General features: G+C 35.1%; 2 protein-coding genes across 4 annotated transcripts; one reads left to right on the forward strand and one right to left on the reverse strand.

Annotated features, from left to right (window-relative positions):
- The first annotated feature begins 4,120 nt into the window (after nt 1–4,120).
- LOC132295664 (RAN GTPase-activating protein 2) lies at nt 4,121–8,647 on the forward strand. Of its 2 annotated transcripts, none has more exons than XM_059793972.1 (3): nt 4,121–4,292; nt 6,586–8,256; nt 8,365–8,647. In XM_059793972.1, exon 2 carries the CDS (start codon nt 6,611–6,613, stop codon nt 8,237–8,239), a length of 1,629 nt encoding a protein of 542 aa, XP_059649955.1. In that variant the 5' UTR covers nt 4,121–4,292; nt 6,586–6,610; the 3' UTR covers nt 8,240–8,256; nt 8,365–8,647. The 2 variants fall into 2 exon arrangements, with proteins under 2 accessions (XP_059649955.1, XP_059649951.1); XM_059793968.1 differs by having other exon boundaries at nt 6,600–8,256.
- Nucleotides 8,648–13,919: 5,272 nt separating this feature from the next.
- LOC132295679 (uncharacterized) lies at nt 13,920–34,890 on the reverse strand. 2 transcript variants are annotated; one of them, XM_059793980.1, is made up of 11 exons: nt 34,575–34,889; nt 34,203–34,250; nt 33,769–33,945; nt 33,599–33,665; nt 31,182–31,246; nt 29,563–29,641; nt 28,274–28,392; nt 28,080–28,159; nt 15,134–15,203; nt 14,404–14,481; nt 13,920–14,306 (listed from the first exon to the last, which is right to left on the reverse strand). In XM_059793980.1, exons 1-11 carry the CDS (start codon nt 34,821–34,823, stop codon nt 14,220–14,222), a joined length of 1,119 nt encoding a protein of 372 aa, XP_059649963.1. In that variant the 5' UTR covers nt 34,824–34,889; the 3' UTR covers nt 13,920–14,219. The 2 variants fall into 2 exon arrangements, 1 of the variants encoding a protein (XP_059649963.1); XR_009478559.1 differs by lacking the exons at nt 13,920–14,306; nt 14,404–14,481 and adding an exon at nt 16,990–17,154 and having other exon boundaries at nt 34,575–34,890.
- Between the last annotated feature and the right edge of the window lie 37,199 nt (nt 34,891–72,089).

Genomic DNA, 72,089 nt, shown 5'->3' on the forward strand with positions numbered 1-72,089 from the left:
AAGCTCCAATATATATAAAACCCAAAGAGGATAAACATACAACCACCCCTATCTCATAAGAGGATTGTTCCTCTTGAATCCAAGGGAAACAAAGGAATTTCAAGTTTTCCTTCTAGGGTTATGAAGAGGAAGATGAGGCAAGGCTTTTGTATTCCAAGCTTAATGGTCTAAGGTGAGTGGAAGGGTATCAAAAATAAAGTCAAAGCTCTAAGTCAAGCTTTGCTCCAATGGTAGCTAAGTTAGGGTTCTTGAGAGGAAAGAGATAACTGAATTGAAAGTGAAAACCCTAAGTTAAAATGGTGGGATTCTCCACTCACTAGGTGCTCTTGCACTACCTCTCACATACACACTAATGCAAGACCAATTGTGAAGCCTACACTTGTCATGAATCTAAGTAAGCTTCCAAGATTAAATATCAAACCTACACTTGTCAACCATTTATGCCAACAAGTGATCCAATCCTAGGCCAATAAGTGGGGTGAATCTCCACCCTCCAAATGTCAATAGATTATGTTTTCAAGTCACTCCACCCTAATGCCAACAAATGGCACCATGAGAATGTGACACTTGTCACATTTTTTTAATAATTGCAAAAAGATCCTTTTTGAAAATATCTTCCAAATTAAATTACAAAAAGGTCCCTTAGACGAAAAATAATTACTTTATTTAATTACACAAAACCCCTCAAGTTATGAAAAATTACCAAAAAGTTATGCATTCATGCCCTTTACAAGAAAAGTAAACATTTAACATGCTTTTCTACAAAAGTAAAAATGTAGATATCATGGATGTATGCAAAGCCGGAATCAAATCCGAGTGCAAAAAGTGAGGTTATGCAAGGAAAAAATAAAAAATGACTAAAGGACGAAATAAAAAAAAAAAAACGAAAAAAAGAAATTTCTGAAGAATGAAAAGAAGAAAAATGACCGGGTCATTACAATGTTACTTTCACTGTGAGGTTGGAGTGAGTAGCCGAGAGTTTACCTATTAACTACAAATTCAAATGGTGGGTAGTTGCGAGGGTTCCCACGTCATCCCAAAAAAAAACTATTTATGTCCGGCATTTGCGAGCAGTTTAGATTGTGACTAGGATCCACGTCAAGGAAAAGCTTGATTATCTAAAGTGAACATTGTGCACATGTGGTTATACTATCTGAAATCTCGATATAATATTTCAAGGATGTTACATAATTATGTTGATAATGCAACACAATTAAATCGAAGTTACAATGTGATTAATTGAAAATGCAACACTATTTTTTCGCTCCTCAAATAATTCTATTGCATCTTTGGAATATTATTATGTTGCATGCTCGAAACAAGTGGGTTGCGCACATATGTAATACAAAAAAAAAAAAGAGTACAACAAATTCTCTTATACTTTATATTGCAAATTTACAAAGCTTTTAGTAGGAAATATATACATTTCCTCGAGTAATGCTATCATGAGTTTTTTTAATTTAATTATTGAATTAAGACATTCTTTTTGAAATGTAAAAAAAGTTAATTAAGTTATTTAATAAATTTTTCAATTTATTGATTATATAAGGAGAGCTTATTATGAAAAGACTCTCGTATTATTTTTGATCCTCCTAATTCAAAAGAATGTTGAGGCCGTGAGTGGGGATGCGGGCCTGCCACTAGTAACTTGTTGGTTTTAAAGAGAAGGGAATCAATCCCCTACATAAAATTCTTCTTGCAACAATTGTATTGAAGGAGTGAAAGTCTGAAAGACCCCTGTTCAATGTGTACAGTGTTGGGAAAAAAAAATGTATCATATACTATAGTATAATTTATTTAAATATTATTTGTAAATATAATATTTATTATAATAATCTATATATATTTATATAGTTTAATATCAAGAAAATAAAACTATAAAAGAACCTGATAAAGTCGAGGCTAGAATTTAATTCTATAGCCTTAAGACAGATACGCCCCGCTACGGTGCTAACGGACTCTTCGGCGTCTATCTCCCAGGATACAACGACTTTTCTTCCTTTGGTAGTAGCATTTCAAACCAATGGAATAGGCGAACCGGCTCGGTGAAGTACTCTCAGACTCGGATTCGGACTCGAAGTGAGTGACTAAGGTTCGAACCCAATTAGTTAGGGTTGAACCCAAACAGAATCCCTAATGTTTGAACCCAATTGGTTAGGGTCGAACCCAAACAGATTATAAAAGAAAAAGAGGGGAAGTAAATTCAGAAGAGAGAAGATTTTGTTCTGAATTTGGTGTGTTTTGAAATGAATCCAAGGAGGGCTATTTATAGGCTTAATGGTGCGTATTCCAAATGGGTGCACCCATATTCCGAATGGATGCAACCATTGTGGACCAATGAGACATTAGAAACCCAAAACTGATTTAGGTTCAAAAGGTGCAACCCTTGGTTCAAACAAAAACTGTTTTATGGTTTTTAATTTGAATTTAAACCCAAAACAGATTAATCCGATCCAGCCCAGCAAACAAACTTTGGCCATTAATTCAGCCCAGCCCAGCGTGCTCCACCCGCAAGCCCACTTAAATAAGTCCAGATAAATAAAATAAATTTCAACCACACAGGCCCAGTCCAACTTTGTGTCAAAAAGGTTAGACCCATTTTACAATTAAGCCCCGCCCCGCCCAAGCCCAGATCGGGCGGGCGGTGCGTGTGGTAGTTGGTTCGGATCCAGGCTAGCCTAGGTCCTCCCCCTCTTAAAAACTTGGGTGTCCTTGGGCCCAAACCTAAATCCCATACTAGATATATATATACTCAAGGTTGCTTTGCTGCTTTTTCGATGTGGGACAAGCATTTCCCACTTTATTCACCCATTTAGGCTTTATAAATCACTTACTTTGGAGCCAATTTCTCATTCACCCGGAAACGAATTTGAGAAAATAAATATACCACGTTCCTCTCTTCGCAGAGAGGAACGCGCTCGTCAATAGATTCGCAAAAAATTCTTAGCGAAATCTATTTAAAAATCCTTCCAAAATTTGCGTTTTCTAATGCCGTTTTCAACATACAGCAGGGCTAATGATAAGTTTGTGTGTGTGTGTGTAATTTACACATGCACTCATGGCAATAAATTTTAGAGAATGCTTTTTCTGCCATGCTATTGCTAGGCGAGCTTTTGGCAATTGAATGACTGAAAATCACACACGATGTGTAATGGATGATGAATGATAAATCTTTTTGGCAGCATCAATTATTTAACATGGGTCCCACAAATTCTCTGCTAAATTGGAGAGTGAATGATAATACCCCCTTATTGTAACTCCAATAGGTTAGACAAGTTGACATGTGAATTTAAACCAGTCTAATCTCCAAACATGGATTAGTATCAAGTACGCCATATGCAGGGACCTTATAATTCAGTAGGTTTATTATGTTTTAATAAATTTTGAAGTGTTAAGTTTTGACTCTTTAAATTTATTAATTTAATTTATAATACTTTTTATCTTTAAAAAAGAACCTTAGACTTATTAATGGATCAAATTCGATCCGATTATCCGAATATGAATTGAATAAAAAATTTTATAATATAATCCGTTATCTTAACAAATTGAATAGGAATTATTGGTGTTTCGATTTGATTAAAATTATATATATATATATATATATATATATATTTATTACATTATTATATAATACCATATATGAATGTTATATATTTTTATATATTATTAAATTTATATATATTAATTATATACTGTTATATTCATTTGATTGCATAGTTATATTATCCACTATCTTATATATTAATAATTATATACTCTATCTAAACTTATAACGAGATACGTCACTGCACTAGATTTTAATCTGATTTCAAATTTGATCCGTTCTGAATTCAAGCGAATTAAATATATGAATTGGAACATTTAATCCAATAACTCATTAACAATTCGAATCCGATAATCCATTAGTTAAATAAATCTGAATTCGGAATAAATTGTATACTAGTTCGGAATAAATTACAACACAATAAAACATTAATTTTGCTTTGTATGAAATTAAAGACACTATCAACGGTGTTATCAACTGAGAACTATCCCAACTATGAACACCTTTTTCTCACTTGCCAAACAGCCTGTTTCAAAACTGAAAACTGAAGAGTGAAGACAAAAGTATAAAACCCACGTACAACCTCATTTTCTTTTTTGATTTGGGTGGACACAAGTATAAAACCTACCGTACCATCTCATTTTAGGGTTCCTATTTTTTGGTTTCCCTCTCCTCTTCTCTTCTCTTCTCTTCTCTTCTCTTTGCCTTTGATTATACACCGAAAAAGAACAGCCAATCAGAAAAGAAGGTTAGATTTTACTTTTCTTCGCATTGCATTTTTAGGGTTTTAGGGTTTCAGTGTCTGCTCCATTATAAGGTCTTTATTTTTCTGTTCTGCATATGTACACACATACATATATTAGGGTTCTGTTAATGTCCTGTATATTCATTTGAAATGGTTCTATTTTTGTCTCAGATCTTTTACATATTATATCAAAATGTCTCTTTCATGATTGTTGATTGTTCTCTGTTCACATGACTTTTTTGATCTTAGATCTTGTTTTTTTTTTTTTTTTTTTCGAAGTGTACTTGTGTATCTGTACATGTTTGTTAAGATGATTTATCCTCAATATTTCTTTTGTTTCATTTTAAATTGGTGATGGTCTTGGTCTAAGAAGATTTTATTATAATCTAGACATAGAATGTGTGATTTTTTTCTGGTTACATTCGGGAAAATGAGATTGACACTATGGCTTGCCTTTTTTCTTTTATCCTTTTGGGTCAGGACAGGATTACCTAGCTCAAAATACTAAATACTACAAATGGGTAGCCATTATCCCATTCTATGTTTCTCTGTTTTATCTCCATCATTTTTTAATTTTTAATAAAAAGGGAATGGATGGTGTAACATATAGACGTAGAGTTTGGCCGCTCTATAAATTAGTCAAAATATTCTCTTTTGTGGAATGTGGACATAGATCTCATGTGAAAGATGGTTTGGCATAGGAAGAAAATGGTAATGGGAAAATGGGATGGAATGGGATGGAATGGAATGGAGAGGAATAACTTTTACTTCCCCATTTTTTTATTCTTTTCTATTTGGGGGCATGGGGGATATATTTAGGATGGAACTGTGACCTTTGACAGTTTTTCTTGAAATTATTTTCAAAGTATGTTTGGTAGCATGATCAGCAATTTCTGATATTTATGAAATGTGTGATACTTGAAAGGCAAAAGATTTTAATATATGGTGTACAATCAATATGGTACTGATAAAAGTTCATAGAAAGATATGGTGCTTTAGTCTAAATGGGACATCGTGCTGAGCTGAATGGTTAAAAAATGATTTGAGTTGATCATCCTGAGTGGTTGGGGTTTTACTTTTGTTGAGTTTGCTCCATAAGCAGATATTTATTTACTTTTGTATAAGTATAAGCACTTTTAGATATCATTGCCAGTTTCTTGATATTCCCTTTCCAGCAGCATTTATGCCTCATTCTTCATTTCGACTTTAGAGACATAATTTGGGATGCTATGGACCTGATTGGGTGTTGTAGAAATATACCTGATTAGCTTCCAAATGATTGCTGTAAGTCATTAAGAAGACATATAATGAATTGTGGCAAAATCTGACTTTTGAGCTTACTTATCCTAATTCTCTCTTACTTTGATACCCTTCTATATCATTTTCTTTTATATAATAATGTTATTCCTTTTTCTTTCTACTTCCTCTTTCTTTTCAATCAGTATTTACAACCAAACATATAATGGTAGAGATCTCATAAGATTCTTTGAAATTTATGCACTTATTGTGAAATTTTCATGAAGTTTCTTCCAGTGCTTTCACATTATGAAGAAGAGATATACATCTGTGGCCACCAATTATTCAAATGATTTGGATTGATTTCCAGTTCTGTTATTGCAATCTCGATCACATATATTGCATGCTGCACACACTGGTAAACCTGTTCATGAGTTAATGTGGAAGTCTCGGAAAAATTTAGTTAAAGCTGTCTTAGTAAGTGTTTCTCATGAAAAGAATTGTGTAGAAAAAAAATGCTTTCCTATAGGAATCTTCTGCATTACACTATTTTATAAGCTACAATGTATATTAATGGGAAGGATGTGTGCAATCTATCAATTGAAATGAACACCTGCACACCTGCACTTGATACTCTTACAAGAGACCATACAACATAGGATCCCTCTTACCTTCATTGGTTTTTTTTTGACAAGTGTCTTACCTTCATTGTTTTATGCTATGACTTCAGAATCATTCACATTATTTTTATAATAACAAATGTATCCAACCATGCATAGTGATTAACATGTGCTGCTCTTGACATGGACGCGAAAAGTTTTTCTCCGAAATTTATAGGAGCCTTATCGTGACTAATTTTAATTGGCTATACAAATATTATTGCCTTGTATTCTTTACATTTCTCTATAGATCCTTGAATGTCTATTTGATGCCTGGTTTGAATACTAGTTAATGATTAGGTTAGGGATAATATAATTATTGTCATTTTTCCCCCGCTCTTCTGTGTGAGAAATATCATAATGAAACTACCTGCAAGAGGACATTATTAACTAAAATGTAGCCTTTATTTTTAAGGTTCGGTTGCAATGGATGCGGCTACACCTAATTCTCAACGTCGGCCATTTTCAATCAAACTGTGGCCCCCAAGCCAAAATACACGATTAATGCTTGTGGAGCGAATGACGAACAATCTTTCTAGTCCATCCATTTTCACCGAGAAGTATGGTAGTTTGAATAAGGAAGAGGCTGCAGAGGATGCGAAAGAAATTGAAGATGCAGCTTTTGCCACTGCAAATCAACACTATGAAAAGGAGCCCGATGGTGATGGGAGTTCTGCGGTGCAACTTTATGCGAAGGAATGCAGTAAACTCATCCTAGAAGTCCTCAAAAGGGGCCCTAGAACCAAGGAAAAAGATATTGTGAAATCTGTGGAAGTTACTGCAGCACCGCATGAAACTGTTTTTGACATTTCTAAAGGTCAACGGGCCTTCATTGAGGCAGAGGAGGCTGAGGAACTTTTAAAGCCATTAAAGGAGCCAGGAAATTCTTACAGTAAGATATGTTTCAGTAATAGAAGTTTTGGCTTAGGTGCAGCCCGTGTTGCAGAGCCCATCTTGGGATCCCTCAAGGATCAGTTGAAGGAAGTTGACTTGTCAGATTTTGTTGCAGGAAGACCAGAGGTGGAAGCTCTGGAAGTCATGAATATATTCTCAGCAGCACTTGAAGGTTGTGTTTTGAAGTCTCTAAATCTTTCAGACAATGCCCTAGGTGAGAAGGGTGTTAGAGCATTTGGGATGCTCCTGAAATCTCAGAGTAACTTGGAGGAACTCTATTTAATGAATGATGGCATTTCGGAGGAAGCTGCACAAGCTGTTTCTGAGTTAATTCCTTCCACAGAAAAGCTTAGAGTTCTGCAGTTTCACAATAATATGACTGGTGATGAAGGGGCTGTTGCTATTTCTGAGGTTGTGAAGTGTTCTCCCTTGTTGGAGGATTTCCGATGCTCCTCTACTAGGGTGGGCTCAGATGGAGGAATTGCCTTGTCTGAAGCACTTGGAACATGTCCCCATTTGAAAAAGATCGATTTACGGGATAACATGTTTGGTGTAGAAGCTGGAGTCATGCTGAGTAATGCTCTTTCCAAACATGCAAATCTTAAAGAGATTTATCTGAGCTACCTGAATTTGGAAGATGAGGGGGCAGTTGCATTAGCCAATATTCTCAAGGAATCTGCCCCTTCGCTTGAAGTCTTGGAGATGGCTGGAAATGACATAACAGCTGAAGCTGCTCCCAGTTTAGCTGCTTGTATAGCATCGAAGCAGTTTCTCACCAAGCTGAACTTTGCTGAGAATGAACTACAGGATAAGGGTGCTATTCAGATCAGCAAGGCATTGGAAGAAGGTCATGCCCAGTTGAAGGAAGTTGATTTGAGCACCAACTCAATAAGAAGGGCTGGGGCTAGGCTACTGGCTCAGACTCTGGTGCATAAGCCTGAATTTAAGTTACTAAACATTAATGGGAATTTCATCTCCAATGAAGGCGTTGATGAGTTAAAAGACATATTTAAGAAAAATTTGGACATGCTTGGGCCATTGGATGAGAATGATCCTGATGGAGGAGAGGATGAAGACAATGAATCCGGGGAAGAAGATGAAGAGATTGAGAATGACTTGGAATCAAAATTGAAGAATCTTGATGTCAACCAAGATGAGTAGAGGTTCTCTAATTTCAGGTACCACTTTTGGGTTCAAATAAAGAAATGATTTGGAATATGTAATTTGTTAAGCTACTATCACATTATATTTGACTGACTGCTTTGTTGGATTTAATTCATGAGCAGGCCAGCTGCAGTAATTCCTATGGAAGCTAACAGAGTCTTCAGCAATTAGGTTATGCTTCATAAGGTCCTTTCTCCTTCCTAGTTCAGTTTATTTGGACACCATGTAATAGCTAGTCTAGGAATATTACTAAAGAACTTTTGACATTTGTTCTTAGTAGTTTGGATTGATGATTTTTGGTCTCTTTTTTAGTGTATTATCCTAGCATTTCCATAGCATCTATGGTTGTTTTAAGGTAAGGAAAATGTTATATCTTTGATCTACCTTGCCAATTTGTTTTTGTTTTGGGTTTTCCCCTGGTGGTTTGGATCCCATTCTTATGTTTTCTAATCATATTTTTCATCTCGAATTTCCTGTGAAACTGATCTTCAAAATATCAAGTTTGCAAACATGTCAATGTGCATTTATTATTTCATGAGTAGACCAGGATATTGTAGTTCTGAGTGTTAGAGAGTCAAGTTTACCCTTGAAAAATCTGGAATATTGAAAGTCTTGTTCTGTTGTGCGGGACAACGTAATGATTAAACACATGTCTACTCTTCAAGATTGACGTCCATGTCTTCAAGTTTTGAAAACATGCTGATAATGCTTACTTGTGCCCAGAGTTTCACACGGCTATGGTAATTGGACAGACTTCTATAGTTGGATGGATCTTTCAAATTGAAATATCCAAACACGTCCCTATCATATCAAACGGTCATGTCTCATCGAGGCTATATATAGGGCACAGGGGTCATCCAACCATTTGGGAAACATCTGAAATATTTTGTATAACTTAGCTCTTTCATTCTCATTCTTAGAAAGCTAGAGAAAGCCTTAGATCTCTAAAACAGATTCAATTCTTATGACCTTTGCTAGAGTTGTGATACACATTTGAGTATCGTTCACATCTAGCCATACACTTCGTGTTGAGCTTTCGTCACTTGCTACATCTTGAAAGAGAGCTTTGATTGTATACATTCATCCTTTGAAGAGGATACATTTTGTACTCAAACTTGTGTATCTTTGAGATCATTGTGAAAGGGTTAGTGAACCCTTGAAGTCTAGGTGAGGTGCTCACTTAGCAATGGGAGACAAGCTGGTGAAGATTTTTAAGGGTTTGCTCTCCATCCGTGAAGGTGAGGTTGATAGTGGATGCTTGAAACTCTCCAGAGAGGTGCGTGCTTGAGTCATGGATTTAGACACGAGGGCCGAACTACGGAAAATCGTTAGTCTATGTGATACGCATTTGAGTATCTTTGACATCTAGCCATACACTTCGAGTTAAGCTTCATCACTTGCTACATCTGCTACGCTAGAAAGAGAACTTTGATTGTATACATTCATCCTTTGAAGAGGATACATTTTGTACTCAAACTTGTATATCTTTGAGATCGTTGTGAAAGGGTTAGTGAGAAGTCTAGGTGAGGTGCTCACTTAGCAATGTGAGACAGGCTGGTGAAGATTCGTAAGGGTTTGCTCTCCATCCGTGAAGGTGAGGTTGATAGTGGATGCTTGAAACGCTCGAGATAGGTGCTCGAGTCGTGGATTTAGACACTGAGGCCCCAAACTACGGAAAATCGTTAGTCCATGTATTTGCATCTCTATCCTTTCTCGCTTTACATTTGATTGTTTTCTTATTATTGCTATGGTTGATTTCACACCAAGTGTTTTGAGAAAAAAGACGAAGAACTACTATAACTAGTCAAAAGACTCAATTCACTTCCCTCTTCAGGCATTGTTTGGGCAACAATAATAATTCTATATATTTTTTAAATTGTAATCATACACTATTAATTTGGCCCTCTCAATTGAGAATTTTTGGTTCCTCCCTCCATAAATGACCCATATCTAATCACACATATACATACTGTAAATATATGTATAGCAGTGTAATCGGCGGATGTCGTTGGACACTCACAACAGCCATGTCTTTACCCTAAAGTTTCCGGTCAAGATCAACTTGGTGATTTTGATTAGGGATGGCAATGGGGGGACATATCCGTTTAGAATAGCTATTCACATTCCTGTTCCAAAATCGTTTATTAAACGGGGCGGGTTTTGTAGAGTATTTTTATAATTGTAATACGAATCTAATGAAAGTAAATAATAAAATAAATTTTTAACTATGATAAAAATATTTTTCTCTTATGTAGATAAAAACAAAGATTCAACTTTTCAATTGAAACTTAATTAAAACTAAAATTATTGTTAGAACGGGAAACTTATAAAATTATTATTAGAAGTTCGCAAATAAGAATAATACAAATGGATATTTAGTGATTGAAATAGAATAAATTAGAATTTGTTTAATATAAATCTAATCTAATTAAATATAAAATAAAGTACAAGAACAAAATTATAATTCATTACTATAAACGGGGCGAGGTGGGGGAGGGTGACCCTTTCCCATCCCACCCCGCCATATAACTATGCGGGTTTTCAATCTTAACCTCCATTCCCGTCTTAAAGCCCCCATAACCATTCTAAATGGATAAGGTGGGGCACGGTGTTTTGGCATCCCTAATTTTGATGATAACAACCTATTTTGAGGTTATTTGGTTTCATTTTTAGGAACAAAATGATTTAATTCAATTTCGAAATGCGAAATTGAAAGTACGACATCTGCTAGCTCCACAACAGATTGCTTCACCTTGTAGAAGTTGGCCAAGTGCTGAGAGTTCAAAATTTTTAGGTTAAACCAACTCCACGTCTAGTGGTCTACTAACAATGGAAGATACGGAAACTCATGATGCTATTTAGAACTGTTTCCAAACAGTCTCTATAGTACTCTGACGGCTTCCAAGCCGTCTATAGCAACTGGATTCTGGATTGAAACTATAAATATAATAAATACATCCAGTTTCAATAACTTGCTTCATTGGTTATTAAAACAAAGTATCCTCATTGGTTATTTTCAGTCATATTCCCACATTGATAAAATACATTATAACCTTCTTCTTAATAATTAATTTTATTGTATTCTCACATTGCCAAGCCCTCACAAGTGAGACATTAAAGTGGTTGGATGAGGCTCTTGTTGTTTGGCCACCGGTGTAGGCTAATGCACCGCTCTCTCGCTTCCATGACAGCAAATAGGTGCGCACCAGTTTCTCTCGGTTAAAGGGACCGAACCCTGATGGGGTAGCCTCTCCGGGTTAGAGAGCAACCCAACCCACCACGGGTTGGCCAATATGCAAACCTCAAAAATTGAGGTTAATGGGGTTAAATGGAAGGGCCCCACAGCCCATGGGCCAGCCGACACCTAGACGTAAGGCCCATTGGTTGCAAGAGAGTTGAATGGACATCCTGCTTTGCGTACCCACCGGATGGCCTCCCCACACACAACCACTTTTTATATATATATATTTTTTCTTTTTTATAGGTGTGTTATAGACCTTCCCAAAAATAGTCCTGGCTTTGTTACATAATTACCTTTTCAATTTGTTCTTTGGTTGGGGACAATAAAAAATATAATTTTCAGATTGATGCCAAAATCTTGAGATTTCATTCATCGAATACGATTTCTTTTCTTTTCTGCGCGCCAAAATAAATACAATTTGAAGATGTACAGTGGCTACATCAATTTCGTTCACTAATTTTGATTTATTTTTTTATTTTTTTCTTTCAACAAACAAAGACACCACCAAAATCAATACAAACAATTTTTGGCAGCCAAATCCAGAATATCAATCGGAAGATGAACAATAGCAACATTAGTCGTAATATGTTTTCGAGATAACTGGATAAGAGCATGAGCTACTCCATTGTCATGCCAACGAACATGACTAAGATGGGAAAAGGAGAAACTCTCAAACAGCTCTTGCACATCAAAAGAAATAGCACATCACATTCAAACCACCAGATAATCATGTAATTAAAAAATTAAATAAAGTTGGCAATTTGATTGCATGCCATCTTCCAATTGGTGATTCAACATGCGGTTTCAGGGTTCACCTTGCAAGTACAATCATACATTTGTCTTCACGTAAGAAAATATATAAATATATCATGCATCTGTTTTTAGGAAAATAGTTATGTAGGGAATATTAATGTTTCGCAAAATAGACCGAGTGTTAAAATTGAAAGTGTTGATGACGTAAAAAATCAAGAAGACGAGGATGATGCTGTTTTGTAATGGTAAAATATTATTTGTACATGCATACTAGAAAGCATACATAACTTAGCTCTATTACATAACCCTAACCCTAACCCTAACCCTAACCCTAATTAACCCACATAATTAACCCAAGAAAGTAGAAGAAACCCCCACCGATGTTACAGAATTAAAAGAGATCCAAATAACTTGGCGTAAAAGCCAAGTCACGGTTTCATTTTTACGCCAAGTCATGATTATATATATTAGTACGTCAATCACGTATTAAGCCTGGAGGGCCACACAGTTATATATATACACGCATATATCATCCTCTAATGAAGAATTCCTACTAGTATAGTACTCCACGTTCATGGCTACGAACATGCAAGGAGAGATGGAGCTCGAGAGCAATGGAGGAAGAAAAAGATGGTTTGGGAAATACAATCATTGCCATAATGTCTTCTCTGAAGAAACACCTTTTAAAAAATCGAAACAATTGGGTGTTCAGTGCTAAAAAATGCGATCCATTCATGTTGGTTCAAAGAGCCATTAAAGACTTCGATGAATTCTCAGAAGTTCAGAACGTCCAAGATTTCCATCTCCTTCACTTCTCGACGCCCATCCCCATAGTTGGTGTCCTCTAGTGGATGGTACTCTGAAGCTAAATTTTGATGCTGCTTACAGTTCTGTCCGAAAGGAATGTGGTGGGAGCTTAGGTCTCGGAAACAACAATTTCAGCAACACTTCAGTTAGTTACACCTTAGGAGTGCACACGGTTCTGAATGCACCCTTTTGGTAGTATTCTGGAACCAAACCAATTTTAACGGTTCCACAAAATTGAAACTAAATTGGACTGAGAGGACTAATTGAATAAAACAAAACGGAATTGTGAAGGACTAGTTCTGTTTGATTGTTTCAACAGTTGCATTAAAATTGAGAAAATCATAAACATAGAAGTATTTTATAAAGAATGAAGACCTAGGCAATCTTGAAATTCAAGATTTGAATAAGAAAGGCGATAATGCCATTGTCGGATATTGAGAAACTGAAAGTGGCTCCGTTGCCTTCGTTGGTTGTTGACAGATCTAGTTACTAAAGAGTCCAGATGGTGACTGTGTATGAGAAATAGAGGTGGTGGCAGAGGCTGAGCTAAGGGATAGCAATGCAGGACGAAGTGTGAACTGAGTGACAGAGAGAGAGAGGAAGGCAGCGGAGGCTAAGCGATTTTGTTCGGTTTGGTCCCGTAGGACTCCAAAACAGAACCTAACCTTAAAATAACGGTTCCATGCTTTTGGAATCAGAACCGGACTGAAAAGTAAGAAAACAAATTTAACTTACCAGTCCGCCGGCCTTCCTACTTCCAGCATACCCATTCATGCCACCGGCGAGAACACTTTGTCCTGTGAGAACTTGAATCCTAACTTTCACTTCGGGACATAGAGGAAATACTACAATAACCTTTGGTGGCACAACATACAATTGATAACAAAAATTATTGAAATAAAACCCAGAGCAAACAGTTGGCAGGTCTTTCTGAAACAAAATGTCTATTACAACACTTGCACATTTAGAGCTAGTACAAATTACCATGTGTGATTTGAAAATCTGAAATGCTTCAATGACAGAGGCTGCACCTCAACAGCAAAGTTAACCAACCTTCCAAACTCATTATCCTAGGCAGTCCTCCGCTTGTATATAAAATGCATTGTCTCTCTTTGGTGTCAGAAACTAGCTTGAGGATGGTCGCTCAGGTTCTCAATGATTCGCTGTTCGGATGGTTTAATGCTGCTTACTTTGATGTTCAGATCTCTGCAATGCACGTTTGATTGGTTCTTGAAAATATTGCAGTGATATAAAGATAGCTTCCTGTTTGCATAAATGCACATTATATCAGTGACACGCATGATTTATAAAAAGCTCATTTTATGTTAAGCTAAATTGATAGTGAGATAAACAAGACTACCTCTGTTCGAATTGTTCTGCTTCCTTGATTGGGACACGTGTTGAAGTATGAATTGAATACCTCACGCACATTTTTCCCCTGAGGAAAAAAATAAATAAATACTATAATATAAAAACAAGTGTTTTCAATTTTTTTTTTTTTTTGTATTTTCCCGGACTAAGCCTAGTGATGAAGCTGAACAAGGATACAAGTTCAATGCAGCATTTGGAAGCACCCCAAGAAGGCTAGGAGCAAGAGAAGTATCAGGGGACCAGATAAGGGAAGTTCCTTGTGTCTGCAATTTCCAGTTTCAGTAACTTCTTTATAATTCAAGTTTATCTTTAACAAAAAGGCCAAACATGATCAAGATTCACATGTAGTGACTAGATAGCTAGGATTAAGTCTGCTCAAGTTAGGAAGGCTCTACAAGTCTTGGTTAACTTGGGTTTGACTGTAATTCAAGCTTTGGGACGTTAACTTGCAGCAACTGGGTGCTTCTTAATTCTTCCTTGTTCTTGCTACTTTCTTAATTTTCATTTTCAGTCTTGCTGTGAAAGGCGATTCCTCCTCTCTCGGTTAAGGCGGCATTACATTGCCAATGAGAAATTGAGGCTACAGTAAAACTCACAAACATTAAAGATGTCCATAAGTCCTGAACTCCAAACTTACTAAAGCTGTAACCAGATGAATCCTCGATTGACATGAGAGAGAGAGAGAGAGAGAGAGAGAGAGAATAGCTCAACTCAAATACCTTTAAGCGATTGTCTTCTTCGATACTCTCTTCTAACCCAGCAAGTCCGCCAAAAGCAATTAAAAGGTGCCTACAAGATCACAAAATCATGTCAATAAAAATCTGGCTGGACTAGAATCATGATGCATACACAAATTCATCTTTTTAAATGTAGAGTATAGTAGCCAAGTGTACAAAACTATACCAAGGAAAATAAACACACACATGTAGATTGATATAGAATATATGACGCAATAAATTAGTTAACACATCCTCCCGACAACAGCCCCTCATCAAACTAGATACTAGGTCAAAAGGCAAGATGTTCTTGATGGGATACTGTCCCAAATCTCTCTCAACTCACCAACTTTCTACCCAATCCTGAAATACGTATTGTTTACACCCAGATATGGAACTCTTAACATGTTAGCATATATTTTTTTGATAAGTCTTAACATGTGAGCATATGCAAAGAAAGATTTTTCAACGCTCCAAGCATTTAGGAATTTTGGTTAACTATGAGGGACCAATGGTGAAGACACGTGAGGGATCGGACAGTTACCCAAGGCTCTAATAGATTATACTTATCTTACAGTGAAGTAAACCTAGAAAGAGGGGTTGAATAGGTTTAAAGGATATTACTTTGAAACTAACTTACTTTTTTAAATTACTGTTATTTCTTTTTTATAATTCAGTTAATTAGTTTAATTTCATAGTTCAACTGCATCCACATAAACACATAAAACAGAAAATAAATAAAGCAGTTCCACTAGATTTTGGTTTCAAAAACCCCTAAACAGGGAAAAACCACGGGACCTCTAAACCATGAACAATACACTATGAGAAAGAGGCTTACAACTAAACCATCAGATTCCACCCTAAATTCGCATATCTAACTCAAACTTACGCAAGATACCTCGATCATTTAGTCGCTGATTTGTCAACAGACACGTTAGTCATGCAATCTACTTCTCCATGAACTTCTGATCTCCACGACTAATAACTTCTGTTCCATTTGTTCTTTATGAGTCACCTATTCATCCTCTAATTGATAGTTTCAATTCAGCTCCTTACTTTGATTCTCTCAATCACATGTAATATGGTAAGAAATGAAGAACACTAGATTGACTCACAAAGTTCTCTCTCTCTAAAAGTATAAATTCTCTCAGTAATATATAAAGAGTTAAAACCTCCTGTGAGGAATGTCCTAGACTGAGTATAACTTCATACTTAAGCCAAATTTGTAGGAGACTCATATAGTATGGTAAGCATGATCCTATTAGAAGTCTGATTTGACAGAGTTTCCAAAATTAAGTTTTTGCAAGTTTAATCTGTAAAAGTGAAGATATGTATTTTGTAGAAATACACAGAGAGAGAAAGACCATAAGAGAGAGCCACTGAAGAAACTTCTCATATTTTCATTATGCAAACCCTAAAACATAAGGAGAGTTTATATACAATACAATACAATAAAGGCCTAATGACATAACAGCCACAAACCCTATATCTAATTACCATAAGACCCCAACCTAAATGCATATATACATATAAGTGTTTCAACACTCCCCCTCAAGCTGGAGAATATATATCATATAATCCCAGCTTGGAACAAATTATTTTTAACCGATTATGACCAAGAGCCTTAGTAAACATATCAGCTAGTTGGTCTTCAGACTTCACGAATGGAGTAGAAATATTTCCACTCAATATTTTCTCTCGGGTGAAGTGACAATCAACTTCAATGTGCTTGGTTCTTTCATGAAAAACCGGATTGGATGCGAAGTGAATAGCTGCTTGGTTATCACATAGCAGTGGAATAGGAGTCGTGACTATTAACCCAAGTTCTTCAAGAAAGTGTTGAATCCACGTTAACTCACTAGAGGTATGGGCCATCGCCCTGTATTCTGCTTCAGCGCTAGACCGTGCTACAACTGTTTGCTTCTTACTTTTCCATGTAACAAGGTTTCCACCAACAAGTGTACAATAGCCTGTAGTAGATTTCCTATCTGAGGGAGAACCAGCCCAGTCAGCATCTGTGAAACCTGTCACATTAAGATGACCATTAGGTTTATATAGTAATCCAAAACCTGGAGCTTGTTTGAGATATCGAATAATTCGAAGAACAGCATTCCAATGTGGTACTCTAGGAACACTCATGAACTGACTTACAACACTAACTGCATATGAAATGTCAGGTCGGGTGATAGTGAGATAAATTAATTTCCCAACTAGACGTCGATATCTGCCATGATCGTCAAATAAATCACCCTCATCAGGTAATAATTTTATATTTGGGTCCATAGGAGCATCAGCAGGGCGAGTACCTAACATACCTGTTTCTTTTAACAAGTCCAACACATATTTTCTTTGAGATAGACTTATACCTTCCTTGGATCTAGCAACCTCAATACCCAAGAAATATTTGAGTTTGCCTAGATCCTTTGTGTGAAACCAATTCTGCAAGAACAATTTTAACTTTGCAATGCCGTCAGAATTATCACCTGTTATAACAATATCATCTACATATACCACAAGAAATATAAAGCCAGTCTTAGTATGTTGGTGAAATACCGAATGATCTGTCTTACATCTGTTAAGGCCAAAGGAAAGTACCGCCTCGGAGAATTTTCCAAACCAAGCCCTTGGAGATTGTTTCAATCCGTACAGGGCCTTTTTAAGTCGACATACAGCATAACGAGACTCCCCCTGAGCAACAAATCCAGGTGGTTGCTCCATGTAAACCTCTTCATGTAAGTCACCATGTAAGAAAGCATTTTTCACATCTAATTGAAACAATGGCCAATTACGATTGGCGGCAATAGAAATAAGGATTTGGATAGAAGAAATTTTCGCAACAGGAGAAAAGGTCTCATCATAATCAATACCATAGGTTTGTGTGTATCCCTTTGCAACAAGACGAGCCTTCAATCGCTCAACAGATCCATCATGGAGATATTTGATAGTGTAGACCCACTTACAACCAACCGTTTTGGAACCGAGGGGTAAGGAAACAAGATCCCATGTCCCATTATGATAAAGAGCATCCATTTCATCTATCATGGCTTTGCGCCAAGCTGTATCAGATAGAGCATCCTGCACAGTTTTTGGAACAGCAGTAGCAGATAACGTGGATAAAAAACAAGAAAATGAGGGCGATACCTTTTTATAGGAAACAAAGTTGGATATGGGGTGTGCAGTGACACAGGAGCGAACACCCTTACGTAATGCAATAGGAAGATCATCAGTAGCAGGAGGAGCCTCAATAGAAGTAGACAATTTGGGGGGGGGGGGGGGGGGGGGGGGGGGGGCTACTCGTGATCGACGGCTATACACTTGAAGAGGCGGTGGCACATGAGGTGATTGTGGTGGGTCACAGGGTAATGAATTTGACACAACAGGTAACGGAAGCAGCAGCTCGGTATCTAAAGACGAACTATGTGAAGAAAAATAAGAAGTATCCTCAAAAAATGTAACGTCCATGCACACAAAAGCCTTATGAGTGCTAGGATCCCAGCATTTATAACCTTTTTGAGTCCGAGAGTATCCAATAAAGACACATTTAATGGCACGAGGAGACAATTTATCAGCGCCAGGACGTAATATGTGAGCAAAACACACACACCTAAAAACACGAGGCGGCAATGCAAATAATGGTCGAGTAGGAAAAACAAAGGAGTAAGGACATTTCCAATTAAGAACGGAAGATGGCATACGATTAATTAAATAACAAGCAGTTAAAACAGCATCACCCCAAAATGCTTTTGGAAGATGCATATGTATCATCAATGTACGAGCTATTTCAATTAAATGCCTATTTTTCCGTTCAGCTACGCCATTTTGTTGAGGAGTATAAGAACAAGAAGTTTGGTGCAAAATACCACGGGAGTCACAAAAATTAGAAATAGCACCTTTGACATACTCCATAGCATTATCAGATTGTAAAGTGCGTATAACACACCCAAATTGGACCTCAATTTCTTTTAAAAATATTTGAAATATGGAAAACAGTTCAGAACGGTCTTTCATTAAAAACAACCAAGTCATCCTTGAATAATCATCAACAAAAGTAACAAAATAAGAAAAACCTGAGTGACTAGTGTGACGAGCGGGACCCCAAATGTCCGTATGTACTAATTCAAATAAAGAAGACCGACGATTAACAATATGAGGAGGGAATGGCACTCTATGGTGCTTACCCAACTGACAAGACTCACAATTTAAAATAGGTACCGACTCAAGGAAAGGCAAAGCAGACTTCAAATACCGCAACGAGGGATGACCTAACCGGTAATGCCACTGGTACACAGACATCTGGGAATGTAAAGCAACAGTGGAAGGTTTGCAATCCAAATAGTATAGGCCGTTTCTGTTACTGCCCCCACCAATCGTCTGTTTCGTGTTGAGGTCCTGAAAGACACAAGACGAAGGATAAAATGTGACAAAACACTTCAGAGCTTGAGTCAATTTACTTACAGATAATAAATTAAAAGGAAAATTTGGAACTAATTGCACAGAGGATAAAGAAATGGATGGGGTTAATTTAATTGTTCCCTGGCCAATAATGGAACATGTTCTACCATCAGCCAAAGTAACAAAAGATGAGGAACTAGACTTCTGAAAGTTAGAAAATAGAGAGGCATCACCTGTGAGATGCGTAGAAGCCCCAGAGTCAATGACCCAAGGGGATGCTGAAGTCTGTAAATCGGACAAGCATGCAATATTACCTGATTGCGCAAAATTAACTACATCAGTAGAGTTGGGATGTATCCGGTTGACCAAAGCACTGAACTCAGCTCGTGATAGTGATAGTGTCACAGTGTCACTAGTAGCTGCAGGTGATGGTAATACAGAAGTCTGACCAAGAGAGGGATGAGACCCCGCAAGGTCAGAGGAAGATACTGCTTGATTTGCCCATGCTGGTTTCCCATGAAGAGTCCAACAGTTCTCAACAGAATGGTTAGTACCTTTACAGTGGCTGCACATACGAGTGTCACTACGTCCACGACCACGGCGATTGCGACTTCTATCGCGGCCACTACCGCCACGAGAACTACCTGAATTTCCACCATACCCTCTGTTGCCACTAGGAATATCTCCTGAATTTTCACCATACCCTCTGTTGCCAGTAGAACTAGCACGACCTCTAGAGGACTGTGGAAAAATAGAAGGAATCATCATAGCTGAATTTTCTTTCACTCCAGTGGGTGTCACATGCCTAAGTAGGCGGGAGTAAATGTTACCCAAAGATGGAAGTCCTCCATCACCCGTAAGAATCTGGTCCCGAATATTATAAAGGTTCGGGTGCAAACCAGCAAGAAAAATTGAAACAGAAAATTCCTCACGTTGTCGCTTGAGAACATCAGGATCAGTAGTCAAGGGGGGTGGTACTGATTTAACTCATCTAACAGGCTTTTGAAATTACTATAATACTCACCAAGCCCTTGACCAGAGAAGTCAGATTGACGAGAATGAAATATCTTTTCATACAAAGAATATATGCGCGAAACATTTGTGTCCATGGAATAAGTTTCTTTAACTGCATCCCAGATTGCCTTGGCAGTGTTGACAAACATAAAAGTGGATGCAATTGAAGGTTCCATACTGTTCCACAACCAAGACATAACCATATAGTTATCAGTTTCCCATTCCTCATATGTTGCTGATGTTTTTGATGGAGGATCAGTAGTAATAAACTTCAGCTTTCGTCGGGCACCTAAAGAAATCTTTACTGCTTGAGCCCATAGTAAGTAATTGGAATTACTTAATTTCATAGATGTAATTTGCAGCCCAACAGGATCAACATATGTTGCAGAAGATTTAACTCCAGAAGACCCAGAGGCAACATTTGAATCTTCCGGCATGGAGATGTGAATATGAAAAGAAAAAGAAAACTTATCTCTGCCAAGTTACCAAAGAGGCTGTTGCACACGAGAAGGCAAGACCAGAGTTTAACCGCGAACAAAAGAAGATTCGGAGCGGAACAGACCCGGCAAGAGAATCGGGCCGGATCCTGGATCGGGTCTAACGGGCCGGATCCTGGATCGGGTCTAACGGGCCAGATCCTGGATCGGGCCGAAACAAATCCGGTTTATATTAACCTGGATTAGGATAGCGAGCACCTGTAGCCAAACACCATTCGTCTCTCAACTCTCCGGCGAGTACGCAGCGGCAGCGGCAACGACGATGGAATAAGCAAGCAGCGATGCACCTCGCAACAGCCGTCGGTGACCAAACAACGACCAGCAACGACGACGACAGCCTCCGGTGACCAAGCAGCAAGCAGCGACGGCAAGAGAAGGCGGCGAGTAACAAAACTGGGTTTCAGATCTGAGACCAAACGACGAGAGACGAGCGACGACGACGAGAAACGGCGGCGAGCTCGTCGACACCCAAAAACGGCAACAACACCACCGTCGCGAACAGATCCACAGATCTATACCGTCGCGAGCTCTGAACTCTACAGATCTATACAAGAACAATACAATTGCAATTTCCCACACTCACAATTTTGATCCGCTCTGATACCATGTAAAAGTGAAGATATGTATATTGTAGAAATACACAGAGAGAGAGAGAAAGACCATAAGAGAGAGCCACTGAAGAAACTTCTCATATTTTCATTATGCAAACCCTAAAACATAAGGAGAGTTTATATATAATACAATACAATAAAGGCCTAATTACATAACAGCCACAAACCCTATATCTAATTACCATAAGACCCCAACCTAAATGCATATATACATATAAGTGTTTCAACATAATCAACTGAGACTTCAATCGAGCACCACTGCCATAGCTTCGATTGATCAATCCAGCAGTTGAAGTATATTGGTTTTCAGAAGATTTTTTCCTGGGAACATGTCAATTGATCCACATATGAATTGAGGCAATTTGGTGTTCCCTCGATCGATTGACCTACCGATCGATGGATACACATGTAGAGAACACAATAAGATTTATTTTCCATCATGCGCTACTAGCAATAGGCCCTCATCAAACTAGATACTAGATAAGTCTAAAGTCAAGAGTCTTGATAAAATACTGCTTCACACAACTCTCACTAAATCTCTATACTTACCGAAAAAACACTCACTAATCTTGAAATACATGCTGGTTATACCCAAATATCACACTCTTAACATGTTGCCATATGGATTGATTGATGCATATCTTGTGACAAAAGAGAACTCTCAATGCTCCCAACACTTAAAAAGTTCCTGGTACTTACGAGGGTGATGGTAAAGGCGCTGAACCTCTAAAACACAAAACTAGTGCTACGGCCGCTAAGTGCTATTTATAAAACATTCTTGAAGAGGGAATAAAATATTCCATATGGCTTAAGGTCATAAGGTGCCCAAAGACATGGATTTAACATCGGTATCTATGCAATTAAAGCAGTTGCCAAGATAAAAACAACTAAAGTTCAGCTCCTAACCTAATCTACCAATTAAAGGGACCAATAGTTGAGGGACCAATATATGCATGGAAGACAAATTGTGGACCCCACACAGCAATTAGCAAAACAACTCCTTTAAAATGATACAAAGTAATATGAATTGCTGCCTTTACCAAGGTGCGAGCCCACCAATATCATTTGCATGGAAAACATTACTACTTTTCAATATATGCATGCTTGGGTAAATATTTTTTTGACCCACACAGCAATTAGTGGAATTTTTTATTTTTTATCCCCAGTTAGATTTTTTTAATTAGAATTTTAGGTCTAAATAACATTCTTCAAATGGGAATACTACTACTTTAACATATGCATGATTAGTAAATATCTTGTGCACCCACAAAGTAATTAGTTACAAGGCACTCTTAAAGACTAAACAAAGTAAAATAAATTGATCTCATTGTCAAGGGTGCGAGCCCACATTTATTATAGATTTCCTTTACCAAACTAAAAATAGGGATAAATTTTAGGTCTAAATAACATTTCTGGGAAGATGTCAATCGATCCACATATGAATTGAGGAAAATTGGTGTTCCCTCGATTGATTGACCTACTGATCGAAGGATACACATGTAGACAACATAATAAGATTAATTTTCCATCATGCGCTACTAGCAATAGGCCCTTATTAAACTAGATACTAGATAAGTCTAAAGTCAAGCACCACTGCCATAGCTTCGATCGATCAAGCCAGCAGTTGAAGTATATTGGTTTTCAGTAGAATTTTTCTGGGAAGATGTCAATTGATCCACATATGAATTGAGGCAAATTGGTGTTCCCTCGATCGATTGACCTACCGATCGATGGATACACATGTAGAGAACACAATAAGATTAATTTTCCATCATGCGCTACTAGCAATAGGCCCTCATCAAACTAAATACTAGATAAGTCTAAAGTCAAGAGTCTTGATAAAATATTGCTTCACGCAACTCTCACCAAATCTCTATACTTACCAAAAAAAAACTCACTAATCTTGAAATACATGCTGGTTACACCCAAATATCGCACTCTCAACATGTTGCCATATGGATTGATTGATGCATGTCTTGTGACAAAAGAGAACTCTCAATGCTCCCAACACTTTAAAAGTTCCTGGTACTTATGAGGGTGATGGTAAAGGCGCCGAAGCTCTAAAACACAAAACTAGTGCTACGGCCGCTAAGTGCTATTTACAAAATATTCCATATGGCTTAGGTCCAGTGACGGAGCCAGAAAATTTGTTAAGGAGGGGCACATTTTGTAATATTGGAAATCATAATATATATATATATATATAGTATAATGTCCATGCATATAACTTAATGTTTATGAGTATATATATATATATAGTGATATTTTTGGGCTTAAACTAATTATAGATATAGAATATAAGGATTAAGGAAACTATTTAAGAGGAAAAAAAAAAACATATATAGAATATTATAAGGGAAAGAGAAATTTCGCCCGCGGGGGGGGGGGGGGGGGGGGGGGGGTTGGCACTTTCTATATTTTTATGAAAAACATATATATTATAATAAAAATATATATAAAATATAGGAAGGGGAGAAAATTCAGGGGGGGCACGTGCCCCCTCTGGGCCTTAACTCCCTCCGTCCCTGCTTAGGTCATAAGGTGCCTAAAGACATGGATTTAACATCGGTATCTACACAATATAAGCAGTTGCCAAGATAAAAACAACTAAAGTTCAGCTTATAACCTAACCTACCAATTAAAGGGACCAAGCATCTAATGATAAAGGCGGGCACTGAGTTGCCATAAATAACTATGACGATTTAAAACCCCAAGAAGTTGAATGGTGGAAACAGAGTAGAGGTTGCCGAGATTGAGCAAAAAATTTAGCACCTAAACCATGAAAGGTGTCAAGCAACTAAAATTGGCAGATTATTAGGGTGTAGGCACCGAGGCGAGTAATTCAACATGTTTCAATCAGTGGCCGGGAAGGCATGGGTCTGACATTAGTACATAAACAAGTTAAGCAGTCACGAAGATAAGAACAACTAAATTTCAGCACATAACGTTACCTACAATGAAAGGGACCGATGGTTGACGGACCAAGCATCCAATGATAAAGAAAGGCACCGATTTGCCGTAAATAAGCATGTCACAATTTGGAAACCCCTAGAAATTGAATGTTGGAAAGAAAGGTGAAGGCACCGAGGCGTGTAATCTACTTCAATATGTTTCATTCAATAGCGAGAAACATGAGAATAATATCCAACACTTCGAAATCTTACAAGCATATGAAAAGAAGCATTGAAGAGAAAGGAAACCAGTAGTATGGTGGTGATAGATGAAATGTGGAAGCTTAAAATTGGAAATTAAGGCCACATACCAACGTCCCAAAGAATATAGAAGAATGGAGTGAAAACGTGGCTCACCTGAGGCTGATAGAAGTATATCCAATAGCCTCATTTAGCTTGACCGGTCTTAAATACTCAACTGTCCAAGGGTAGTCTCCTCAACCACTTTCAACCGTTCTCAACACTCAGGAGGGGGGGAGGGGGCTACAAATAAAGGAAGTCACACAAGAGAATGGGTCCAAGACCATTCCAACCAATCAGCACTTTCTTTGTAGTTTATTTAGCTTAATCACAGCCTTTAGCCATAGCCATAGTTATGAAAAGAAAGAATAGTGAGGCAAGGTTTAGAGACAATGACGGAAATTCTGATGAAGTCCTATTTCTTGTTTGAGAACAAAGATGAGGGCTAGGCTGCGATGGAGAAGCTTAAAAAATGAGAGACAAATAGTCAATGACAACGTAAGGGTTGTGTTGTGTAGTGACGATGGAACCAATGGCAGAAAATTCCATGACAATGGTATATGATGACGATTTGAGATGATGTTTAGACTTCAACGACTGGTTTTGCGACGTTGTTATTGTGATGGTGGCAAGATTCTGATGATAACAAATTTTGCATCGATTGGCGACAACATAGAGATGGAAATAACAACTGATGGTGCCAAGCGATACCGGCATGATCTGGCTTTGGGGTTGGATTTATCGTGCTGCCAGTGTAATAGTTTGGCGTTTGAAGGGATGATTGGGATGAGTCATTAGTGAATGGTGACATTGAACAGTGAGTGGTGTGGTTTAATGTGACTATACAGTGGTGTTTTGATGGGTTTCCAACAATGCTGGACAGCGAGGCTCTGTTAATTGTATATATCGCAATTGGACCCTGTTTGGTTGTGTGTTGATATGGTAATCCGCTCAAATTCAGCTTTTTCGGTGAATTGATATGAGATAATATTTAGAGTGTTTTTTTAAAATCAACAAGGGTTTAAGAATGAAATTTTCAGTGCATATTTAATTAATAAAATGATGTATTTTTCTTTTAATGTGATTATTACATATTTTTTTTACTTTTGTTCTCCCACTCTTTATAGCAGCTAGTAGATTTAGACAAATTTAATTCATAAAGAAAAACAAAGTGTATTTGTCCACTGACTAATCTTGCATTGGAGTAAAGGGTTTATTTGTCCACTAACTAAACTTTTAGTGTGACAGTTTCGTCATTCATATCAGACTTCAAGGTTAATTTAGACTTTTTCTAGTAGTTAAGGGCTATATAGGTCATTTCACTTGTGGCTGGGTGGCAATCTAAATAGCCCATTAACAGGAGGGGGCTGGTAGATATCATAAGCTAAACCTCAGGGGTCTTAGTGTAGGTTTTTGCAAAATTTGCATCTGCTAATAATTAGACCTTTCCTCAGAGGGTTTCAGTCTAATTTACCCTAAATTTTATTACTTAAAAATAAATTGTAGTTGTGCATCGATATAAAGATCATAAACAAGTTGCGCAAAGGAATCATAAAATTTAAATGGACAAAGGCATGGAGGCATACGAATAAGTTCAATTGACAGGCAAAGGAAAATATATATATATATTGATAATCTCAAATGAACAATTATAGGTAGACCAATTATACCCTCTTTTATTTTGTTCACGATTTTACAGTATCTTTCTCGACTTTTCTAAAATAAACAAATAAAAACTACTTAAAAAAAAAAACAATTATAAGTAGACCAATTGATCAAACTATTATAGGCAAACTCCGCAATAGGTAAAAATAGGTCCCAAATGTTCAGGTGCTCCCCTACAAGATACCTAACCAAATTTCCTATACCTTGCTTAACAACCTCAATTTTCCTATTAGTTTGAGGGAAAAATGCAAAAGAAAATTCTAAATTTGTTCAACTAGGAATTTTTTTTTTTTTTAATTTGTTTCTAAAAGTGTTCAAAGTGTCTTCCAAAAATTATTTTTATACTTCACATCCCTATTTGACACAATTGAAATTGTTAACCCATGAAGAGTATCAATCTCTATAATATTATCTTGAATGAATTCTTTTTGTCTAGATTCATCCACTTGCTATTTCAGTTCAAGACGTTCCCCAGGATGTACTGGATAATCTGGATTATGTGAAACATCAAATAAATGTGATCCTGGGACCAAGGCAATTGTGTGTTGATCATCACTCATGGGTGGCAATTTAGATAGGGGTTGTCCTCTGACTGTAATATCTTCAATTTCATCCATTTTAGCGACTTTATGAGGTGAAGAACACCTTGTTGGATGGGAAATGGGGAATTTCCACATTACTTCTTTTTCTTCTTTCATAAAATTTGTTTGTTATCTCCAGATTGAGGAAATGGAAAGATGTGGATAGTGCCATATTTGGGTCTAAACTCTTACCCCTAGATCAGAGGTTAATACTCCTTTGTTTATGGTGGGGTTTGTGGCACGAGAGAAATAGGAGGTCCTTTGATGGAGGTCAAATACAAATATATTGTCTTATTTATTCTTTTGGGTTAATGGGCAAAATTGTATATCTTTGGATATTCTTTTGGATTTTGAGGATAGCTTAAAGATGTAGGGTCACCGTAGGCGACCTTTGTTCCCTTGGGAGTGCTACCCTTTTGAGCAACTTTAATGAATTATTACTTATCAAAAACTAGTTGAGCATACTAGGGTCTGCCTTCTGTATATGTTTGGCTAATTACCAAATAATATATTGCAATCAGGTGATTTGGTTTTGATATTTTACGGAACTACCATTAGGATTTGAGTCGGAAAAGGGCGAGGGTCTTAGATAACCAAAAACATGGTCAAACAAAGTTGCAACCTATCAGCAGTAGGACTGCAAGCCTATGATGGATCTCAAAATGGTCACAAATTTTTTTTATTTTTTTTACATTAGCAATATTAGATAAAAATATGGTGTGATTGAAAAAAAGAGAAGAAAATGGATATACTCGAAAGTATTGTTGTTCCAAGACAATTCACTCTGTATTGAGAACAAGAACTATCTGGTTCTTTTTATTTTGGCAGATACTGGAGGAAGCTAATAGAGAAGTGCCCACCAAAGCATTTTAATTTTAGTTTTATATCCTCTACCTCCCAACGAGGAGGTTAAGATTTCAAGTCCGATTTGGGATTCTATGGATGTGTGAGTGTATTCTTACCTACCAGAACATACACACAAAGAAAAAAGAGCTTACCTGAAAGAAGGTAGAGTAAGTTCTGAAGAATCAACAGCAAGACCATGCTCCGAGGTACCAATCAGATGATCATATCCACCCTGAAAAATGAATTACTATGAATCCAATAGATTAAGCCCCTTCATATAAATTGATAAGAAAAAATCATGTACATACTTTTAAAAAGAAAAATAATTGCATTAAACAGTAAATACCTTATATGGGCAGTCCTTTAATACAGAACTGATATTGGAAGCATACCGTACTTTATAACCCCAATACATTCCCCCTTCTTCCATAGGCTTGGAAGATAAGACAATCTGGCGTGGTCGATCTACAAAATTGAAATATGGAACTGAACTTCATGAGTAGTACATTTTGCAATTTCATGCATGATGTACTACATCAGTTCAACAGGCTCAAATGCTTGATAAGTGTGTTAGAAGGAATCAAATTATTATACAGCAACAACAAAGTCCTTTTCCTAACTACATGGGGTCAGTTACATGAATCCCGTGTTACCATTTTGCTCTATCTAAGGCCATAGCTTTAGTCAATCCATATGCTATCATATCCTTTCTAACTAACTCTATCCATGATAACTTTGGTCTTCCTTTTCCCCTAGTATAACCCTCAATGTGGACTATGTCACTTTTCCTAACTAGTGCACTTAAAGGTCTTCTTTGCACATGTCCAAACCATCTCAACTGATTTTCGCTAATTTTATTTCCAATTTGTGCTTTATTAACAACAATCTACTCCAAAAGGTTAAGCTGTTAGAGAGGGTGTAACTTTAATATTTAAATCCTTCAACACGCCCCCTCACGTGTGGCCTTCTTTTTGGTCCAACGTGTGTTTTTCGAATTTTAATTAGGGTGACGGTGAGGTTTAAACTCGAGACATTTGGCTCTGATACCATATTAAAAACCATCTACTCCAAAAGCTTAAACTGTTAGAGAGGATGTAACTTTAATATTTAAATCCTTCAACATGCTTATTCAACCATCTCCTAAATGTCATCATTTCTAGTTCTAACCTTTCTAGTCTTACCATTACCTCACATCCATCTCAGCGTTTCCGCCACACTCAATTTTTGCATATGTTGCTTCCTAACTACCCAACATTTTGTGCCTCAAAGAATGGCTGGTCGAATAGTTGTTCGATAGAACTTCCTTTTCAATTGTAAGGGGATGCGCCTATCACACAATACTAGATGCACTCCTCCAGTTTATCCATCATGCCTTGATTCTACGATTAATGTCATTTCCAATGGCAAAATGTTCCAAGGCCTCTCTAATCCTATTTTATACTTGTAACCCCATTACTTCTCTAACTTCCTATTCTTCTTTCAAAAGTCTAAACTGGACATGCATCAGCTTTTACAAGGCCTAGATAACCACGAGTCCAAATTGGATTCAAACTAGCAGATACATCTCAATTTAGATGCAGTGAAAAGTGAAAACAGGTTCGACACAAGATTTTAGGTATGCAATATATTCACTACCTGCATCGAGATGTCGATTGGTTCCCATAGCTACAGTTACTCTTGTTCCAGGTTCAATTACTTGATCAATCACAACATTCTGCACAACATATAAATCAATTAAAACACAATCCAAGTCAAAGTACATGAGGACAAGATAAAACCAATAAAGAAAATTCTGGATGGATGAAACCAAAAATTATTGTTTAATTTTGTCATAACATCTCATTAGCAACTAAATGGTCAAGGAAGAGAGCAATAACAACGCACGCATTAATGTCGTGACACATATATGTATGCCTTAATGTTTTGTGCTTCCCCATCCATATCAATAAATTATATTTCCAATTTGGGTTGACTGTAAATCATTGGGTTGTCAGGACTAGGGATTCCCGGCCCACAAAAATGCAGCCTAATGGATGTCATGGGATCGTCAATAACTTGATGAGTAAAGAATGCTGCACCTGCACCAAACCAATTTCCTCATGCACAAATTTAAACCAATACGGAAGCAAACATGATAGCTGATTTGGCAGGGAGAACACATATAGAGGAGCCTGATTACAGGTCATGTGTCAGCCAATGGTATGATGGACAGAACACTGCACATGAACATGTCCACCCTCACTCTTGCCCTAACCCCAAAAAAATCACCATACACGCACGCACATACACACGCACATAGAGAGAGTTGAAAAAGCAATCCAGCTCCCCAAGGTGACAAGGTCAAGGCTAAACTATATATATTGAAAAAATAAAAACAAGTGGTAATCCATAACAGACATCAAATAATTGATTTCAACCACTCTAGAACTACTATCAGGTAACAAGATTCACATCCTGGATGTGCATAAGTTGGGTTTCAAGAATCATAACCTTGATTACAACCATATATCTAAAGGGTAAAACTCCGACGAAATTATCATCTATTTTTCATAGCTAGCTATTGCTGCATTATCACCCAGAGAGACTGGAGTAAATGGAAAAAGATTTTCCAGACACCTAGATGCCCTTTTTTTCTTCCTAGGCAAATGGAAAAATTATATTGATATGAACAATAGAGTACAAAGAAAAAGCAAATGCATCCCCTTGCATTACAAAGCTAGACAAAGCAACCCAAGGGATTGGCTCAAGTGGGTAAGTTACTTGGCCGTGGTGCCTCATGAAGCATTTGGTCTAAGGTTTGACTCCTCTTAAGTACAAAGAATTCCTTGAGAGAGAGAAGAGGGAGGGCGGGGGGGGGGGGGGGTGTTGGGTTTGGAAAGAAAAAAAAGCTAAACAAAGCAAAGCCACTTGAAATTGCCAATAACAGCAACTTAGTAACTAAAGAAATGTCAATAAAAGCTGTAGAAGTAACAAATACCGAGAAGACCAGCAGCACATGAATTCTAACACAAACAAGAGATATAATCCATGGACAGATCAGAAACGGTGAAAACCTCCCACCCAACCACCTTGGCAACCTCCTCTGGAGATCCACATCAACATTGAATTTCTTTTTCTAGGCATGGTAAAAGGATTCCTATTTTGAACATGAAAATATGTAGTACATTTTCCAGAAATGCTGTTTACTATCAATGACCACCAGATAGACATGAAACAAATTTAGCTTTGCAAACTTTGATAGAATGTGATTGCACCTTACTTAGCCCCACATCAACAAGTGTTTCCCCTGAGTTTAGAGCTTGCTCCTTTAGTGTGACACCTATAAAATGATGGCAAGATATACTAAGGTGTGACTTAGTAAAAGAAAAAATTGACATATAATTTAAAATGTAAAATCATATGAGTCACATATTTAGGAAATCCTAACAAATGTCCATAAAAGTAATGCCAACCCAAGTTCCAACATGACAACCTTCATCAATCATAAGGAGACAAAACAATAGCATTGGAAAGTAAGGATAAATATATTTGAGTTCCAAATATACATTTTCCAGGTATATCTTTGAACAGATTCCAAAGTCAAAAGGAGGAACAATGAAACTAGGATTTTTTATGTTTTTTTTGTTTTTTTGTCTGCATCAACTACATATGTCCCCTTATCCATTTTACATTGTGCATCTATCAACTCACCTTTCCAATCTTTGACCAATATTAGTTAAGGCACGCCTAGGCTAAAAAAAATTCCCTAGGCTCATCAAGTCTCAATTGAAGAGCCTAAACATACTCTAGAGTCTAGATAGGCCCTTTAAGTCAAGTGCACATAAAGATTTCAGGTGCACATTTTTAGTAGGCTCCCAGATTCAGGTAATCTTTGAATTTTTGAATGGCCATTAATCGACATACTCAATGTCATGTCACAACTACTTGATATAAAGATAAAGGGGATAAAAGTTGTATCAACTATTGTGGTATTAAATTAATGAGTCATAAGATGAAAATTTGGGAGAGGATATTTGGAAAAAAAACCTTTGACAACAATCTAAAAAGCCAATGGATGGGGATTATAATTGGTTTGGGGACTTGTTTAGTAGTTTGGGTTGATGGATTTTCTCAATTAGGGTGTGTTTGGGAAGGCTAGTGTTTAGGGTTTTGATGAATGGAGAATGGTTGTGATTGGTGGCGGTGTTTAGGGTTTCGGTTGGTTTGGTTTGGATAGAAAACGATGGGTTGACGATTCTGGGATGTGGCTGCAAAAGTTGGTGGTTTTGGGTGGATGATAGACACTATGAATTGTGGGTTTTCAGTATTCTGTTTGTGCATGAGAAGGGTTTTACAACTAGATGAATTTCGGACAATGAAGAATGCTTGGACCTTTCTCTCTGATACCAAAATTGATACAGGAATAGTAGGGTGCTTCGATACCAAAATTTAAGTAGAATAAGAGAGAGAATAAGTGAGGAGAGAAGAAGGGAGAAGAAGAATGAGGGGAGAAATATCAGTAATCACTCAATAATCATCAAAAAGTGATTTTCTCAACATATCAGCCCACATATATATAGGCATCAAGGAAAAACCATAATAAAATCCCACTACCAAAAATTTAAACCTTAAAATATCCTAAAATTAATATACTACTAAATAGTAATAATATGTAGACAGAAATTCCTAATTTTATCTTCCCCACGTCTCCAATAGTAGGTGCGGGTCATGTGTACTTCAAGTTCTCAGACCATGCCTGGTTCTCCTCACTATGTCCTTTTATTATTACATGTTTGAAATAGCATTTGATTTAGTTGATCTATATGCATACTAAAAGGTTTTATGCACATGGATTTAGTTGACCCTATAACATTAATATGGCAATTTCCAAACAGACCATTATCTAAAACCATTTAACAAACTTTTCAATGCATATTTTGAATTATTACAATCGTACTATAATTTAACTGAATGTATATACATATATATGTAAATTGAAAGGATATATGTAAATTTAATTTATCTAACCCACAAAATTAAAATGTTGAAAATTCCCCTACTTCTGAACATGACTAATCTGTGTTGCATATTATTTTTTTTTTTTTCTATTATAATTAAATTTAATATGCATATCTATTACATGCGTCTTAATGCACTCAAGCGCCAGCCTTACGGAAGTTATGGTGGCTTTGCACTTAAGACTTTAAAGACCGTAATGCCTCAATTCACCTTGAACCTTTACGAACTTGCTTTGAGCTGAAGAAACAAAAAGTTAAAATTTCATTTCATGCTATCATAGTAGAAAACCATAATCGACCATTCCATATTGGTGTCAACACTGTTTTACTTTCTTACAAGTCCAAGACATCTCCAATGGCACTTCAGCATCTTATTTTCAATGAGCATTCTCACATGATTTTATCTTTCATGACTTCAAACCTGATTTACTCCTAATCTAGACTATTCAAGTGTGATCTTATGTGTATAAATGTTCTCAATTACCAATGGACAAGTTAGGAACAGCAAGATTCCATCAGTCCCACAAAGGATAGATGGTTCTTTCAAGAAATAGGTCAATGTTAGTTTAAATTTCAATGACAAATGGACTACATAAGGGACTTAAAGGGCTACATTAAGTATTGCAGTGACCACAACAATGCAATTGAACTGAGGAAATCAAGAAATAGTGCACCTTCCCTATATGGAGCCCATTCATGCTTGCGCAAATGATGTGGGGCATCAAGTGGGGGTAATAGACCCTGCAAAAGTTAAGAAACAAACAACAATTAGTTTTCAAGAACTTCCGATCACAGAAAAGGAAATGAAACTAACTGTTAAATCCATATGAAATTGGATCCGCACCACAAACTTTAAGCTGTTATGTCTCGGAAAAAGACTCTTTCTCAGATATTGTGGTGTCTCTAGGTACCTCAAGATCCTTATAAGAAAAGCTGCACCACTTTCATTCCCATATGAATTGTCTGTTGTTGTAACACTTAATTCATCCACTGGTGTACTCCTGTTGTCGAATACAACAACCTGTTTATAAAAGGACAATGAAACACTCTTTTCCATAAGAAGGATGCCTTTAAACTTCTGTACTGGTCCTCAAAATATTAAGCCTCAAATTATATTAAATCATAAAGCCTCCTTCAATCAAATCAATTTATGTCAAAATTAGAATGCATTACAAAATACCATCTAGATCAATTACACATTTAAGAACAACAATAATCCAGCAGAACTAATCATCTAACCATACACATAGAATTAAAGGAGCCAAGTAAGATATGGACCTCATTTACTCGAAAAATGGTTGCAGCTCGGGCAATTTGACCTGCCAACTGAGAATAAAACAATAAAAAATAAAAAAAATAAAAACAGAGAAATGATTAAAAGATTGACGAACCCTCCGTTTGGTTGCCCAGAAAATAAGAGGAGGCAAAAGTAATTCTTGCATCTTACATTCTCTGTATTTTGAAATCCACAAAATACTCAACTAAACTAAGTCATGTAGGATTAATTATGCTAGAGATTTCAGTTTTTTTAGGATATCCAATCATCAAACAGTTAATAAACTAACTTCAAATTCGTTAAGTTTTCCTACATTTTCTGGACAACCAAACAGGGAAAAAAATTAAAGGAGTTTGCATCTAGCAAGAGGGTACTCTGGTGGCAAGTTCAAGGGACTGCGCGTTGTCAATGATTGAACCCGACACAGCTATGCTGACGGTGGGTTGATCATTCTTCTCCTTTGGTTCGATGTTGTTTTTCTCTTTCTCTCTCTTCTTTTTCTTCTTTTTCTTCCCATTAGAATCGCCATTGACGAGCTCCATTCCGTTTCCTGCTTTCTTCTCTTCCTCTGCTTGTGCCTGTATTTCCTCTTCCGATTCGTCTCTCCTTTTCTTCTTCGCCATCTCACTGTACGAGAACGAAACGAGAGAGTAAGGCTTTTTTTAGTAGAGTTGAAGTGCTTGTGCGCAACGATATGGAGGTTTTGCACAAAGGTTGGGCCTCTGTTACACTAATAAATGGGATTTCAATGCAGAAGCCCAAGGCCCAGAGTCCGGCCCACCCGTCTTCAACCGGGTACAAGCTTGGCGGCAGGCTCCGGAAGAAACTTGCCTGAAGATCCTCGGTATTGGTATCAGGCCCATGAGTCCGCCAGATTGTTGGTGTGGTTTGCCTAGCCCAACATTAGGGGTGCAAGTTGGGCCAGGCCAACCCGACACCAACTTGCCCCCAGGTAAGTCGGGCCAACTAGAACATAACTTAACCTCGGGTCAGGTGGGCCAACTGTTGCAACTTGTAGCAACCATTACAGGGAAAATTACTAAGAAATCAACAATCCCCAAACCAAGATAAAAATGATCGGGTTGGACGGGTTTTACCAAGATAAAAAAAATAAAAACTATGTCATAGATTAAAGGGTTAAGTGCAAAAAAAAAAAAAAAAAAAAAAAACCTTATATATAAGATTTGTACAGAAATAGTTCTTACTTTTTGAAAATGTGTATTTCAGTCCATAAAATTTAAAAAATATGCAAATAAGCCCGTCTGACCACTTTTTGATCAAAATTAACATAAAATAAATTCAAAAATCCTATTTTTGCTATTGAGTTAAGTGCAAAAGACCCACTCTACTATCGATATAGTGCAAAATAGTTTCTGTGTGGTATAAAACCCCCATATACTATCAATTTGGTGCAATTACCGCCCTGTTCGCATAAAAAGACATTAATACCCTCTAATATAAATGAAATAATATTAAAAAAAAAAAAAAAATAGGTAATGTAAAATTACCATTTTAGATAATTTATTCTTTTCTTTTTCCTTTTTTTTTTTTTTTTTTCCTTTGCATTTGGTTGATTGATTTGTAGGTCGTGGTGGTGGAGGGTTCAGAGGCGACCAAGGTGATGGAGGGAGAGGAAGAAGGGGCTTTGGAGGAGGAAGAAGCCTCGAAGGGCCCAGAGGTGGTGGCAATAGAGGTGATGGAGGGAGAGGAAGGGGCAGAGGCGACCGCGGTATAGGTGTTGGAGGGAGAGGAAGAAAGGGCATCGGATGAGGAAGAAACATTGGATGAGGTGGCGGCGGCTTTAAAAGCTGTGGTGGTGGTAGAGGTGATGGAGGTAGAGGAAGGGGCAGAGGAGGTCGCGGTGGACGTCGTGGTGGAATGAAGGGAGGGAGTAAAGTAGTGGTTGAGCCTTATAACCATCGCAAAGCCCTCATCGTTGCCGGACTGTACTTAGCCAACCCCACTAGCCTCTTCCTCAGAGGTGGCGGAACCACTCTCGTCTGGAACCACCTCATGAGGTTCACCGTCCACCGTCACATCATCGTAGAATAAGACCTCAACCTTTCATCGTCAACCAAACTCCGGCGGCAAGCTCTTATCCTTATCGGACACACCAACAGATCCAAACCCTTCTCATCAGTTGCCATCACCGATGACACATTAATGGCGTCCCGAGCTCGCCGTCCTTCACCATTGCCAACAGCCACTAACAGCTGGGATTGTGATGTGGCTTTGTTTGATGATACATTTAGTTAACTCAACAGATTGGCAATGAACTTTAGCTATGGGGTTGAATTGAATGCCCAGAATAAACATAATGGTGGTGGTGGTGGTGGGGTTGGGATGATGGTGGTGGTGGAGCATAGGAGAGATGGTAGAATAAGAAAAGAAAAAGGCGAAATAGGGTTTTTGAATTTATTTTATGTCAATTTTGACCAAAAAATTGTCAAAGGGACATTTTCAAAAAGTAGGGACTATTTCTGCACAAAACCTATATATCAGGGGAGTTTTTTGCACTAAACCCAAAAATTTATATTAGAGAGAGTATTAATGTCTTTTTATGCGAATAGGGGATAATTGCACCAAATTGATAGTGTAAGGGAGTTTTATACCATATAGGGACTGTTTTGTACTATATCGATAGTAGAAGGGGTTTTTTTGCACTTTAACCCTAGATTAAAATTACTTGCATAACTCTTTCAATTATACCTTTTGGTACTTTTGACTGCAAGAATAAATTATTTACATTTATTTAATTAAGCTGTAGAATTTTTTATGCTTATAAAATAAAAATCGTATATTTAAGAGAGAGGGAGGGAGCATAGATACATAAAGTATAAGAAATTAAGATACCAAAATATAATATAATGGGAGCTTATGAAAATAGTTCATAACTATAATAACTTTATGTGATTATGTTGAAACTAAAATCTTCGAATATAAAACAAATTATTGGTCCAAGTAACACAAAACCATATATTAACCAAATCATTAGTTCCTGCTTGATTAGAAGTTGCTCAAAATGCCTTTATGCAACACAAAAAAAGAACCCCCACCCTTGAATTGATGACAAAAAATAATAATAATATAGAAAATAAAATAAAAACGAAAGAGGAACAAATTAATAATATATATATATATATATATATATATATATATATATATATATATATATATCCTTGAATTAAAAAATAAAAAATAGCAAAATTTAATATAATGTGAGTTTATGAAATTCAACCGATCATGTTTAAAGTCGTGATAGCCGTGAACCCACCAAAACTCCCGAGTTAAGCGTGCTTATCCTAGAGTAGTACCAGGATGGGTAACCCCCTAGGAAGTCTCAAGTCTGTGGGAACCAAAAGTGAACAATATTGTGTCTGGCTAGGGAGGTAATCTAGTTACTTGGAAAAGTAAAAAGTAAACAGCTGTAGCACAATCTAGTGCTGAAGCTAAGTTAAGCGTGCTTAACCTGGAGTAATACTAGGATGGGTGACTCCCTAGGAAGTCTCTAGTCTGGGGGAACCAAAAGTGAACAATATTGTGTTTAGCTAGGAAGGTAATCTAGTTACGTGAAAAAGTAAGAAGCAAACAGCTGTAGCACAATCTAGTGCTAAAGCTAAGTATAGGAAGAACTCGGTATGTGAGTTCAAACTCTTCTTCCGCTATTTTGTGTTAATTGAGTAACTATCTATATTGCATCTAATACAGTGTTCCACAAAAAGGACTAAGCATATTGAAGTTAATCGTCACTTCATTCACAGGGACAGATCCACGTTGAAGGCAGTGGGGGCAATTACTCCAACTGAATATATATATATATATATATTTAATATTCTACATTTATAATTTGTTCATTTTCAGTAATATACCCATAAAATATTACATTTGCCCCCCTAAAATTACTATAAAAAAAATGCACTATTGTCCCACAAATTTCATTTTTACCCCCCTTACCTTACATCCTGGCTCCGTTCCTATTCATTCATGACAAAATATTGAGTGGGAACATTTCTACTTCATTTATGAAGTCTGAAGATCAGTTGGCTAATTTGTTCAGTAAGGCTCTTGGTCATAATCAGATGAAGGCTATTTGTTCTAAGTTGGAATTATATGATATATATTCTCTAGCTTGAAGGAAAGTGTTAAAATAACTATATTAGGGCACACTAGTAATTAGTTTACCCCACAAGGGTATTTTAGTTTTTTCATTATTTATGTACTCATGTATTTATATATAGAAAAGATATTAGAGTGGGGTGGATTTCTCTCCCTCACACAAAATTCCAAACAGTGTGTCTCCATATTCTTCTCTTTTCTTTGAACCCTAACTGATTCAAAAGTGAATAACTCATATATAACAACTCATGTGTTTGATGATGAACTGTTATCAATGTTTAATAACAATTTGTGATTTATAATAACTAATACAGAATGTGTGTTTCAATTAGTTACTTAGATAGAAAAAGAATATTAATGTTAAAAAAAGTAATAAATATATGAAAAACAATTGGCAATTTCTGAAAAAAAAAATGGAAGGATTGTTATGGAAAATTTAGTTATTAAACAATTGGTAATTTAAAAAATTATTATTGTTTTATTATTATTATTATTATTTTCTTTCTAATTCTAATATCCTATTCTATTAAGGTAATTTTTGAAAGAGTTTTAGAATTAATGTTAAAAATTAAATAATACACAAAAACAATTGATTATTTCTGAAATAAATTGGAAATCTAAATAGTAAGGCTGTGGAAATCTAAATAATTGAAAATCTACAAAATTAATACACAAAAAAAGAATTGGTTATGAGTATAGTTGAGGTAGGAGCCCATTAATACGTTATGGTTAGGAGGAATTCTAAATAAATAAATATATGAAAGAAAATTTGAAGGGTAGGAATTATAAAAATCCAATTGGTCTACGGTTGTGATTTATAGAGTATAGTTGAGGTAGGAGCCCGGCCATTAATAGGTTGTGGTTTGGAGGAACTCTAAATAAATCAATAAATGAAAAAACTTAAAATATGATTTTTTTTTTTACAAAGCAAGAAGGGTTAGAAGTTAGATTAGTAGGTGCAAAGAGTCGAAGTCTGGCACTCCCAAAATCTACCGAAGGCACTAACCACTGGCCATCAAGGCATTTGCAAAACTCAAAATATGATAGATGATGGAGTTTTATATCTTCCAAAAATCTTTTTTTAGTTGATACTCACACACTCCCTCCAAGAAAATTATTTACCCTTCGAACTTGAGACCTAATGCTTCATAAGGCATGAGGCACAAAAAAAAAAAAAAAATTAAAAACTCTTTTTAAAAAATAAATAAATAAATATATGATATAGAAACTAAAATAAATAAATAAAAATTCTTCCTAAAAAATAAGGTAGAGTTTTATAGAAACTCAAAATTAGATAGAAACTCGAAATTAATATATATATATATATATATAAGTAATATGTGATAGCGTTTTATATAAACTCTTTTAAAAAAAAATTTGAAAAAAAATAAAATTTAAAATTAACTAAAAATTAGATAGAAACTTAAAATTAAATAAAAATTAAAAATTGAATAAAAACTCTTTGTAGTAAAAAGTATTTTCATTGATTTTCTAGGTACTGGGAAATGGCGGAGCTAGCTAGTGTATGAAGTGCCCTTAGCCTGGCCCCGCCCACTATACAATAGAATTTTTTTTATATTTTATATGTGTATATATGAAATTTTTTATATAATGCCCTCCCTGAAATTATTAGTTTTTAAAATTATCTCTTTTTTTTTTTTTTCCTAATTTATTCTTCAAATTCCTTAAAATAAAGTTAAATTTTTCTTGTTAAATTAAATTTTAATTGTTTCCTTTTTAAGTTGTCATTTTTCTTAACTTTTTTTTTTTTTTTTATAATTTTTTTCCAATCTACTACTTTAAATAATTTTTTTTTGTTAACATTGTGCCCCTAAACTAAAATACTAATGCTTATTCTTCCTCTCTCTCTCTCTTCACTCTCCCACTAACCAAAGGTTGAGATTTAATCATGTCTTTTGCCTTCTTTTTTTTTTTTTTGGCTCCATACATCACGTGAATTTAGGGGGAGAAGGAAGGAGAGAAACTTTCCATTACAATTTTTTATATTAGGAGTAATGTGCCTGTGTGTGATGGAGTGATTGCAAAATAGCAAAGGTGAAATGGGAGGTTGAGCAACCACCACCACAATTGTTGGTGGCTATGAAACACCGACATGTGGGATTGGGTCATTGTACCGTTGTCGGACACGTGTCCAACATGGACACATGTGTCGGAGGCTCCGACACGTGTCCGACACCTCTATAGAGGTGTCCTATTTTTTTTTATCATATTTTTCATGCCGGAGACGGCGAAGGACACGTCGGCAACACGCATAGGACACGGGATTCAAATTTTTGTCAAAAAAATAAAAAAAAATAAAAAGATATATACACAAGCGGGATCTTCCTGAATTTATCCAGCCGTAGCCGGAGCCATCGGACTGATTGATCGGCGAGATGGTTTCAAATCAGATCTACTTCGTTCCCCTTCGCATACCGGACTTTGATAGTGTCTATTCTACTCTCAGAGTTTAATCAACTTGAACACTTTGCTCTTGGATCTCTCCAGGAAATGATCGGCAGGATGATGCTTCGGATCGATCTGCTCTGTCGTTTTCTCTCTCTGCTCTGTCACTTTCTCTCTCTGCTCTGGTGGCGTACAAAGTGTGTTAGTGACTTAGTGCGTTTGACTTTTGATTTTTTATACAATTAGGGTTTGTCTTAGTGAATGGGCTTGGGCTCAATGATGTTTGGGCTATATTTTGGAGCAAAAAGTTTATTAAATAATGGGCTATATTTTGAGGCAAATAGTTTATTAAATAATGGGCCTAAAATTTGTGTTTATTAAATATAAATTAGAAATTGAGTAAAAATAAAAATATATATTATAATATATATATATATATATTTATTGCCATATCCTTGCCGTGTTCGTGTCCTGTTTTTTTGAAATTTGCCGTATCGTCGTATTTGTGTCGTATCGTACCCGTGTCCTGTGTCCGTGTCCGTGCTTCATAGGTTGGTGGTGGCCTTAAATGCTTTGCAGTAGTCTGCAGAGATTGCTAAGAGACAAAGACATTATATATATGAAAATAAAAGAAGAAGAAGAAGTGGGGGATTGAAAAAAATATATATTTTGTTGATGTAAAATTTTGCGATTCGAAATGACGTCGTACTTGAAAAAGAAAGAGAAAGGTGATCGAGGCGTACCGGTGTGGTATCGGCCTAAGAGCCTCCAATGATCAAGTCAGTATTAGATTAGGAAGGTAGAAAAAAATTTCTTAGAGTGTCGTACCTTTTGAGTTGTCTGACCTCTTCTTTTATAAGAGAGTTAATGGTACCTTTTGAGTTGTCTGACCTCTTCTTTTATAAGAGAGTTAATACTAATACTTATCTAGGTACTTACTTCTGTTGACTTTTTCATCATGCAGTAAAAGAATTATAAAAGAATAATCGTCGTCGCTTGGACTTCCTAATCGATAGAATATTTCGTATCAATTTTATTAGATATTTTACATCCATAAAAAGTGAATTTGAATGTAGAAAACTTAAAAAGTTAAACTTCATAGATACTATTAGAAAATTTTATTAGATATTTTACATCTATAAAGTTGAAAGGAATAATTTTTGAACAATAATTATTGGTATGATTTTATATTACCCCCGGACTATTGTTTCAAAAAGAAATCTATTAAAGCATTTTATTACAGGGTTTACAATATCTAGGGTTTGGTGTGCGGAGGGTGGTGTTGGGATTGAATGTACCCTTCAAATTAATAATTGAAGACATATTTTATTAATGAATATATAATTTTATATTTCATATATGGTGAATGGTGAATGCTTGAGTCAACGATTCTTTAACAAATGCTAAATAATTTATGTTCATTCACGATAAAGATAAATATATAAAGATCAAGGGCGAATCCAGGAATTGTCAATGGGGGGGCTAGTATTGAACATAAATTTAATTACACAATTTCATAAGCAAAATTTTTTTGAATGGGTTAAAAGGGGGGGCTAATACTACTATTAAAATTTTTAAAAAAAAAAAATTGGGCTGAACATACTATACTAATTTTTTTTTTTTTGGGGGGGGGGGGGGGGGGGGGGGGGGGGCGGCGCGCTCAAGCCCACCCATGTGTCCGCCATTGATAAAGATATAAATCATAGATATTAGTTTGTCATAAAAGAGTTGGTTCGTACTTGAACATGAGTTGGACACTCTATTCTTATATGGTGTAATGGGTAAGTATTTATTTATTGATTGATACATCCCGTTCATTATAAATAATAGTGCTAGTACACATTCACATGTAGAACGCATTGAACCAGATTGAGAATGAGTTCTTAGAGGGATAATTCCATAAAAATGGACTTTTGTGGGTCAAAAGCTGGAGTCAAAATTAAGTTTTCCAAATTAATGGAATTTTTTCAAAGTCTGAAGTGGATATGAAAATTTATTGTATATCATCTTTTTATTCTCAAAATACCATTTTATTGTTGTTATATATCTCTTTCTGCCTCTGCATCTGACGTCTATGCTTGAATGCCTCGAGCTTTTTTCTTTTCTTTAGGTGAAAGTGTTGAGATTTTATCTCTTATAGTACAGCTGTAGGATTGAATTATTTACTCCCTGATTTAGAGCTAATTGGTAGGTAATTAGTTACCTATTTTAGCTAGGTCCTATTCTATAAATTGGATGTAACACCATCAGTGATTTTTATTGAATTGAGTTTCAATTCTCATATTTTTTCTCTGAATTTCAAGATGATATCAGAGCCATCATTGAACCATATATTTGAATGTCTTTAAATTTATCTCATACATACAGAGACCCATACACATAGAGTTATACATACACATACCCATACACATACACTAGTACATACACAGACCTATACACCATAAACCACCATTGATTCACCAATCTTCTTGGTACACCCATTGGAAATCACAAGCCAAAAATCACGCCCGCTATCACAAGCTAGAAATCACGCCCACTGCTATCACAAGCCGCAGCTGAATCGCTGCACCGTCCATCGCCGTCGCTGGATCTTCTTGCTGCACCGTCCATCGCCGTCGCCGGAACTGCTGCACCGAACCGGATCTGCTCTCAACCAGTCGCCGATCTAAACTGGATTTGGACTCACCGCCGATCTATGGACAACCGCCACCGCCGCACCATCGCCGGTCGCCTTCCTCGACCAGAGCTCATTGCCGAGCTTCCTAAACCCACATATGAACCCGAACTTTCTAGTAAAGTTAAGTATCCCATGAGCAATTATGTATCGAACCATCGTTTGTCAGAATCAAATTTGTCATTTGTAAATCAATTATTTACTGTATCTATTCCTAACAGTGTGCAGGAAGCCTTAGCACCCTAGGTGGAAAACAGTTATGAATGAAGAGATGAAATCCTTGCAGAAAAATGAAACTTGGGAACTCATTGATCCTCCACCAGGAAAGAAACCAGTTGGATGTCGATGGATTTACATTGTGAAGTATAAAGTTGATGGCACAGTTGAATGCTTTAAAGCAAGATTGGTGGCAAAAGGTTACACCCAAACCTATGGAATCAATTACATAGAGAAGTTTGCACCTGTAGCCAAAATCAACACAGTTCGGGTCTTGTTGTATTTAGCTGCAAACTTGGATTGGCCATTGCAACAATTCGATGTGAAGAATGCCTTTCTGCATGGTGAATTAGCTAAAGTAGTTTACATGGATCTCCCCACTAGGATGCATGATACCCGAAAAGTATAGTCGGAAGGTTTGCAGGTTAAAGAAATCATGATATGGCTTGAAACAATCTCCAAGAGCATGGTTTAGAAGATTCACAAAATCTATGATAGCCTTTGACTACTGTTAGAGCAATTCAAACCACACGTTATTTCTGAAGAAACAACAGGGTAAGATCACTACACTCATTGTATATGTAGATGACTTGGTGGTTACAGGGAATGATCCTAAAGAAATGAAGGCTCTCAAGAAGTACTTGTCTAGAGAATTCGAAATGAAAGATCTAGGTCATTTGAGATATTTTCTTGGAATCGAAGTATCTCGATCTAATAAAGGAATCTTTCTATCTTAAAAAAAATATGCCCTAGATCTATTACAAGAGACTGGCATGATAGCATGTCATCCAGCTGAGACACCAGTGGAAAAAGGACTGAAGTTATGTATTGAGTCCAACCACGTACCTGCTAATAAAGGAAGATACCAAAGACTTGTAGGGAGATTGATGTACTTAGCACACATGAGACCGGATCTAGCTTATGCAATGAGCATTGTTAGCCAATTTATGCATGAGCCTGGAGAGCAACATATGAATGCAGTTATACGCATTTTGAGGTATTTGAAATCTGCTCATGGAAAAGGAATTTTGTTCACTAAAAATGCTGGTTATCAAAATATAGATGCATATACTGATGCTGACTGGGTTGAAGCTATAGATGATAGGCGATCTACTTCTGGTTACTTTACTTTTGTAAGAGGTAATCTTGTTACATGGAGAAGCAAGAAACAAAATGTTGTTGTTCGCTTGAGTGCAGGCTGAATTCAGAGGTATGGCGCTTACAGTTTGTGAAACATTGTGGTTAAGATTTCTCTTGCGGGATTTGGGTTATTTACCTGGGCAACCTATTCGACTATATTGTGACAATAAAGCAGCATATGATATTGCCCATAATCTAGTTCAACATGATCGTACGAAGCATGTCGAAAGAGATAGATTCTTCATTAAGGAGAAGTTGGATGAAAAAATTATGGAGTTGCCTAAGATTCAATTTAAGGATCAACTAGACTAAGATTCAATCTGAGGATCAACTAGCCGACATTCTCATTAAAACAGTCTCAAATCAAGTGTTTTCAAAAAATTTAGACAAGTTGGGCATGTGTGATATTTATGCACCAACTTAAGGGGGAGTGTTGAGATTTTATCTCTTATAGTAAGCTGTATGATTGAATTATTTACTCCCTGATTTAGGGCTAATTGGTAGGTAATTAGTTACCTATTTTAGCTAGGTCATATTCTATAAATTGGATGTAACACCATCAGTGATTTTTATTGAATTGAGTTTTAATTCTCATATTTTTTTTCTCTAAATTTCAAGAGAAATGCCTTCTCTCCAGTGTAGTGGAATACTTTTAATGAGTTCTTGCACGGCATGGAGGTGACTAAAGGCCCGCAAGACTAGAAGTCTCAATTGTTCAAGAGAGCAAACTCATTAAAAAAATAAAAAAATAAAAAATACAAACAGCTAACCCATTTCATCATTAATCTCTCACACCCCTAAACCAGCCCCTTCTGAATGTGTTCATCTGCAATGGCAAAAATAATTCTTTCTTTTTGATTGACCACTTCTCTCTTTCACCCACCTAACCAGCAAACCTTTTTTTTTTTTTTTTTAAAAAAAAAAAAAAGCAAATCCATTTAATCATTAAAAAAGTGCAAATGACCAAAAGTTTTGGATGAATTTCTTAGGTTTGTTGGTTGTTCGGTTTGGAAGAAGGGTTGCCATATATGGGTTTCTCTATCTAGATATGAGGGGTAGTAACATAATTTCATAACAACAATAGAAGGGTATTTTGGAAATAAAAATATGATGTACAATAAATTTTCATGTCCACGTCAGATTTTGAAAAATTCCATTTATTTGAAAATTTTGATTTTGACTCCATTCTTTTGTCTTTTGACCCCCAAAACTCCATTTTTATGGAACTATCCCTTCTTGGAATTATAATAGCCATCTTTATAATTTCACCTTATTTGAGTTATAACTTAATTACTCTTAAGTATGAGAGAAGTGGACTTACATATTAATTAAGTAATTACTTTAATTTAGTTAAAGGATCATTAGTTCCAAATACTTTGTACTTCGAGTAATTATTAATTAATATGTAAAAGTTTATATTGTTGGGTAGTCCAAAATAAATATAAAAGGTAAGCAAATTTGTTTAATACTAGTAATAATTTTCGTGAGCGGAGCATCGTCTCAATTAATTTTAACGAATTATTATTTTTCCTCAATTACCAGAGAGGTTCGTAGTACTTTATCTCCAACAAACGATGGTGTCTCCGGAATTTCACTCCTATCTTCGGGTAGAAAATCGGCGAACAATGAGAAGTGTGGACTTCATATCTCCTTCTGAATTATTGAATTAGAGAGAGATTTATGTAGAGAAATATTTTAAATATTATTGTGTAACATGCGTGTTGGACCACTTCCTTTTACATAGAGGTAAAGTCCCAATTAATTATTCTCTTTACTCAACACTAATTCACATTTGGGGTCTGTTTGGCTAGGCTTTCTATAGCCTCAAAACGGGCTTCTAAGCCTAAAAAGGTATTTGCCAATAATAAAAAGCGTTTGGTAAATTTTTTTAAAATGAATTTTTAAAATTCTCAGTGGTTTAGAAGTCCAATTGACCAAAGCTAATAAAACATGCTTCCTGATCGATTTCCTGTAAGTTACACACTTTTTTAAGTAATAAATATAAAATTCCTATATTGCCCATTATTTAACCTATTTCCATTTCTGAATTTCATTGCAAACTTTTATCTTTCTTTTTCTTTATCATCTTCTTAGTTCGTTCTCTACCAAAAAAATAAAAGAAATAATGCTGAGCAAAATTTCACAGAACTTTATTGAAAAAAATATTGTTGAAAAACAATTCAACAAAGGAAGAACAAAGAAATTGAAGAGTTGCAGAAAAAATTACTATCAACTCCTATTTGACTTCAAAGTCTGAAGAGTTCCTAGATTTATGAATTCTCATCCAAAATTCAACCCATGTAGAATTCGAAATAACTTTTATTTCTCTCAAATATATATATATAAATTTTTTTTTCTTTTTTGAAGTTTACCCTTTTCGCTGTTAAAGTGATTTATAGTTATAAATAAGAATAAAGATGGGATATTTTTGCTAACATCTCTCTTTTTCATTTTATTTTTCTTTTCTTTTCTTTTTCTTTTCTTTTCTTTAACGAAAAAAAAAAAGAAAAAAAATTCTAGCATGTAGATTGGGTTAGGTTAAATTTGTATATCAAGATCTTCACTATGCCAATTAATTGTTGCTGCATCATTGGCAATTTCACTCCATCACTTTAATTATGTTTTTTTTTTTTTTTTTTTTTTTTTTTTTTTTCTTTTTATTTTTCTTTGTACATTCCAATTCAACTCTTTGCTATTCATGATTTATTAATGATATAATTGTCAAGTTAAATTATATTAATAGTTAAAAGACCTTCAAAAAATTTACCCACTAAACAACTTTATTATTTTAAATTCCTTTTTATTAAAATGCATTCTTCAAAAATTAATAGCTTGCTAATACTTAACCTATTAAAATACCTCTATTAATTATTTCTAACTCCACTATAACGATAGGGGAATCGAATGTTTATCCCAAAATTTTGACCGAATTTGACACGGTAGGCCATGTAAATTCTTTAAATCCTTAAACAACCTAATCATATAAACATCATCTCTTTTACTTCACATAAAAAAATTGAAGGGGAAATAAATTCTTTGGAAAGAGAAGAATAAATAAGGAAGGCACAAAAATGCTCGATTATTGGGTTTTTTGATCTTGCCATAAACATCGACACCATGGGTTCTATACATATACGTAGATATATATATTGATACGGAATATTCGACTAGATAAGAATTCCAAGTGACATGGAGACTCAAAGGGTATGGATAAACTTAAGGAAATAAGGTGACCATCTCATAAGGTAATTAAAGGATAAGATTTGATTAATTCAAAGGTTGCACTAAAGATACGATTAACTAATCCCTTTTCTTCCGAAAGGAAATGCGGAAACGACAACTTCAACTTTCTATAAAAGTGAGGCCAGTCAACAGAAAAAGGTACACTATAAATCCCATATTGAATCTTTTATCGGAGACGGAATCTTGAAGTACTAATTTGATCGTCAGAGTGCACCCGGCCGGCACTACGCCGGTCATCTCTTTTCTCTTCTCTTGCAGGAATCGTCACTGGCTTCGGAGCGTGTAGATTTTTGCATCAACAGTTGGCGCCGTCTGTGGGAAACATGTGTTAGTCGTGACAAATTACGACCTAGAAATTATTAATCTATAACTTTGTTCATGTTCTTGGCCTTTGTCGTAGACACTGGCCAACTCCAACATTTCGGTCATGTGATACCCCCTAATTTCGGAACACGGGTTGATCAAGTCCACGCACAAAAGCAGGGGATATCAAAATAATTAAAGTATTTTAAACAAGCACAGAGTACAAAAATAAAATAAAAGAATAAGTAATACGCTGAAGAAAAACTAATAAATAAACATTTCTATTAATAACTCCCAATGGTTAGAACTCGGGAATCCCGTAACTCAAGGACCCCTTAACCAAAAGTTACTATTTAGAATTCCAACCAAATAAATACTAATATCAATTGAAACAATTATAATATCCTACTTTTAAATAAACAGAAGGAATGGATAAGTCCTCCAGCTGCGGATCCTCAACCTTGAGACTTAACCTTCTAACAACTTGAAAAATAAATCGCGGGTTAAACCCTACGAGCAAGTTCACTCTACCAGGTCTCTGAAAACCAATAAATAGATCATCTCTGATCAAAAGCAAACCTACTAAAGTTTTAACCTTGATATACCATGATATACATATATATATATATATATATATATATATATATATATATATGTATAACTGATTATATACAATATAACAATAACATCTATAGCCAGGTGCATTAATTCCGAAACCATTATCAATGATTAAATAATAATTATATCTAGTCCAATCCACAATTTCTTTTTAAAGAACCTCCCCTAACCTTAATTCCATCCTACACGGCAATTTAATAATTTAAATAATAAAATATAATTAAAAGAATATTATATTTAATTCCAAAACCAATAATGATTTTAAGTATTTAAATCTCACAGCCCATATCTAGGCTTTGACAAACCATCCATGTCACCCCCAGTATTATTTTATTAATATGTATAAAATAATACATTAACTTGTAAGTACTAGACTATTCTAATTTAAGAATATCTAATCATAATCCACCTTATACATATAAGAATCATAGATGATATATTTTAATCATCAAACATACAGCCATATAATTATACCTTGGCAAATCAACCACGCCATTATAAATATATCTATTTATATATTGGTAATTCAACCATGCCTCCTGGAAGTATATTTATTTATACCTTGGTAATTCAACCATGCCTCCTTAAGTATATATTTTATGCATTGGCAAATCAACCATGCATCCATAAGTATATTTATTTACAAATTGGCAATTCAACCATGCCTCCACAAGTATATATATTTATACTTGTAAACTAGCAACTCATCCATACTTCCTATGTATGTATTTTATTCATACAAATACTTAGGCAATATATTTATGCCTATGACAACTCATCCATGCCTACAACTCAACAATGTATCAACTTTAAACTTAACAATAAGCTAATTAATACATAAACATCTCCTGCGGATGATAAACATATCACAAATTTACTAACCAGCCTCTCCAGATATATCAAATAAGAAAAATAAGGATAATCATCTTAATTGATATATATAGCTATACACATATATTATTTAATATGTATATATGTGTATAACTCATTCCTTAATAATCTTTGATTATTTTTAAAAAAACCATATATACATATTTATATATATATGTATATATATACTTCATTCTATACGAATCATAAATTAAATCAACCATGTATATATATACATATATAACTATATATACATATATACACCTCATTTTATGGCAAAATATTTAATTAATTATATTTATGCCAATTAAATGTTACTAAATATCATAGTAACACTCTAAGGCTCTCAGAACACTAAGAACACACCCCCTAATGGTTAATTTTAACCCTACCAAGCTTAAAATAAATTCTGCAAATTCACCGGACTGCACAAGACCTTAACGGGACCCTAAACAAGGCCTCACGCTCCCCCACGTGCCACTACACGCGCCTAAAGCCTCTGAACGCGCCTCCACCCGCCACCTAGCACTAGCAGCTGACCTCACACTCGCTCACGCGCTCCCACGCGCCTGATCCTCCTCCTTGCTGATGTGGCATGCTCCCATTCGCTGGATGCAACCTTGTCCTTATGCGGCGTCACACAGGATCATCTCAGCGCATCTCCATACATCTCCATGCACCAGCGCCACATCATATCAACTCTCCCTTCAATCAGCCACATCTAAGGCTCAAATTTGTGACACACTAATCCTCCATACACCCGTATCACACCGAATCAATCCACTAACTCTAAACTAATCCAAAGGCCCAGACCTACATATGCACCATATTATCATACGCCGTAATACACCGAAACAACCAATGATTATCAGGACCATCCTAAGGTCCTGATTTAAGCGCATTGAAGTGTCATGCGCCTTGTTGCACCGAATCCCAGCCCTTTAATGGGTGTGCCGATTTTAAATAACCTCCGGTGTATAGAAACATTAAAAATTATACTAAAATAATTATAACAAAATTCCAAAAAAATAAAAACAAATCCAGAAAAATATCTAGAAAATTCCAAAAATTATAGAAAAATTCCAGAAACTCTAAAAACCCTAATTAATCATATTGGGTCCAAGATCAACCTATAGATTAATTTTTAAAATATATGCAACACATATATATACCAATTAAAATCCAAAATTCCAAAAGAAAAAATATAATAATTTAGACTTTTTAATAATCCGATTTACACATGATTTAATTAAATAAATTTAATTTAATGCTTTGATTAATTCGTTCTATCCATAATTTAAATTAATAAATTTAATTTAAAACTTTGATACTCAAAGTGAAATATTTATGAGTTCTAAGAGGAAAGATAGAGAAGAACTCGCTTGAAGGTTTCGAAACGAAACCGACGCTTCAAGTTTTAATTATCTCTTCCAATTCCAACGTCCTCTTTTTCAGATCCGGCCTCCTCCTTGTCAGCCATTCTTCTTCCTCTCTCTCTGTCTCTTTTATTTTTCTAACGTGTAAAACTTTTAACCCTAAAGCCTTATGTGTATTTTTATACACCTTAAATTCCAAATCCTATTCCAACTAGTATCCTGAATTAAAATAATAACCTTTAAATAATTTATATCTATAAACATATATTATACTACATATATATATATATATATATATATATATATATATATATATATCTTTCCATAACAATTATTAATTAATTATATTTATATATAATTATATATATATATATATATTTATAATTAATACAAAAGTGATCATTTAAATAATTAAATAATCATGAGCCTTCATTAATTAACCCAATAAGGTTTCATACAAGCCCAAGACCACATCTTTTGGTCTAAATTTCCTTAAGCCCAATCCAATTAATTTAAATAAATAAGATAATTAATTAAATACTGAAATTAAAATAACTAATTACATGAAGCACATAAACAAACAAGAATTTACAACTAAGTCACACAATACCAATAAAATCAACACACCAATAATTCAATCAATAATCAACCACACAAAGGATCAATCATTATACATAATTACGAAATATAACTTAATTAAAATAAGATAATTAATCTAGCACTCAATAAAATAAAATAAATCATTGAAAAATAAAATAAAATAATTAATCCTAATTAATAAATCCTTTAAAAATATCAGGGTATTACAGTTCATTACCGATCACAAAATATATATATATCATGGGTTTAGTGACGAACAAGTCTCCGTCTCCATTGATATCTGCAACTAAGAAAATGGGTACGTGCATTCAACTCTACCCGTGTCTATTACATTTTATCAAATTTGTGGTTGATTCAAACTCTATAAATCCAATTCTCTGCTCTGTTACATATCATGTATAAATATATATATCATGTATATTTTATACATACTAAACAGATGAGCATATACAGATCATTTTTCTTTCTATGAGCATGAGTTAGATTAGATCATAGTTAACAATTTAATCCATCATATATGGGTATAAGCTTGCAATGCCATGACTTCATATATCTGGGTTTAACCATGAAGCCAGAGTAGTGGACAAAATAAGGAAACTGGTAAATTAGTTCTACAAGTAAAATTTTTTAGTCTCGTGAGCTCGATTAGAAAGACATAATTTAAAATTTCTCATTCACTATTTTCTCATTCTTCATTGAATTATATAGATGATCTAGCAATGATGAAATTTATGCTTTGTTCACTGAATCACACGAAATTTTCCCCAACACCATAAATCTAATGGAATATATGTATGTCGCCAAATAAATAAATAAATAAATAAATAAATCAGTAAAATAAAAATGCTTATTTTATTTGGGTCAATATTAGACTAATTGAAATTTTATTAATGAATTGCATAATTTACGTTGGTGTAAATGAGCATGTTACAGGTTTATTTGGGGGTTTGGAATGGGATCCCAGGTGTTTCCATGGCCACGTTTGTAAACGATAACTAATGTGGTAGAAATTCTACCTGTTATATATATATATATATTCAAGTATCCATACATGACATGAGATTAGACTTCTCAACTCTCGAAAGGGAATTCAATATATGCTAATTCTTCAACACTGCAAAACTAAAATATCATGATTGAATTGGTTTAGACACAAACGTCGATCTAGTCGATGAGGTCATTCTTCTCGACCAACAATGGCGAAAACTCAATTTGAGCTGATCAATCTGCGGACAGAGTTTAACAAGATAACTAAAGAAGTGGGGAAGCTAAAAATTAGTCATTTCCCATAGGAAGACTGCCACCGAATGGCCTCAGACACCATCTTTTTTGGCTTCTGACACCATCTTTTTGTTGGGATTTATATGCCCTGGCATAGCAAATTCCTATCTGGATTATAGTGACATATGTTCCTGACATATCTGAAATATTTATGATTTATATAATTGGTGAATTCAATGTATTATGTTTCGATTCACTATGAAATTGATAGTGTCCATGTAATTACAAGAAATATTTATATATATGTATGTGATGACAATCAATGCATGATATATAAATAGTAATTATAAATTGTTCATAGTCGGTAATTATGGATGGACTCATAATTAATTAAGACTTGAACTGGATCCGCGTTAGGTTGAGATATATTGCGAGAGCCGTCGTATGCAATTACTCCCTATCACCGTCATGGCATTTGACTCTTAAGCATGAGAAAAGTATAGACTCTTTTATTAATTAATAATTACTTTGATTTGTTCGGCGGATTCTTCGGGATCCTTAGACCGACACTTTGGGTAGTTATGTAATTAATAGTTAGAGGGTTATATTTTCAATATTTGCATCATTGCTACTTGTATTTATTTTGTATTGATTATGGTTGATCACAAAGTAAATTCGAAGGCCTTCGTGTGTTTTTAGACAAAATGATTTATTATATATTTATTTATTTAAATTATTATTTTTGTCAAACAAATGTTTTATTGTGATCGAGCCAGAAATAATCAAAGGTACCAAAATAAATATATTAATTAAGTAGTCGGATTGATGGCTATATTTATCCGATAACTAATTATGCATAGAGGGGTCAAAGTGCAATATTGACTTAGAGGTTATTTATTATTTAATTGGAGTTCAATTAATTTCTTTTAGTGGAGTAGAAATTAATTTATGAATTAATTGAATTGGGTCCATGGACCGGGCCAATTATTAATTCATTGTAGCCAATAAAATAATAGGCCCAATGGATTCTCACTCATAGCCCAACTTGATATTGGAATCATATTAGATTTGAGACATATGAATTAGAGATGGAGAAGGATTTGTTGTTTCCTTTTCTTTATTTTTATGTTACCTATAAATATACATGGTCGATGTATATTTTAGGGGGTGATTTTTATGAGAAGGAAAAAGGAATAAATTTTCTCTCTCTAGAAAATTAGGGTTTATGGTCTCATCTAATAGAGGCTCCCACAAGCCTAGTTTTCCAAGGTAATTCATGGAGGCTTATGAGTGATTCCTAAAGGCAAAATAATTACCAAGAAGATGGAGATCCAAGGAGAAGGCATCTTGCTAAGGGATCTACAATAAGTGAGAACATTCACTTTAGAGGAAAGTTTTAAAGGTTTACTCAGACCTTTGATGTAAGTATTCAATCTATTAATTGAATGATACATCATATTTTTATTTTTGCATAAAACTTGTCTCTATGTGATGAATCAAGATCTATGAATCAAAATCCCTCGAAAAGTTTTTAAAACTTGCACGTTTCCCAACAGTGGTATCAGAGCATGGTTTGATTCATTACTAGAGATCATGATTTTATGAAAATTCATCATTCATGGATCCAATTTTGATATGCATATATTTATTTATTGATGTATGTTGATGTATGAATTAATATATTGATATATATTGATACATGATGATGTATGTATAATTTTGAATGGATGATGATATGTGTTTTGGGTCATGGATGAAGCTTATAGGAATATTGAATGTAATTTTATCTTTGGATGAATGTAATTAAGGCTTTGATTTAGCCGTTTGAAAGTTCAATGATGTAATTTATTTTTCCCATTGTATTTCAAGTTGTAAATATTTTTAAAGCCATGTAATATTCATCAAAGGATGCTATGAAACTTCAAGAAGGTCCAAAAGGGTTAAATTAGACTTCAGGAATTTTCTGGGATTTTTTAGAAATTTTCTGGAATTTTTCTGAAATTTTTAGGGCCTAAATTTAATTTCTGGAAATTTTTATTAATTTTTCTGGAATTAACGGCGGTTTTCCGGTGACCGGAGGCTCGCCGGCGGCAAGAGGCAAGACCGGAGGAAGAGATAGGATCCGGTGCAACGCAGGACCATGCAACCGGATCCACAACCATTGATCAAGGGCTGCAATCAAGTGCAGCACCAACAGAATACACCTGGCGCGTGAGGAGCACGCGCCAGGGTCATCAGTTTGCTGGCGCGTGAGAAGCACGCGCCAGCACAAGTCAACCTCTTCCACGCGCGCGTGCAGGCGCGTGGAGGTGCTCCCACACGCCCCAGGCGCGTGCAAGCGCGTGGGGGCGCGTGTCTTGACCTGGCAGCTCCCCTAGGCGCGTGGGAGCGCGTGTGGGGTCCTTCAGTCTTGTTCCAGGCACTGTTATGCTTCTTCAGGCGCATTCTTGTCTCCTACGGGTGTTTGCAAGTGGATGGAGGACCCTCGGGCAATACTTAGAGCAATTAAATGTTAAAAGCTAAATCCATTGGCCATTTAAATTGTTTCTGTCTGTGGTTTAATTATTTATTGATGTATGTGATGCATGGAATAGATAATTGATTATTAATTATTATTCATGCATTGGATCCATGATATTTATTTAAATGGCTTGATTTATATTAATTAAGTTATGAAAATTAATTGGATCTAATTAATAATTAATTTGAGGGCACTTATTGGGAAACGCAAAATTATTTTTTGTAAATTGTTTTTAAAGTGTGCTTCAAATTAAATATTAGTGAATCGTTTAAAGTCAAAATATTTTCTAAATTTAATTGGATTAAAATCAAGACGTTTTGCATGCATTATATCATGTAAATGAATAAAATGAAAACCCTAATTATGAATGATTAAAAATTGAGTGGGAGCGGGGATTTTTATATATTGCCCCATGGCCTTCGTTATTAACACCATTGTAATTAGATCTTCAAAAATAAGGCCCCACGCATGATTTGAAGAGTCTTAATATTACAAGAATGGTTGTCTCGTGAAAATACAAATATTAAATGTTCATTGTAATTAGATCTTTAAAAATAAGGCCCTACGTATGATTTAAAGAGTCTAGATTATAATGACAACATATTTAATGTTTTATTTTTATTAGAGCATTAATAACGTTATACACTCAATCTAAAATCAATAGTGTTAGCTCCCCAACGGAGTGGTCTACACTAGGTGATTTTAGAAAGGCTAAACATAATCGGGAATCATTTCATATAGATAGACAAGGCATTGTCTTAAGAAATATGGAGATGATGGGATTTGCCCGCTAATAGCAATAATGAACTTCGCCAACCGAATAAGTTATTGGTGTATTGGTTATCCGATTTTTCATGCAGTGGTTAAGGGACCCACATACTATTTTAATGGAAGTGCTCACCTAATAGTAAATGAATCTCAACAATAGTAATAATGAACTCCTCCAACAGGATAAGTTATTGATATATTGATTGGTTGATTTATTATGCTACAGAGCTGAGGGACCCGTATTAATTAAAAGGGATTGTTCACCAATAATGATAATGATCTCTTGTTCGATTGAGATTTATTATATTATGTGGTTAACAAACTCATTTTAATTTTAAATATGCATGATAGAATTAATAATTCACCTTGCATATTGTATGAATGCATTTATATTCAGATGAATTATGTCTAATCCATTTATCTGCTTGCTTACATATTCTATGATATTGGACCTCATTTATAATGACTAGAAAAGGAATTTAGATATTTTATTCACAACGTGGTGGTACAAATGTATTTACTACTCCTAAAACCTAATCCTTTTACTTTAAGATACCCAATAGAACATTAATGCTTTGAACAAGTGAAATAAGGCAAATGAGATGAATTGGTGCAATATTCTAGAGTTTACCTCGAATACGCTCCAAAGTTAACATTTACATTATTTTATTTTCTTCAAGCATCATGTTAAAATTTAATAAGATGTTTTGGTGAGATTAGATAGAGAGTATGCCAAAGTACTATGTCAGACTTGAATAGCATCAAGATAGCCTAAGGAACTCCAGTATGAAATCGAATTTTGAAAAATGATTGTTTATTATTTAAAAATTAGCTGGAGATCAATAGGGCTGACTTGGGTGCTAAGTTTCAAGTTGACATGATTATTGCCTTGTTACCAAATTCATTCGACTCTGTTAGAGTGAACTAAATAAAGAATCAGTTTGAGTTCACACTCGCTGATATTCTTATAGAATTGGTAACAGATGAAGCGATAATCAAGAGTATGGGCGTTCCTATCAATCTAACCTAGTCTATACCATCTTCTTCTAGGCCCAAGTGGATGGGCAAAGCAAAGAAGAAGGATGATAATAGGACTAGACTAGCACAAAACATGGGTATTCAAAAAGGTTAAAGGGAATAAGGCAGTGTATGTTGAGGGCGAAGAAAACTGTTTCTTTTGTCGCTAACTAAAATACTAAAGGACGAATTATTTAAGCAATGACGTGGCATAGGAAAATATATATTTAATCATTGAGCCATGTTATGTGGTTGTGTCTATTAATTCCTGATGGATAGATTCTGGAGCCACTAAACATGTTTGCAATTTATTGTAAGGATTTCAGGATTCCAGAAGCCTCGATGATATGGAATATATTTGTACTTAACCTGATGTCAAGGTTGTAGCTAAGTCAGTGGGAGTATTACATCTGAAAATAGAGAGTATGAGGATATTAGTATTAGAGAACTATTTTTATACACAGAAGTTAGACGCTATCTTATTCTTGTTTCACTTGTGGTTTATAAAAACTGTGTTGTTATTTTGTAAAACTGGTTTTATAAAATTAAATAGATATGCGATTACTTCTGGTGTGTTGAAAGATGGTTAATATACTATAATCACAAACTCTTAAGATTTGCAGGATGTAGAAACTAATGTTGCATCTTCTAGATTGAATGTTAAGAGAAAATTTGTTATTCCTGACTCATTGTATTTTTAATGTCTATTTTTGGGTTGTTATCAATCAAAATAAGATTCAAAGATTGGTCAAAGAAGGTTAATTACCTAGTGAGGCAGGGGAGCCTAAACCAAACTTGTGAACCCTGTTTTGAAGGATAGATAACTCTTAGGGCTTAATCAGCCAGATGAAATAGACATAAAGGACAATTGGAGTCGGTACACACTGACACGTGTGGTCTTATGAACATCCAAGCAATATTACTCACGTTTTGGATAAGTTTATCTGATACAACACAAGTCTTAAACTCTTGGTATTTTCTGAGAAGGTTAAGACTGATGTGGAACACATATTAGGTAAACTTGTCAAGACACTTCGATCTGATCGAGGATATGAGTATTTCTTGGGATAGTGCAAAGACTATATGGTCAATGAGGGTATTATGTACCAGTTTTCCGCAATTGACGCTAAATGTATTTAGGTGTCAAATAGGAATAACAGAATTCCACTTAACATGGGTAGATCTATGATCAGCTATACTACATTATCTCTTTCATTTAAGAGTTTAGCGTTAATGACATCGATGCGCATTATGAACTACATTCCATCTTAGTCTGTCTCAAGGATACCGTTGAGCTGTGTTTTTTTACTAAATATTAGTTTGAATCATATGCACATATGGGGTAGTCTTGCACATGTGCGCTTGATATGGACAAGTAAGTTGGAAGCAGATTATAGGCATGCTAGATTTGATAGCTACTCTAAATGTCACTAGGATGGATTATTTTATGATCTCAAAGATAAAAGTTAATTGTTTTCACTCACTGTTTATCTGTAGGAGAATCATATTATGAATCACATACCTAGTAGCATAATGTTAGAGAATTTGGTATGAGTACCAGAAGTACCACATGTGAACACACTTATTATAGAGATTGAGAATAATATATGAATTCCCTATTGATGCGTTAGCATCATCTACTACACAGATTCTTGCATCGGTACATTGATGTAGTGGGAGGATTATCATCCAATTCGACAGAATCATGTTTTTAGGTGAGACCATTATGGACATCCCTGTTAAACATGAGTTGGACCCAGTAAGCTACACGGAAGCGTGAACCGATGTGGATACAGATCGTTTTGGTGAGTTACTATGAAATCAGAGTTAGAATCGATGTATTCTAATAAATTCTGGGATCTTGTAGAACTTTCTAGTAGGGTGATTCCTATGGAAGGCAAGTTAATCTACAAAAAGATACCAGAAGATTTCTTAGTGAATAAATCATGAGTGTACAAGGGAATGTCATTATTTTTCTAATTCTATATATATTGATGACATCCTACTCATTTAGAATGATGTGGAAGTTGTGTCATCAATAAAAAGGTAGTTGTTCAATTACTTTTAAATGAAGGATTTTCAAGATGTAAGCTATATTCCTAGGATCAAGCTTTTGCAAGATCAGGTTAAAAGGAAAATAGGCTTATCTTAATAATCCTACATTGATAAAGTTTTGACCAGGTTTGGTATGCATAACTCAAAGAATGAGTTCTTGCTTTTGATATGGATGGCTCTCTCTAGTAAGTAGTTTTTCAAGACTATCAAAGGAGATTGAGCAAATGAGACTGGAACAATATGTTTCGGCATATGAGAGTCTCATATATGCCATGGTCTATACCAAATAGGACATCCGCTACATAGTAGGGATAGTCAGTAGAGATCAGTTCAATCCTGGACTTGACAACTGGTCTATTGTGAAAAATATCATTAAGTACCTAAGGAGAACCAATGATATCATATTCATTTATGGATGTGATGATATGGTCCTAGTCAGGTATGCTAGTTCTGATTTTCAATCAGAAGTAGATACTATGAGGTTCATGACTCAGTGTATGTTCACTTAATGGAAGGGAGATCAGTTGGTAGATTGTTAAGTAGATTTCAACTGCTGACTCAAACCTGTAGATGAAATATATTGCAGCCTTAAAGGCGGCAAAGGAAGCCTATTAGTTTGATCTCACTGATTTAGAGGTTGTGGACTATACTAGCCTGCCTATTGAGCTATGTTGTGACAATAGTGCAGAAGTAGTCCAAACCAATGACCCAAGATTCCATAGAGGAACAAGATACACTGAGAGGAAGTATCATGTTCTACATGATATAGTCCGGTAAGAAAATACACTTGTAGTTAGAACATTGCATTGGAACACAACTTTGTTGATCCATTATCAAAGGTGTCATTGATCAATAATTTTGATCATCATCTGGATAACATTGGAGTTAGGTGCAATTTGAATTGGCTATGAGGGCAAGTGGGAGCTGTTGGGATTTATATGCCCTGGCATAGCAAATTCCTATCTGGATTATAGTGACATATGTTCCTGACATATCTGAAATATTTATGATTTATATAATTGGTGAATTCAATGTATTATGTTTCGATTCACTATGAAATTGATAGTGTCCATGTAATTACAAGAAATATTTATATATATGTATGTGATGACAATCAATGCATGATATATAAATAGTAATTATAAATTGTTCATAGTCGGTAATTATGGATGGACTCATAATTAATTAAGACTTGAACTGGATCCGCGTTAGGTTGAGATATATTGCGAGATCCGTCGTATGCAATTACTCCTTATCACCGTCATGGCATTTGACTCTTAAGCATGAGAAAAGTATAGACTCTTTTATTAATTAATAATTACTTTGATTTGTTCGGCGGATTCTTCGGGATCCTTAGACCGACACTTTGGGTAGTTATGTAATTAATAGTTAGAGGGTTATATTTTCAATATTTGCATCATTGCTACTTGTATTTATTTTGTATTGATTATGGTTGATCACAAAGTAAATTCGAAGGCCTTCGTGTGTTTTTAGACAAAATGATTTATTATATATTTATTTATTTAAATTATTATTTTTGTCAAACAAATGTTTTATTGTGATCGAGCCAGAAATAATCAAAGGTACCAAAATAAATATATTAATTAAGTAGTCGGATTGATGGCTATATTTATCCGATAACTAATTATGCATAGAGGGGTCAAAGTGCAATATTGACTTAGAGGTTATTTATTATTTAATTGGAGTTCAATTAATTTCTTTTAGTGGAGTAGAAATTAATTTATGAATTAATTGAATTGGGTCCATGGACCGGGCCAATTATTAATTCATTGTAGCCAATAAAATAATAGGCCCAATGGATTCTCACTCATAGCCCAACTTGATATTGGAATCATATTAGATTTGAGACATATGAATTAGAGATGGAGAAGGATTTGTTGTTTCCTTTTCTTTATTTTTATATTGCCTATAAATATACATGGTCGATGTATATTTTAGGGGGTGATTTTTATGAGAAGGAAAAAGGAATAAATTTTCTCTCTCTAGAAAATTAGGGTTTATGGTCTCATCTAATAGAGGCTCCCACAAGCCTAGTTTTCCAAGGTAATTCATGGAGGCTTATGAGTGATTCCTAAAGGCAAAATAATTACCAAGAAGATGGAGATCCAAGGAGAAGGCATCTTGCTAAGGGATCTACAATAAGTGAGAACATTCACTTTAGAGGAAAGTTTTAAAGGTTTACTCAGACCTTTGATGTAAGTATTCAATCCATTAATTGAATGATACATCATATTTTTATTTTTGCATAAAACTTGTCTCTATGTGATGAATCAAGATCTATGAATTAAAATCTCTCGAAAAGTTTTTAAAACTTGCACGTTTCCCAACACTTTTTGCATTCATATTCACGGAGACGCTGATACTACTGATTCTTTCATGTTGTGAAATAAATCCGATGAATAGAAGTTGCCATCTGTAGCCACTGATAACAGCACTGCCAGTCTGCCACTAAACCATGAAATGCCCCAGGGGTCATCACACAATGTCGTCACCACACTATCATCATCAGCCAGCCTAAAAATGGGCAGACTAGCTACTCCAACTAATTAAATGGTTTCTGTAGTATTATGCTGCAAAATCTTTTCCTGGCATAGGAACAATTCAAAAGCAAGAGTTAAAAGATCAGGTCTCTCTTTCTCTCTCTACTGATATTTATTCTTATCTATCTCTTTTTAGAAAATTAATTACACTATTTAATTACGTTTGAAATTCACAATAAATTGATATTGTGCGTGTATTCTCTCTATTAAGATTTGATAGGAAAAAAAAAAAGAAGTTTAGGGAATACACAATAATGTATTTGAAACCTTTTATCTATTCGTATATTTAGTACTTCAATTTCAATGCTAGTTTATTGCAAGCCCATATTAATCAACTCATGTGGCATAAAAAAAATAAAATAAAATAAAATAAAGAGTTTATTTCTTTCTTCTTGAGAAAATAAGAAAAGAAAAGTAATACAGGGCTCAAATTTGCTTAGTTAAAGCCTGTAGTTATTAACCATTTTGAGTCCTAAGAAGTACTAATAGAAGAGCAATGTATAGAAGTGGAAGGTTCAATGTAGTTCGAAATATATGAAATGCAGTCTTTATGATATTTGCTTAAATCACTTATATTTGCTCAACATGGCAAGCATGAATTAGTCCAACCACACAGGGAGGGAATGATAGCCCACAATCAAAAGGCTTAGAGACAAGAGGTTGTGTAGCTTAATTTTAAGCTGTTATTTGTTAAAGAGTTTACCAATCTTTTAGTCTAGTGTACCTATTAGCTAGTTTGCAAAAACAAGTATTAAATAGCAAACCTAGATGTGGTCTCCTAAAAATGAGAAACTTGGTCTGCCATGCTCACATTTGGATGTAAGCAATTGATTGGTCAGCCCTGGAATATGAAGGCATCAAATTTCAGTCCTTTTTAATATGTTTCAGCATATACTTGAGGATAACAACTGGGAAGGTACTAGGATAGATTTCCTATACCATCTATCAGAGGATAAGATGAACCAAAACTTGACAGCAAAGATGGTGATAAATTGATTACTTGGGTCACCTTTGCAATTATTGGCGCATGCAATTTAAAAGTAGTATTATTTAAAAAATAAAATGCAACTGAAAACTACTCTAGCAACTTCTTTTTTCTGTTTTTTCAAAAACTACTCAGCCTATTGGCTAGTGCTTATAAAGGCGATGCATTCTAGTTCATAAAAATACTAGGTACAGAGCTCTTGACATAGTCAGTTGCTAAAGGACATTATCCCTTTCTAGTTTAAGGAAGTGAGCTAGGATCCTAGTTAATTTTTTGAGGACTTCAGGTCCTTCTATTGAAACTTTATCGAAAATAATTTTGCTTATCAGCAAGAATAAAACATAAAAATTTGCATGTACATGAGAAACCGAATACACTAAAATTTTAGTAAAGTATGTGCATTTAGTTAATTCTAATTCTGGTTCATAGTTGCTCTTATCATTTAGCAACTATATTTCATTAATGAGATATGAATTTTGATTAGATTGTGAAATACTTATCATTCCTTCCATTGGCACTGCAACATTAATATTTGATCACTACTTTTAGTGTCACTGTACTATTTATATCTAGCCTATATTCAAAATCGCTAACCTACTGTTGAAACTATGGGAAAACATAAATCTCAAGTCATGGTTTTCTTATGAGAAAGGCGGTTTTTACTGGTCTGATTGATTTTTCTTCCATGAAAAAGATAATAGACTCAACAAAATAATAATGCAGATCATTATACGCATCACCATTGAAGGTGTTTCTTATCACGTGAGCCAATATTGTTATAGTAATATGGGCTTTATTTTTGTCGATCTTCTACAATATTTACAGTAATAAGTCTTATTTCAATTGACATACTAATTTGATTACTCTGGTACAACCATTTATTAATATGTTCACATTATATAAATGTTTCTCTATTATTGCTTTGCTAACTTGGCAAATAAGAGAGAATATATACATGTAAGCTTATGAATATTAAGAAAGCCTTCTCCCTCAGCTCATGCAGTTTGGGCAAATCTGCTTCCTTAGTAAAGGAGTAAAAGATGTCAACCAAAAAGAGGTCGCCCAACAAGGGTTAACCTAAAAAGAGATTGATTTTCGCCAAAGAGAGGTCAGTCAAAAAACACTTTGACATTCTCGATACTTGACAAGCAAGCACGAGAATGGGGGGCAATATACATGATAAAGAAAAAAATAATAAGCAGTTTGAATGTGGATAATGAGTAACTCAAATTCAAATGAGAAATGAGATAAGGGTAAGGGATCTATCCTCCCCAAAATCTCTGTGGAATGACAAAAAATCTCTCTAACGGTTACCATATGTAACTACAGTTACCATTTCCTATAAGAAGGTAAATAATCGACTTAAAAGGTATGAGATAATTAATATATTAAATCTTACTATTATTTCATAGCTCCGGTGACTAGCTTGAACGTCGCAGAGCTCTTGGCAGGCACCACACCGGTGTTGTCAAGGTTCATTACTTCTTTTTATAGGAAACGATGTTATTCTGGATCGTATAGAATTTCGCTTCAACAGTAAAGTATTCCCTACTTGGATCCATTGTTTCAAATAATTCATTATCATTTTGATATGTTAAGATATTCATGTTAAATGGATGAGCTGGGTGAAGCTCATAGTAATTTACTTCCCTTGTTAAATGGTGAGCTGAGTGAAGCTCATAGTAATCTACTTCCCTTGTTAAAGGGTGAAGCTCATAGTAATCTACTTCCTTTGTTAAAGGGTGAGCTGAGTGAAGCTTGTATTAATTTACTTACCTTATTAAAGGGACGAGAGGCCGACTACATCTTATTAAAGGTTTCCTTATTAAAAGGATGAAAGGCCGACTACACCTTATTCTTTATTAAAGAGACGAGAGGCCGACTACACCTTATTAAAGGTTTCCTTATTAAAAGAATGAAAGGCCGACTACACCTCATTCCTTATTAAAGGGATGAGACCGACTACACCTTGTTAAAGGTTTCTTTATTAAAAGGATGAAAGGTCGACTACATCTCATTCCTTCATTAAAAGGCGAGAGGCCGACTACACCTCATTCCTTTATTAAAAGAACGAGAAAACGACTACTCCCTCTACACAGAAGGGCACCATAATTAAAGCTTCCTTCATTTACTAGAGAGACGAGACAACTACCTTTCGTATTAAACGGGTCACCCTCATTAAGACAACACCTCTTTTCCTCGTAAAGGAATGAAGGGTCAACTTCATTTTCTTCCCTTGGTAAAGAGATGAGGGGTTAACTACTCCTTATTAAAGGGTGAACTCATAAAGCTTCAGCAAATCCACTCCCTTATTAAAAGGGGCAAGAAAGTAATCATCAAGCATGCAAAGCTTGGAAGGACTTGGTATTCCCGAATCTTAACAAGCAAGATTTCGCGAATGGAGGTTTACTGATACGGAATATTCGACTAGATAAGAATTCCAAATGACATGGAGACTCAAAGGGTATAGATAAACTTAAAGAGATAAGGTGACCATCTCATAAGGTAATTAAAGGATAAGATTTGATTAATTCAAAGGTTGCACTAAAGATACGATTAACTAATCCCTTCTCTTCCGGAAGGAAATGCAGAAACGACAACTTCAACTTTCTATCAAAATGAGGCCAGTCAATAGAAAAAGGTACGCCATAAATCCCATATTGAATCCTTTATTGGAGAGGGAATCATGAAGTACTAATTTGACCGTCGGAGTGCACCTAACTGGCACCACGCCGGTCATCTCTTTTCTCTTGTCTTGTAAGAATCGTCACTAGCTCAGGAGTGTGTAGATTTTTGCATCAACATATTGTTGGGATTTATATGCCCTGACATAGTAAATTCCTATTTGGATTAAAGTGACATAAGTTCATGACGTTTCTGAAATATTTATGTTTTTATACAATTGGTGAATTCAATGTATTATGTTTCGATTCATTATAGAATTGATAGTGTCCACTTGATTACAAGAGATTTTTATATATGTATGTGATGGCGATCAATACATGAATATAAATAGTAATCATAAATGGTTTATAGTCGGTAATTATGGATGGACTCATAATTAATTAAGACTTGAACTGGATCCGCGTTAGGTTGAGATATATTGCGAGAGCCGTCGTATGCAATTGCTCCCTATCACCGTCATGGCATTTGACTCTTAAGCATGAGAAAATTATAGACTCTTTTACTAATTAATAATTACTTTGATTTGTTCGGCGGATTCTTCGGGATCCTTAGACCGACACTTTGGGTTGTTATGTAATTAATAGTTAGAGGGTTATATTTTCAATATTTGCATCATTGCTACTTGTATTTATTTTGTATTGATTATGGTTGATCACAAAGTAAATTTGAAGGCCTTCGTATGTTTTTAGACAAAATAATTTATTATATATTTATTTATTTAAATTATTATTTTTGTCAAACAAATGTTTTTATTGTGATCGAGCTAGAAATAATCAATGGTATCAAAATAAATATATTAATTAAGTAGTCGGATTGATGGCTTTATTTATCCAATAACTAATTATGCATAGAGGGGTCAAAGTGCAATATTGACTTAGTGGTTATTTATTATTTAATTGGAGTTCAATTAATTTCTTTTAATGGAGTAGAAATTAATTTATGAATTAATTGAATTGGGTCCATGGACCGGGCCAATTATTAATTCATTGTAGCCAATAAAATAATAGGCCCAATAGATTCTCACTCATAGCCCAACTTGTTATTGGAATCATATTAGATTTAAGACATGTGAATTAGAGATTGAGAAGGATTTGTTGTTTCCTTTGCTTTATTTTTTTTTTTTGCCTATAAATATACATGGTCTATGTACAATTTGGGGGTGATTTTTTATGAGAAGGAAAAAAAAGGAATAAATTTTCTCTCTCTAGAAAATTAGGGTTAGTGTTCTCATCTAATGGAGGCTCCTACAAGCCTAATTTTTCAAGGTCATTCATGGAGGCTTATGAGTGATTCCTAAAGGTAAGACCTTTACCAAGAAGATGGAAATCCACGGAAAAGGTGTCTAGCAAAAGGGATCTACAATAAGTGAGAACATTCACTTTAGAGGAGAGATCTAAGGTTTACTTAAACCTTGATGTAAGTACTCAATCTTTTAATTGAATGATACATCATGTTTTATTTTTGCATAAAACTTGTCTCTATGTAATGAATCAAGATCTACGAATTAAAATCCCTCGAAAAGTTTTTAAAACTAGCACGTTTCCCAACAGTGATATCAGAGCATGGTTTGATTCATTACTAGAGATCATGTTTTTATCAAAATTCATCATTCATGGATCCAGAATTATATTAATATATATTTTGATTGATATATGTTGATGTATGATTTAATATGTTGATATATATTGATACATGATGATGTATGTATAATTGTGAATGAATGATGATGTATGTTTGGGCCATGGATGAAGCTTATAGGTTATTTGAATGTAATTTTATCTTTGGATGAATGTAATTAAAGCTTTGATTTAGCCGTTTGAAAGTTCAATGATGTAATTTAATTTTTTCCATTGTATTTCAAATTGTAAATATTTTTAAAGCCATGTAATCTTCGTCAAAGGATGTTATGAAGCTTCAAGAATGTCCAAGAGGGTTAAATTAGGCTTCAGGAATTTTCTGGAATTTTTACGGAATTTTTCAGAATTTTTCTGGAATTTTTTGGGCTTAAATTTAATTTCTGAAATTTTTTTATAAATTTTTATTATTTTTTGGCGATTTTCCGGCGACCGGAGAGTCGCCGGCGGCAAGGGAAGCGCCGGAGTAAGTGGCAGCTGCTCCAGTGCAACAAGGTCTTCATGCACCCGCAACAAGAGCCGTAGGATCAAAGTCAACAAGGGTGGGATGATCCAATCCTTCGCAGGAGAGTTAGCATACATGGAGCACAAGTGTTTGGCACGTGGGGACCACGCGCCAGCAAAGACTAGCACCACATGGCGCGTTGCAGCGCGTGCAACGCGCTGCAAGCTTCCCCAATCGCATCCAGGCATATGAGTAACACGCGCTGGTCATTCCAACACCCTTCAGGTGCGTGGCAGCGCGTGAAGGCGTGTGCCACGTGTTGCTAGACTTCCCCAGCGCGTGCCAGCGCCTGGGTACATGCTGCGCACTCTCCGGGCGCGTTCTATGCACTGTTTTACCTCTTCAGGTGCATACCAACCTCCTTCAGGTGTTTGCAAGCCGACGAAGGACCCTCGCCCAATACTTAGAGCAATAGAATGTTAAAAGCTGATTCCATTGGCCATTTTTATTTGTTTTATCTATCATTTATTGATGTATGTAATGCATGGAATAGATAATTATGTATTAATTATTATTCATGCATTGGATCCATGATATTTAATTAAATGACTTGATTTATATTAATTAAATTATGAAAATTAAGAGGATCTGATTACTAATTAATTTGAGGGCACTTATTGGGAAACGAAAAATTATTTTTGTAAATTATTTTTAAAGTGTGCTTCAAATTAAATATTAGTGAATTATTTAAAGTCCAAATATTTTCTAAATTTAATTGGATTAAAATCAAGACGTTTTGCATGTATCATATCATGTATTTGAATAAAATGAAAACCCTAATTATGAATGATTAAAAATTGAGTGGGAGCGGGGATTTTTATACATTGCCCCATGGCCTTCGTTATTAATACCATTGTAATTAGATCTTCAAAAATAAGGCCCCACGCATGATTTGAAGAGTCTTAATATTACAAGAATGGTTGTCTCATGAAAACAATAATATTAAATGTTCATTGTAATTAGATCTTTAAAAATAAGGCCCTACGCATGATTTAAAGAGTCTAGATTATAATGACAAGATATTTAATATTTTTATTTTTCATTAGAGTTTTAATAACGTTATACACTCAATCTAAAATCAATAGTGTTAGCTCCCCAACGGAGTGGTCTATACTAGGTAATTTTAGAAAGGCTAAACATAATTGGGAATCATTTCATATAGATAGACAAGGCATTGTCTTAAGAGATATGGAGATGATGGGAATTGCTCGCCAATAGCAATAATGAACTTCGCCAATCGAATAAGTTATTGGCGTATTGATTATCCGATTTTTCATGTAGTGGTTAAGGGACCCATATATTATTATTTTAATGGAAGTGCTCGCCTAATAGCAAATGAATCCCAACAATAGTAATAATGAACTCCTCCATCAGGATAAGTTATTAACATATTGATTGGATGATTTATTATGCTACGAAGTTGAGGGACCCACATTAATTAAAATGGATTGTTTACCAATAATGATAATGATCTCTTATTCTATTTAAGATTTGTTATATTATGTGGCTAACAAACTCATTTTAATTTTAAATATGCATGATAGTATTAATAATTCACCTTGCATATTGTATGGAGGCATTTATATTCAGATTAATTATGTATAATCCAGTTTATCTGCTTGCTTACATATTCAATGTATGTGGACCTCTTTTATAATGACTGGAAAAGGAACTTAGATATTTTATTCACAACGTAAGAGTACAAAATGTATTTAATACTCCTATACCTAATTCCTTTATTTTAAGATACTTAATGAAATGTTTTAGTGAGATTAGATAGGGCATATGCCTAAGTACTGTGTCAAATTTAAATACCATCAAGAAAGCCTGAGGATCTCCAGTTTGATATCGGATTTTGAAAAATGATTGTTTATTATTTAAAAATTGAATTGGAGGTCAATAGGGCTGACTTGAATGGTAAGTTTCAAATTGACATGATTATTGCCTTGTTACCAAATTCGTTCGGCTCTTTCAGAGTAGACTAAATAAGGAATCAATTTGAGTTCACACTTGCTGATATTCTTATAGAATTGGTAACAGATAAAGGGATAATCAAAAGTATAGGTGTTCCTATTAATCTAACCTAGTCTATACCATCTTCTTCTAGGCCCAAGTGGAAGGGCAAAGTAAAGAAGAAGGATGATAATAGGACTAGGCTAGCACAAAACATGGGTATTCAAAAAAAGGTTAAAAGGAATAAGGCAGTGTATGTTGAAGGCGAAGGAAATTGTTTCTTTTGCCGTTAACTAAGACACTTAAGGACGAACTGTCTAAGCAATGACGTGGCATAGGAAAATATATATTTAATCATTGAGCCATGTTATGTGGTTGCATCTAGTAATTCCTGATGGATAGATTCTGGAGCCACTAAACATGTTTGCAATTCGTTGCAAGGATTTCAGGAATCCAGAAGTCTCGATGATGTGGATATATATTTGTCTTTTAACCTGATGCCAAGGTTGTAGCAAAGTCAGTGGGAGTATTACATCTAAAATAAGATAGTATGATGATATTAGTATTAGAGAACTATCTTTATGTACAGAAGTTAGACGCTATCTAATTCTTGTTTCACTTGTGGTTTATAAAAACTGGATTGTTATTTTGTAAAACTAGTTTTATAAGATTGAATAGATATGCGATTGCTTCTGGTGCATTGAAAGATGGTTAATATACTATAATCACAATCTCTTATGATTTGCAGGATGTAGAAACTAATGTTGCATCTTCTACATTAAATGTTAAGAGAAAATTTGTTATTCCTGACTCATTATATTTTTTGGTGTTTATTTTTAGGTTGTAATCAATCAAAATGAGATTCAAAGATTGGTTAAAGAAGGTTTATTACCTAGTGAGGCAGAGGAGCCTAAACCAAACTTGTGAATCCTGTTTTGAAGGATAGATAACTCTAAGGGCTTAATCAGCCAAATGAAATAGACATAAAGAACAATTAGAGTCGGTACACACGGACACGTGTGGTCTTATGAACATCCAATCAAGATTACTCACGTTTTGGATAAATTTACCTGTTGCGACACAAGTCTTATACTTTTGGTATATTCCGAGAGGGTCAAGACTGATGTGGAACACAGATTAGGTAAACTTATCAAGACACTTCGATTTGATCGAGGATATGAGTATTTCTTGGGATAGTGCAAAGACTATATGGTCAATGAGGGTGTTGTGTACCAGTTTTCCGTAATTGACGCTAAATTAATTTAGGTGTCAAATAGGAATAACAAAATTCCACTTAACATGGTTAGATCTATGATCAGTTATGCCACATTATCTCTTTCATTTAAGAGTTTAGCGTCAATGACATCGATGCGTATTATGAACTGCATTCCATCTTAGTTTGTCTCAAGGATACCGTTGAGCTGTGTTTTTTACTAAATCTTAGTTTGAATCACATGCACATATGGGGTAGTCTTGCACATGAGCACTTGATATGGACAAGTAAGTTGAAAACAGATCATACGCATGATAGATTTGATAGCTACTCTAAAATGTCACTAGGATGGATTATTTTATGATCTCAATGATAAAAGTTGATTGTTTACACTCACTGTTTATCTGTAGGAGAATCATATTATGAATTACATACCTAGTAGCATAGTGTTAGAGAATATGGTAAGAGTACCAGATGTACCACATATGAACACACTTAGTATAGAGATTTAGAATTATAGATGAATTCCCTATTGATGCATCAACATCATCTAGTACACAGATTCCTTCATCGGTACATTGATGTAGTGGGAGGATAATTATCCAATTCGACAGAATCATGTTTTTAGGTGAGACCATTATGGACATTCCTGTTAAACATGAGTTGGACCCAGTAAGCTATACGGAAGCGTGAACCGATATGGATACAGATCGTTTTGGCGAGTTACTATGAAATCAGAGTTGGAATCTATGTATTCTAATAAGTTTTGGGATCTTGTAGAACTTTCTAGTAGGGTGATACCTATGGAAGGCAAGTTAATCTACAAAAAGATACCAGAAGATTTCTTAGTGCATAAATCATGAGTGTACAAGGGAATGTCATTATTTTTCTAATTCTATAAATATTGATGACATCCTACTCATTTATAATGACGTGGAAGTTTTGTCATCAATAAAAAGGTAGTTGTTCAATTACTTTTAAATGAAGGATTCTCAAGATGTAAGCTATATTCCTAGGATCAAGTTTTTACAAGATCAGGTCAAAAGGAAAATAGGCTTATCTTAATAATCCTACATTGATAAAGTTTTGACCAGGTTTGGTATGCATAACTCAAAGAATGAGTTCTTGCTTAATTGATATGGATTGCTCTCTCTATTAAGTAGTTTTCCAAGACTAGCAGAGGAGATTGAGCAAATGAGACTGAAACTA

This window comes from Cornus florida, unplaced genomic scaffold (assembly GCF_030987335.1).
Source record: "Cornus florida cultivar Cherokee Brave unplaced genomic scaffold, ASM3098733v1 CherokeeBrave_3.0.0_Hap2_Chr01, whole genome shotgun sequence".
In the NCBI taxonomy this organism is placed as follows: domain Eukaryota; kingdom Viridiplantae; phylum Streptophyta; class Magnoliopsida; order Cornales; family Cornaceae; genus Cornus; species Cornus florida.

Coding starts and splice junctions, on each gene's coding strand:
- LOC132295664 (XM_059793972.1), top strand. CDS start 6,611: ATGGATGCGGCTACACCTAATTCTCAACGTCGGCCATTTTCAATCAAA.
- LOC132295679 (XM_059793980.1), bottom strand. CDS start 34,823: ATGGCGAAGAAGAAAAGGAGAGACGAATCGGAAGAGGAAATACAGGCA. Junction 34,251..34,574: donor CCCTTGAACTTGCCACCAGA/GTACCCTCTTGC, acceptor TTTTATTCTCAG/TTGGCAGGTCAAATTGCCCG. Junction 33,946..34,202: donor CCATTTTTCGAGTAAATGAG/GTCCATATCTTA, acceptor TTTTATAAACAG/GTTGTTGTATTCGACAACAG.